This window comes from Bombina bombina, chromosome 8 (assembly GCF_027579735.1).
Source record: "Bombina bombina isolate aBomBom1 chromosome 8, aBomBom1.pri, whole genome shotgun sequence".
In the NCBI taxonomy this organism is placed as follows: domain Eukaryota; kingdom Metazoa; phylum Chordata; class Amphibia; order Anura; family Bombinatoridae; genus Bombina; species Bombina bombina.
The window spans coordinates 232,938,566-233,010,654 of record NC_069506.1 but is presented as its reverse complement, the minus strand read 5'-3'; positions in this window follow the sequence as shown (position 1 = coordinate 233,010,654).

Below are 72,089 nucleotides of genomic sequence, written 5' to 3'. Positions count from 1 at the left end.
GTGCCACCAGATAGGAGTGGTGTGTTAACTAGTACTATTCTTATCAGTTTAATCCCTGTTACGTCCCCTATCAGGGGACATGTATATGGGATGGCTTTTAGGAACCAGGAGATGGAAAAAGATGCTTGGACACCCAGTACAGGTTGTTCTCCTTCAGCCTTTTTATACGAGGGTCCCTCAACAGGCATGACAACATGAAAGACCCCATATGCCATTACTTCCTTTTGCACAATCGAGTACAGGTATGGCATCGTTTTTCAGAACCCGGAGATAATTTTTAGGAACCGGGAGATGGAAAAAGATTCTTGGACACCCAGTACAGGTCGTTCTCCTTCAGCCTTTTTATACGAGGGTCCCCGACCCTCAACAGGCACAATAGCATGAAAGACCCCATATGCCATTACTTCCTTTTGCGCAATCCAGTACAGGTATGGCATCGTTTTTCGGAACCCGGAGATAATTTTTAGGAACCGGGAGATGGAAAAAGATAAGAGAAAGCGAGAGTTTAGAAGTGCGCTTAGGAACTAATACCAAGCACCTCTCTAAGAGACACTATCCCTAAAAAGTGTCAAGAGTGATAAAAATGGTGTGTTAAGCTTTTTAGGGCTTATAGATAGAGAGGGCGCCAAGGGCTAAAGGTATCAGACACCAATATAGTGTAAAAAATTATTTATTTAATAAAAATCAAACTATAAACATAAGAATCAACAAATAAACATAAAATCAACCAATCTAAAAAGGGACGTCTCCCTAGGTATTTATAAAATCCTATGTAACGGCTAGTTGCTAAAATGTGTTAAATATAAGAGTTCAGATAGACAAAAAATACATGTATGATCTGTAAAATTGCATAAATCAGTCAATAGCTAAAACTCAAGATAGATAAAACAAACACCTTTATGCATAGGTTAAAAAATTAGAAAAGCATATGCCCAAAGGATACAGCAGATATTCACTGTATGATATAAATTAGCGTGTTATTTTCCAATAGAGGAGATTAGTCCTGTATATGTCCAGTATATTTGAAAACGTAAAGTGCTTAGTGTCAAAGTTATAACATTGTTGAAGCAGTATTTTACTTTACTTTACCGCCTGTGAAGTCTTCAGTCACACCAGGGACCGCTGCGGGAGCCAAGACAGTCTCTCCCGAGTTGCAAACACAGATCTCACACGTGTGTATGAACGGCCGTTTACGGACGGCGTCTGACGTCACGCCTGGTCCGTATTGTTTCTTATGTAGGCTGTATAGTAGCGTACTGATATTCAGTGTAACAAAATTGTAGATTTTTTCAGCTTCTTCGATGCACAAGCCCCCTATTCATAGGTTTAAGCTTGCAGGTACAGTTGGATATTCAGATTCATCCACACTGTCAGAAATTTGTAGTGAAGAAATTAACCCGGGTTAAAAATAGCGATATTGTTCCTAGATGGGGTGAACTTTATTCACTATTAGTAAGCTGCTACAAAGTCACAAGGTAATCGACGCGTTTCACCCACCTGTGGGCTTTATCAAGATGATTGTGACTTGCAGTAAAGGCCTTTTAAATATTCCAAAGGTGTGTGATTGGCTGTGTGTCTAATTGGTGTTTCTCATTCACAGGATAGTTTAAGGTGGTATATACTTCTTCCTCTATTTCAAGTTAAAGTATCTCAAAATAAAAACATATTAATAGTAAAACAGAATCCTATTTTACATATCTTTACAAATACACAAAATCTATATTACAGTGTGTTCCCTACAAGATTTCTTATTTTAAGACATTGTATATTAAAATTGCAACATGCCAAAATTGAATATAAATGAAGTTGGTTTATCCAATGTGTATACAGATCTATCCTGTGAATGAGAAACACCAATTAGACACACAGCCAATCACACACCTTTGGAATATTTAAAAGGCCTTTACTGCAAGTCACAATCATCTTGATAAAGCCCACAGGTGGGTGAAATGCGTCGATTACCTTGTGACTTTGTAGCAGCTTACTAATAGTGAATAAAGTTCACCCCATCTAGGAACAATATCGCTATTTTTAACCCGGGTTAATTTCTTCACTACAAATTTCTGACAGTGTGGATGAATCTGAATATCCAACTGTACCTGCAAGCTTAAACCTATGAATAGGGGGCTTGTGCATCGAAGAAGCTGAAAAAATCTACAATTTTGTTACACTGAATATCAGTACGCTACTATACAGCCTACATAAGAAACAATACGGACCAGGCGTGACGTCAGACGCCGTCCGTAAACGGCCGTTCATACACACGTGTGAGATCTGTGTTTGCAACTCGGGAGAGACTGTCTTGGCTCCCGCAGCGGTCCCTGGTGTGACTGAAGACTTCACAGGCGGTAAAGTAAAGTAAAATACTGCTTCAACAATGTTATAACTTTGACACTAAGCACTTTACGTTTTCAAATATACTGGACATATACAGGACTAATCTCCTCTATTGGAAAATAACACGCTAATTTATATCATACAGTGAATATCTGCTGTATCCTTTGGGCATATGCTTTTCTAATTTTTTAACCTATGCATAAAGGTGTTTGTTTTATCTATCTTGAGTTTTAGCTATTGACTGATTTATGCAATTTTACAGATCATACATGTATTTTTTGTCTATCTGAACTCTTATATTTAACACATTTTAGCAACTAGCCGTTACATAGGATTTTATAAATACCTAGGGAGACGTCCATTTTTAGATTGGTTGATTTTATGTTTATTTGTTGATTCTTATGTTTATAGTTTGATTTTTATTAAATAAATAATTTTTTACACTATATTGGTGTCTGATACCTTTAGCCCTTGGCGCCCTCTCTATCTATAAGCCCTAAAAAGATGGAAAAAGATGCTTGGACACCCAGTACAGGTCATTCTCCTTCAGCCTTTTTATACGAGGGTCCCTGACCCTCAACAGTCACGATAGCATGAAAGACCCCATATGCCATTACTTCCTTTTGCACAATTGAGTACAGGTATGGCATCGTTTTTAGGAACCCGGAGATAATTTTTAGGAACCGGGAGATGGAAAAAGATGCTTGGACACCCAGTACAGGTCGTTCTCCTTCAGCCTTTTTATACGAGGGTCCCCGACCCTTAACAGTCACGATAGCATGAAAGACCCCATATGCCATTACTTCCTTTTGCAAAATCGAGTACAGGTATGGCATCGTTTTTAGGAACCCGGAGATAATTTTTAGGAACCGGGAGATGGAAAAAGATTCTTGGACACCCAGTACAGGTCGTTCTCCTTCAGTCTTTTTATACGAGTGTCCCTGACCCTCAACAGGCAAGATAGCATGAAAGACCCCATATGCCATTACTTCCTTTTGCACAATTGAGTACAGGCATGGCATCGATTTTAGGAACCCGGAGATAATTTTTAGGAACCGGGAGATGGAAAAAGATGCTTGGTCGGTCCGGCCACGAGATAGATAGATACATAGATTATATAGATAGATCAATAGATGCAATAGATACATTTGATGATAGATACAATAGATAGATAGATAGATAGATAGATTTGATAGATAAATAGATAGATTTGATAGATAGATAATTTCCCAGACAGAGAATTACAAGACGTGCGGTTGGGACCCATGGTAAGGTTCCCAGAGGCAGTTGCGGCGCCCAAGGCTCTGATTAGAACAGAGCACTCTGGAACGTATCTACCCTCGGCCGAAATCGGAACATTCTTTAGCTTTCTGTCTGTCGGCCAAATGTCCGTCTGTTAAATGTCCGTCTGCCAAATGTCCGTCTGCAAAATGTCTTTCTGCATTTTGTCAGAGCACCGCGTGCAATCTACTGTGCCATCAGATATGAGGGGTCTGTCAAGTAGTACTATTGTTATAATTTTAATACCTGTTACGTCCCCTATCAGGGTACGTGTATACGGCATGGATTTTAGGAACCGGGAGATGGAAAAAGATGCTTGGTCGGTCCGGCCACGAGATAGATAGATTTGATAGATAGATAGATAGATAGATAGATAGATAGATAGATAGATAGATGATAGATAGATAGATAGATAGATAGATAGATAGATAGATAGATAGATAGATTAGATAGATCGATCAATAGATGCAATAGATACATTTGATAGATACGATAGATAGATTTGATAGATAAATAGATAAATTTGATAGATAGATAGATAGATAGATAGATAGATAATTTCCCAGACAGAGAATTTTACAAGACGTGCAGTCTGAGACCCATGGTAAGGTTACTTCCTTTTGAACAATCGAGTACAGGTTGGGGATTGCCTTTTGTGCAAAGAAATTTCGGCCGTGTACCTTCCACTGCAGTGTCCCCTATCTGGGGACATGTATATGCATGGATTTTAGGAACCGGGAGATGGAAAAAGATGCTTGGTCGGTCCTCCTACTTCAAATTTGGGGCACTGCGCGTGCAATCTACTGTGCCACCAGATATGAGTGGTGTGTTAAGTAGTACTATTCTTAGCAGTTTAATCCCTGTTATGTGCCCTTTTTTTTGGTTTGGGTTCTGAAGCCACAGTGCAGCACCAGAGGCCAGAAAAATTAGGCATTGTTGCAGCCACTGCTGTAGCAGCGGCCAGAAAAATTGATGTTTGTTTGACAGTTAGAAAGTGCCCTAAAACATTGCGGCTTGAACCATAGTTGTTGGAGGATAAGTCACGCAAGTCATCCGGCATTCGAAGATAAAATACAGCAGCGTGTGGACCATTTTTAGCTCAAGGTAGCTCATCTCATCAGGCCTTTTTTATTTGAATGTATCACCCAATGTCAGTCCCTTCGGGATCCATCCCTCATTCATTTTAATAAAGGTGAGATAATCAAGACTTTTTTGACCTAGGCGACTTCTCTTCTCAGTGACAATACCTCCTGCTGCACTGAAGGTCCTTTCTGACAAGACACTTGAAGCGGAGCAGGCCAGAAGTTCGATTGCAAATTGGGATAGCTCAGGCCACAGGTCAAGCCTGCACACCCAGTAGTCAAGGGGTTCATCGCTCCTCAGAGTGTCGAGATCTGCAGTTAATGAGAGGTAGTCTGCTACCTGTCGGTTGAGTCGTTCTCTGAGGCTGGATCCCGAAGGGCTGTGGCAATGCATAGGAGTTAAAAAGGTCCTCATGTCCTCCATCAACAACACGTCTGGAAAGCATCATGTCCTTGCCGGCGTGGTCGTGGGAGGAGTATTACTTTCATCTCTTCCCCTGTTAGATTCCCATTGTGCTGTGACATCACCCTTATACGCTGTGTAAAGCATACTTTTTAATTTATTTTTTAACTGCTCCATCCTTTCCGACTTCCGGGAATTCGGTAACATTTCAGTCACTTTATGCTTATACCGGGGGTCTAATAGCGTGGACACCCAGTACAGCTCGTTCTCCTTCAGCTTTTTCATACGAGTGTCCCTCAACAGGCACGACAGCATGAAAGAACCCATTTGCACAAGGTTGGATGCCGAGCTACTCATGTCCCGTTCCTCGTCCTCACTGATCTCACTGAAGGTATCTTCTTCCCCCAGCCACGTACAACACCACGGGTACCAGATAGGTGACAACAACGAGCACCCTGGGATGCCTGTTGTGATTGGTCTTCCTCCTTGTCCTCAAAGCCACATTCCTCCTCTGACTCCTCTTCCTCACAATCCTCTTCCTGCGTTGCCGCTGGTCCAGCAAGCGATGCTGATAAGGCTGTTTCTGGTGGTGATGGAGACCACATTTCTTCCCCTTCCTCTTCACGCTCATCTACGGCCTGATCCAGCACTCTTCGCAGGGCACGCTCCAGGAAGAAAACAAATGGTATGATGTCACTGATGTTGCCTTCGGTGCGACTGACTAGGTTTGTCACCTCCTCAAAAGGACGCATGAGCCTACAGGCATTGCGCATGAGCGTCCAGTAACGTGGCAAAAAAATCCCCAGCTCCCCAGAGGCTGTCCTAGCACCCCAGTCATACAAATACTCGTTAACAGCTTTTTCTTGTTGGAGCAGGCGGTCAAACATTAGGAGTGTTGAATTCCAACGTGTCGGGCTGTCGCAAATCAAGCGCCTAACTGGCAGGTTGTTTCGCCACTGGATATCTGAAAAGTGCGCCATGGCCATGTAGGAATGCCTGAAATGGCCACACACCTTCCTGGCCTGCTTCAGGATGTCCTGTAAGCCTGGGTACTTATGCACAAAGTGTTGTACAATCAGATTACACACATGTGCCATGCACGGCACATGTGTCAACTTGCCCAATTTCAATGCCGCCACCAAATTACTCCCGTTGTCAGAAACCACTTTGCCGATTTCCAGTTGGTGCGGAGTCAGCCACTGATCTACCTGTGCGTTCAGGGCAGACAGGAGTGCTGCTGCAGTGTGACTCTCTGCTTTCAGGCAAGTCAACCCCAAGACAGCGTGACACTCCCGTATCCGGGATGTGGAATAGTACCTGGGGAGCTGGGGGGGTGCTGTTGATGTGGAGCAACACGCAGCAGCAGAAGAGGACTCAGCCGAGGAGGTTATGGAAGAGGATGGAGTAGGAGGAGAAGAGGAGGTGGCAGCAGGCCTGCCTGCAAGTCGTGGCGGTGTCACCAACTCCTCTGCAGAGCCAGGCATTCCATGCTTGGCAGCCATCAGCAGGTTTACCCAATGCGCAGTGTAGGTGATATACCTGCCCTGACCATGCTTTGCAGACCAGCTATCAGTGGTCAGATGGACCCTTGCCCCAACACTGTGTGCCAGACATGCCATTACTTCCTTTCGCACAATCGAGTACAGGTTGGGGATTGCCTTTTTTGCAAAGAAATTTCGCCCGGGTACCTTCCACTGCAGTGTCCCAATAGCTACAAATTTTTTGAACGCCTCAGACTCCACCAGCTTGTATGGTAAAAGCTGGTGGGCTAACAGTTCAGACAAGCCAGCAGTCAGACGCCGAGCAAGGGGGTGACTTGGTGACATTGGCTTCTTACGCTCAAACATGTCCTTGACAGACACCTGACTGTGGGCAGATGAGCAGGAACTGCTCCGGAAGAGAGACGGATTGGCGGATGCCTGAAAGGGGGCAAGGAGCACAGCAGTTGTTGACGTGGCTGAAGATGCTGGACCAGGAGGAGGATGGCGGCTTTGAGTTTGTGTGCTGCTTGTCCTCATGTGTTCATCCCATAGGCATTTGTGATGTGAGATCATGTGCCTTCACAAAGCAGTTGTACCTAGGTGGGTGTTGGAATTCCCACGACTCAGTTTCTTTTGGCACAGGTTGCAAATGGCATTGCTGTTGTCAGAGGCAGACACATAAAAAAATTCCACACTGATGAGCTCTGCGATGACGGCATTCTGGTGGTGGCAACAGCATGCGTTGATTAGTGTGCTGTCTGGCTGACCCCGGGTGCCGATGCATGCTGTCTGACTGTGCCACTAGCTCCTTGCGATGACCTCCCCCTGCTTCCAACTCGTCTCCTCCTCCTGCTCCTCTCTGTCTCCCCATCTGAACTTTCCACCTGTTCTTCTTCTCTTCTACCGGGCACCCACGTGACATCCACAGACGCTTCGTCATCATCAACCCCTTCACTTGTATCTGACAACTCAACAATGGAAGCAACGGCAGGTACAACATCATCATCACACCGTGCATCGTCCATGTCTGTAATACTGCCTGACTGAGACATATCACAGTTATCTACATCCTCTGTCAATGATGGTTGCGCATCACTCATTTCTTCACACTGAGGTGTACATAACTCCTCTGACAGATCAAGTGAGGCGGCTGTGGTGCTAGTGTCGGTGGTGGCGGTAGACGGGCGAGTGGTAAGTTGAGAGGTGCCCCAAGCAAAGCTAGAGGAGGAGGATGGTGCGTCACGGTTATGAGTGGAAGCTGTAGAAGATTGGGTGTCCTGTGTTATAAAGTCAACTATTTCATCAGAACTTTTTTCATGTTCATGGTACGTGGCCTAACACTGGGCATTATTCTATGGCCAAAGGGAATCACAGCACCACGACCACGACGGCCCCTGCGGGTTGGCCTGCCTCTACCTGTCATTTTTCTTTTCAATTAGTGCTACTATGCATGCAAGCTACTGTGAGTGGGCACAGTATACGCTGTGAGCCTGACTCAATAAAGCAGACTTATGTTTCACAGTCAAAATAGTTTTTTTATTTTTAAAATGTACACTTACACTACTATTAAACAAGATAATGTTAGTGGTGGCACTGGACAAGTGGGCACAGTATACACTGTGAGCCTGACACAAAAAAGCAGACATGTTTCACAGTCAAAATATTTTTTTTATTTTTAAAATGTACACTTACACTACTATTAAACAAGATAATGTGAGTGGTGGCACTGGACAAGTGGGCACAATATACGCTGTGAGCCTGACACAAAAAAGCAGACTGATGTTTCACAGTCAAAATAGTTATTTTAGTTTTAAAATGTACACCTACACTACTATTACACAAGATAATATGAGTGGTGGCACTGGGGTACAGTACAAGAGCATATAAGTTTATCCATTTTGTTAGAACATATGCATACCAAGATAGGGATTGATAACCAACAAACAGATGGTGTCCCAATAGCTACAAATTTTTTGAACGCTTCAGACTCCACCAGCTTGTATGGTAAAAGCTGGTGGGCTAACAGTTCAGACAAGCCAGCTGTCAGACGCCGGGCAAGGGGGTGACTTTTTTGACATTGGCTTCTTACACTCAAACATGTCCTTGACAGACACCTGACTGTGGGCAGATGAGCAGGAACTGCTCCGGAAGAGAGACGGATTGGCGGATGGTTGAGAGGTGGCAAGGAGCACAGCAGTGGTTGACGTGGCTGAAGATGCTGGACCAGGAGGAGGATGGCGGCTTTGAGTTTGTGTGCTGCTTGTCCTCATGTGTTCATCCCATAGGCGTTTGTGATGTGAGATCATGTGCCTTCGCAAAGCAGTTGTACCTAGGTGGGTGTTGAACTTCCCACGACTCAGTTTCTTTTGGCACAGGTTGCAAATGGCATTGCTGTTGTCAGAGGCAGACACATAAAAAAATTCCACACTGATGAGCTCTGCGATGACGGCATTCTGGTGGTGGCAACAGCATGCGTTGATTGGTGTGCTGTCTGGCTGACCCCGGGTGCCGATGCATGCTGTCTGACTGTGCCACTAGCTCCTTGCGACGACCTCCCCCTGCTTCCAACTCGTCTCCTCCTCCTGCTCCTCTCTGTCTCCCCATCTGAACTTTCCACCTGTTCTTCTTCTCTTCTGCCGGGCACCCACGTGACATCCACGGACGCATCGTCATCATCAACCCCTTCACTTGTATCTGACAACCCAACAATGGAAGTAACGGCGGGTACATCATAATCATGATCATCACACCGTGCATCGTCCATGTCTGTAATGCTGCCTGACTGAGACATATCACAGTTATCTACATCCTCTGTCAATGATGGTTGCGCATCACTCATTTCTTCACACTGAGGTGTACATAACTCCTCTGACAGATCAAGTGAGGCGGCTGTGGTGCTAGTGTCGGTGGTGGCGGCAGACGGGCGAGTGGTAAGTTGAGAGGTGCCCGAAGCTAAGCTAGAGGAGGAGGATGGTGCGTCACGGTTACGAGCGGAAGCTGTAGAAGATTGGGTGTCCTTTGTTATAAAGTCAACTATTTCATCAGAACTTTTCGTGTTCATGGTACGTGGCCTAACACTGGGCATTATTCTATGGCCAAAGGGAATCACAGCACCACGACCATGACGGCCCCTGCGGGTTGGCCTGCCTCTGCCTGTAATTTTTTTTTCAATTAGTGCTACTATGCATGCAAGCTACTGTGAGTGGGCACAGTATACGCTGTGAGCCTGACTCAATAAAGCAGACTTATGTTTCACAGTCAAAATAGTTTTTTTATTTTTAAAATGTACACTTACACTACTATTAAACAAGATAATGTGAGTGGTGGCACTGGACAAGTGGGCACAGTATACACTGTGAGCCTGACACAAAAAAGCAGACATGTTTCACAGTCAAAATATTTTTTTTATTTTTAAAATGTACACTTACACTACTATTAAACAAGATAAGGTGAGTGGTGGCACTGGACAAGTGGGCACAGTATACGCTGTGAGCCTGACACAAAAAAGCAGACTGATGTTTCACAGTCAAAATAGTTATTTTAGTTTTAAAATGTACACCTACACTACTATTACACAAGATAATATGAGTGGTGGCACTGGGGTACAGTACAAGAGCATATAAGTTTATCCATTTTGTTAGAACATATGCATACCAAGATAGGGATTGATAACCAACAAACAGATGGTGTCCCAATAGTTACAAATTTTTTGAACGCCTCAGACTCCACCAGCTTGTATGGTAAAAGCTGGTGGGCTAACAGTTCAGACAAGCCAGCAGTCAGACGCCTGGCAAGGGGGTGACTTGGTGACATTGGCTTCTTACGCTCAAACATGTCCTTGACAGACACCTGACTGTGGGCAGATGAGCAGGAACTGCTCCGGAAGAGAGACGGATTGGCGGATGGTTGAGAGGGGGCAAGGAGCACAGCAGTGGTTGACGTGGCTGAAGATGCTGGACCAGGAGGAGGATGGCGGCTTTGAGTTTGTGTGCTGCTTGTCCTCATGTGTTCATCCCATAGGCGTTTGTGATGTGAGATCATGTGCCTTCGCAAAGCAGTTGTACCTAGGTGGGTGTTGAACTTCCCACGACTCAGTTTCTTTTGGCACAGGTTGCAAATGGCATTGCTGTTGTCAGAGGCAGACACATAAAAAAATTACACACTGATGAGCTCTGCGATGACGGCATTCTGGTGGTGGTAACAGCATGCGTTGATTGGTGTGCTGTCTGGCTGACCCCAGGTGCTGATGCATGCTGTCTGACTGTGCCACTAGCTCCTTGCGACGACCTCCCCCTGCTTCCAACTCGTCTCCTCCTCCTGCTCCTCTCTGTCTCCCCATCTGAACTTTCCACCTGTTCTTCTTCTCTTCTTCCGGGCACCCACGTGACATCCACGGATGCATCGTCATCATCAACCCCTTCACTTGTATCTGACAACCCAACAATGGAAGTAACGGCGGGTACATCATAATCATCATCATCACACCGTGCGTCGTCCATGTCTGTAATGCTGCCTGACTGAGACATATCACAGTTATCTACATCCTCTGTCAATGATGGTTGCGCATCACTCATTTCTTCACACTGAGGTGTACATAACTCCTCTGACAGATCAAGTGAGGCGGCTGTGGTGCTAGTGTCGGTGGTGGCGGCAGACGGGCGAGTGGTAAGTTGAGAGGTGCCCGAAGCTAAGCTAGAGGAGGAGGATGGTGCGTCACGGTTACGAGCGGAAGCTGTAGAAGATTGGGTGTCCTGTGTTATAAAGTCAACTATTTCATCAGAACTTTTCGTGTTCATGGTACGTGGCCTAACACTGGGCATTATTCTATGGCCAAAGGGAATCACAGCACCACGGCCATGACGGCCCCTGCGGGTTGGCCTGCCTCTGCCTGTAATTTTTTTTTTCAATTAGTGCTACTATGCATGCAAGCTACTGTGAGTGGGCACAGTATACGCTGTGAGCCTGACACAAAAAAGCAGACTTATGTTTCACAGTCAAAATATTTATTTTTATTTTTAAAATGTACACTTACACTACTATTAAACAAGATAATGTGAGTGGTGGCACTGGACAAGTGGGCACAGTATACACTGTGAGCCTGACACAAAAAAGCAGACTTATGTTTCACAGTCAAAATATTTATTTTTATTTTTAAAATGTACACTTACACTACTATTAAACAAGATAATGTGAGTGGTGGCACTGGACAAGTGGGCACAGTATACGCTGTGAGCCTGACACAAAAAAGCAGACTGATGTTTCACAGTCAAAATAGTTATTTTAGTTTTAAAATGTACACTTACACTACTATTACACAAGATAATATGAGTGGTGGCACTGGGGTACAGTACAAGAGCATATACGTTTATCCATTTTGTTAGAACATATGCATAGCAAGATAGGGATTGATAACCAACAAACAGATAAAAGGTAAAGAATAAGGGAATATAGAGAATGCAGGGAATCTGAAACTGAAACTGTGGGTCTAACAATGTGCTCTAAAAGAGTCAATACCATGCGATCTGAAAATTGGCAGACACACACAAGCTGCAGAAATGCTCATAACTAAACATGAGGAACATTCTTACAGTGTAGAGCATAAAGTTTATATAACATCTATGTGAAAAGATCAAATCACATTTGACTGAACATCTAAGAAAACATTTAAACTAAAACAATACATCACAACTAAACAAGCTATGTAACTACAATTGCCTATCAGAGTTTAGGATGAACATCGATATATAGGCTGCAAATAGACCCACTGCCAGACCAGAATAACATTAGGAGCATTTCCTTTTTGTTTGGAGCATATTATTAATAGATTTTACACCCAACTGACAGAATATAATATTTGGCTTAACATCCTTACAGAAACACTAACAGCTAAGGCAATGTACTGCAGTTAAACATGCTGTGTGGTTGCAGTTCCTTGGCAAATGTTAGTGTGGATATAGACAGGCTGCACATTGACAGACAACTAAACTTGAATAACTATGTCCAAACTTCAGCCATATAGTAGGACTGGAATCAAATACAGCACAGCAGGCTATACATCTATTAGATCCCGTCTCGCTCTCCAGTAACAACCTATATCATCCTATTCCACATGGCTCGATCAGAGGGAGACCCATCGTGGTGCAGGGCCTTGGGTGAAAAGAGTGGGTGTCTCGTTTCCTAGGACCTAGAGGATATCCACATATCCTAGATCTCCGTTTTTCACCGACAGAGGCGTTTATGTAGTGCGCTTTTGTCCAGTGCCACATACACCACATATCCTGTTCTCGGGAGCTGGAGGTTTTGTCCATAAGCAGAGACATAAGTGAGGAAGCATCTCCCTCGCATAGATGAGGGGCGGGTAAGAAATCAGCTGAGTATGGCTCCTTTACAATCAGCGTGACTGTGGTAGGTCTCCCGGTAGCTGCCTGTACCATTCTTGCAGTGTCCCGTGGGGGACCAGGCTGATTGTGCAAGGGTAAGCTAACAGGGGGCACACACAGCCGGCCGATGTTGTGCATCTTTGGGTCATACTGATCCCCGGTCTGCATGTCCTCTGCAGCTGTAGCGGGTTGTGTGGGAGTCTGGCAATGGACTGTATAAATCCTTTCAGTCTTGACATGCAGTTGGTAGTTACCTTCTGCCGTTTCCCAACCACCAGGCTGCATCAAATCATCAAAGTCTGTCCCTAGTAGAGACACACTTAGGGAGTCATGGTGAACTGTCAGTTCAGTGGTATTAGATTCCGAATCTCCTGTAGGCACTGCAAAGGTAAAGTGTGGGCACTGAGGGCCCCCAAGCGCCACCGCTTCTGCTTCCCAGTGTGCCCGGCTCATCTGGAACGGGTTGCTGAGACATACAGAAGCTGTCGTGTGCTGAAAAGAGCTTGTCATCTATGGCCACAAGATGGTTCGCAAGCAAGCTGCGCAGTTCCTCCAAGAATCTTGATGGGTCCTCCATATTAGATGGTTAATGTTGAACTTTAGTCGCGGGTATGATGAACAATGTCATATCCAATAAATGCTATGTCTTGTTAGTTTGAGATTCCCTCAGTATTATGAAGTGTGTTAAGTAGGTAGCTATCTAGAACAAGTTATAAATGAAGAACTGCGCACTCGGGCACAGTGAGTTTGGGGACAATGATAAGGCTTCGGGTATAGGGGAAGGCCTCAAGAATAATAGTCCGGTACTGAGGGCTTTCATGCCACGTCACAATCCAAGACCCTATAAATCGCAGTTTAGGACGCCAATAGCTAGCTTTCTGCACTATTTTGAAAAGAATATTTTAACTTCTGAAGCTCAAAATTAGTGATTTTTAAAGAGAGCTTGAGGAGCTGAAGCTCAGTGCGACCACTAAGATGGCCGCCGCCCGGAAGTTCCCAGTTTTTTTATTTTTAAATGTACACTTACACTACTATTAAACAAGATAATATGAGTGGTGGCACTGGGCAAGTGGGCACAGTATACGCTGTGAGCCTGACACAAAAAAAGCAGACTGATGTTTCAGAGTCAAAATAGTTTTTTATTTTTAAAATGTACACTTACACTACTATAAAACAAGATAATATGAGTGGTGGCACTGGACCAGTGGGCACAGTATACGCTGTGAGCCTGACACAAAAAAGCAGACTAATGTTTCACAGTCAAAATAGTTTTTTTATTTTTAAATGTACACACACTACAATTAAACAAGATAATATGAGTGGTGGCACTGGGCAAGTGGGCACAGTATACACTGTGAGCCTGACACAAAAAAAGCAGACTGATGTTTCAGAGTTAAAATAGGTTTTTTTATTTTTATTTGAAAAGTTTTTTATTGATGGTTTTTTACAATAACAGTAGAAAGGTATGGTGCATTAATAATACATTATATAACAATGGGTATCTGAACAACAATATGCATCAAGACAATTTAACATCTTTTAGTCATCCATATATTACTGAAAACCAACTTTTTATATATTTTTAATAGCAACATAGTGACTGTAGCTATTAATCCAGTCTCTAGTGCCTAGACACATTCTAAGAGAACATTGTAGCTACAAAGTGACCCAATTATACTATAGACCATATTAATACTGACAAATCTAGCTTATTTTATCCTATCTATTTTGACTACTTCCTACTACATTACTTGGGAAGAGTATATATGTGCGGGTAAAGGGAAGGAATCCTGAAGGACGGGGAGCTAAGTGGGAGGGGAGAGGAGAGAAACAGAGGGGAAAAAAAAAAAAAAGATTAATTTCTCATTTCTTTTCCCTATCTCTTTATTGGGGGAGGGGTGAAAAAAAGAGGGAGGCAGAGCCATCACTTTGGGGAGCTAGATCCTTCCAATTCTACCCAACAGCTCCAGATCTTGTAGTATGTATCTAGTTTGTTCATTGAGCTATATACATATTTTCCATATTTTTAAGCTATTCAACAATATCTTTCACTTTCTTCAATGATGGGGGGGAAGGTTGTTTCCATTCTCGAGCTATAGCCAATTTTGTAGCTACTAGGATATACACAATGAGAGCTCTGTCAGGCTCAGCAAACACTAGATAGCCCTGGTGCAGGAGACCCATGGACGGGTGTAGGGGGATGGAAAGACCTATATCACTGAGTAACTGCGACACATTTCTCCATAACCCTGAGATTTTTGGACACTCCCACCAGATGTGGATATGTGTACCCAGATTACCACAATTTCTCCAGCAAAGAGGTGAGGATGACCTATAGTATTTATTTAGTGTTACCGGTACAAGATGCCATCTAGTGATGATTTTATAGTATAGCTCCCATAAGGTTGCACAATGCAGGTATTTTTTGGTTCTACTTAACTCTCTTAACCAGATGTCTGTCTTGATATCTACCCCAAAATCTCTTTCCCATGCTCTAAACTGATTTAGCTTGGCTGGTTCTGTCGGGGATAATAGAAGGTTGTAGTTAAATGAAAGAGTTCTCTTAAATGCTGTATGGGCATGCCACCTCTGTTCCCATTTGGTCATCCCTCTCACCTTCTGCCCAGTGAGGCCCCATGATCTTAAGTAACTGGTTAGTCTGAGGGATTCGAAGTGTAGAGAATTAGGGAGAAAAAACCTCTGTTTGGCTACCTCGAAGGAAATTGGAGAACCCTCACTAAGGAGGACCTCAATTGGGAGTTCTGCTGTCTCACCCCAGACTCTAATATGAGCCTGGGAAAGAGTGATCAGGACACTTCTGATGCTATAGGCTGGCAATGGATGAGGGGAAATGGTTACTATGTTCTTTTTTTGATCCCAAAGTTTTAGAGCATCCGTTAGCAGTGGGTGGGTTACTTTCAAAGTTTGTCTCGTGTGTGTTGGGATCCATGGCAGATCTGATAAAAAGATTCCTTTAGGTAGTAAGGATTGTTCGATATCCTGCCATCTGTATGAATTATTTTTGATACTTCAACCTAGAATGTGCACGAGCCTCGCCGCGTCGTGATAGGCGAGGACACTCGGGGATGCTAAGCCACCCCTTGGAATTGGTTGTTGAATGGTTGAGGATGCTATTCTAGGCCTTTTACCCATCCAAATATAGGAGTTAATGATGCTTTGGTACTTATTTAGAAGAGGCCTCGGGACAGACAAAGGAATGCATCTTAATAAGTATGTCAATTTAGGGAGCAGGGACATTTTAATAGCAGCTATCCTCCCTGTCCACGAGAATTCTCTAAACTCCCAACTCACCAGTAGTTTCTTAAATTCCGACAGGCGATCTGAAAAGTTTCTGGTAATAACGTCTTCTAGACAGGGGCTTAGATAGATGCCTAAGTGTTTGATAAATGTGGGGGACCAATGAAAGGTATATTTCTTTTTTAGACTATATAGTTCTGTGGGAGGGATATCAATATGCAGAGCCTCGGTTTTGGTCAAATTTAATTTATAAAAGCTGCACTGTGAAAATCTCTCAATCGTTTTGAATACTGACGGTACTGAAATAGTGGGTGAGGTGAGCAATAGCGTTACATCATCGGCAAAGAGAGCTATTTTATGACAGGATTCTCCTAACTGAATTCCAATAATGTCTTTGTTTATTCTTATAGCCTAGTCCCTGGCCTAGTCCCATTTAGGATGTGAAATGGCTCTGATTTAAAACCCGGTCCACTAACTATAGCTTGAGGTTTAGAGTATAAGACCCGGGCTACCTTTATAAAGATAGATGGAAGTCCAAAGATCCAAAGTACTTCCCATAAAGAGTCCCACCTGACCCTGTCAAACGCCTTTTCGGCATCTAGGGACAGGGCCAGGAAAGGAATCTTCCGAGCTTTGGCTTCATACAAAGTAGATATAATTCTACGCGTATAATCTGGGCCTTCACGGTTGGGTATAAAACCCACTTGGTCTGTGTGAACAATCACACCTATTATTTTAGAAAGCCTGTTAGCCAGAATTTTAGAATAGAGTTTCATATCTATGTCAATCAATGAGATGGGTCTGTAACTTTGACACAGTTGAGGATCTTTAACGGGCTTTAAAATAGTTATTATTTCAGCCAATAAAAATTCCTCAAGGCATGATCCTGTGGTCATAAACTCATTAAATGTCATAGTTAGGATAGGATAGAGAAGTTCACCAAACATCTTAAAAAACTTTCCCGTGAAACCATCCGGCCCCGGGGCCTTGTCATTTTTCAATTGCCCCACTACTTGCATCACCTCTTCGACTGAGATAGTTGCGCTTAGAATATCAGAGGCTTTATTGTCTATTCTCGGCAATCCCAAGCCCGACAGAAATCTCTGAATCTCTGGGATAGATAGTGCACATGGGGCCGACTCTTCCTGAATATTGTACAGGCTTGTATAGTATGATTTAAATGCCTCCCCTATATCCTTTGGAGCTATTGCTAATTTATTTTTATATGTAATCGAGGGAATAATTATCTGGGCTTGTCTGCCCCTGAGCTTTGCTGCTAATAAGGAATTGGCTTTGTTGCTATGATAATAAAATTTTTGTTTAAATTGACTAAGGGTTTTTTGTACTTTACTTAGTGTAAGTAAGAGTGTGGTTTTGTTTCTGTTCTTCTAGTTGGAGTCTATATGAACAAGTAAGTTCTGCTAATGTTCTATCTGTGTTTTTTTTTAAGGTGGGCAGCTTTTTTGATTAAGAATCCTCTAACATAAGCTTTTAGGGAGGCCCATACTATTTGAGCCTTAGTCAGTCCGTTATCATTAATCTTAAGAAACTCCCTCAACTCGTTCTCCATTTCTCCACGTATCTTGGGATTCACAACTAACCAATTTGGATATTTCCATTTTCCTCTAGGGGCTCTCACCAGGTTTGAGAATGAGGCAACTACTGGGTCATGATCAAACCATGATATCGCACCTATCTTAATACTAGTGATCTCGTCTAGAGTGGTGGTTTCTACAAAGATGTAGTCGATCCTTGAAAACATTGTGTGTGGTTTAGAGTAATAAGTAAAATCCTGATCCATGGTATGGCTGGAGCGCCAAGCATTGTATAGATTATACTGAGTCATTAATGACCTGAACGCCATTGCTAAAGAGAATATCGGCCTGTCTGATCTAAGTGATTTTAAACTCTTTCTATCCATAGTTGGGTCCCAAACTAGATTAAAGTCCCCTCCGAGACTTAATGTGCCTTGTTTAATCCTTAAAAGGAGTTTTAAGAATTTTTTCAAAAAAGGAATCTGTTTGGTGTTTGGAGCATATAGGTTGGCTAAAGTATACACATGATCATTTAATTTACATATAAGGATTGTATATCTAGCGCTCGGATCTGACTCCTTATATAGGACTTCCACCCTTATATCTGCTTTAATTAGTATGGCCACTCCCCTAGATTTAGAGGAGTGTGAGGCCTCCGCCCATATTGGAAAATTTTTAATCGAGTATGGTATTTCTCGCGAACTGATCCAATGGGTCTCCTGCAAAAAGGCTACATCGGCCCTAAACTCCCTCAGGTGTTTACCAAGAAGACTCAGTTTTGTAGGGGAGTTGAGACCCTGTACGTTATGTGTTATTACTTGGAGATGCATGATTACTGGAGGAGAGGGAAAAAAAAAAAAAAAGGGGGGGGGGGAAGGGGGACGGGTCTGAGGGGGCAGGATATGCTGAAAGGAATACGGTAGAGACTAGCTATGTAGAGGAGCTAACGTACTCGTGTGTTCTAGAGGATCTAAAAAGAGTGCCCCTACTCAGAGCTAGATGAGGGGGGGAACAAATTTTTTTAGAAATGTTATTTGTCAGTATAATTATTAGCTTTTTTGATAGTAGGGGGTCCTGGTACAAAGGGCGAAATATACAACTGTGGGGGAAATTAGGGATATGTCAGCGGATGAGCTCCACTTTGATAATATATAATATAGCTATATAACAATAGTAATGAAATACAAAGTGTATATGAGTGAGCAACAGAAGCAGTAGTATCAGTTTTTATGGTCTACTGTATACCGTCGGGGGGGGGGGGGGGGCGGAAGACCATAAAAATGATAATCGACACTGTCGATTAATTAGTATGTAATTTGCTACGGAGTGTGGTATTTGAGCTTTATATTGGAATAGTAAAAAAAAAAAGAGAGAAATGAGAAATGTATGTATAGTCTGCTTCAAGCTGGGAGATAATATTATATTCAGATAAGATAGAAGGGGGAGGAGGTGGGACCCCAACTCCATAAGGTTGAGAATTAGATAAGTATTTGAGGAAGACATGTCCCCTCTAGTAAGTGTGTTACTAAAATCCCTATAAACCATGGGGGAGGGTCTGAAGAATATTGTAGGATGGAAAGATTAAGCTATGTGTACTGGGAAATTTCAAGTATCTACTCGAGGTAGGGTCCTAGAGAAGTTTCAGTGTTCCTGAAAGGAGAGAATTTGAGTTATATCCAAGGATATGAGTCCTCAAATTAGGCATCTCGCCTATACACAACTTATATCGTACTAGGGTTACAAATATTTACTTTTTACATGTCTACTTCTAGTGGTATGCTAGATAAGGAGATAAAGATATCTAGTGCTTCACATTTTATAAATAACTCTCTCAGGACCTACCATATACTTTCATTATGTATATGTTTACAGTTGGAATGTCTGCTTCTAGGGTGAGGCTATGAGAAAAAAGCTGCACACCAAATATTTAGATAAGTCTCCTAGGTCCTTTCCTAGACCCACCTTAATATATTAAATAAACATTGAACAATTTTAACATGATAACGCTTCAACACTGTAAACTTTTGGGATGAAACAGTGTTAGTATAGTTTAACCAAAGCAACTAAAAAACTTGTTGGCCTTCAAGCCCTCAGGTACATTACTGAAAATCACACGTACACATACAACCGGGTGATACTAAATCACTGTTACCAGTGAATAACCTCCTGGTGGGTATCAAAGGGGAGAGACAGAACCTTTAACATGCTCAATGATATGGAGGACAAGCTAAGGTTGGGCCCATCCACCACTTCAAGAGGGTTCCTGGTCAGATAGAGTTCTCCTTTTAGAGGGAGGAGGTGAGCGTCTAGGTTTTGGAGCCCACTCCAGGGCTGCGGCTCTAAGCCGAAGAGGGTGGGCTTGAGAAGTGGAGCCTTGTGTAGAGTCTTTTTGTGGCTCTAACTGCGAGTCAAGCTTAGAAGACTGGGCTGTGGGAGATTTCTAAAGGAGATCCAGTTTCCCCATTACTTCCATTCCTTGTTTGAGGTTGAAGATGGTATAGGTATTGCCATCGAATTGAAAGAAAAGTTTCACTGGAAAACCCCATCTGTATTTTATGGAGTGTTTGCGAAGACACTGAGTAACTGGAAAGAATGATCTTCTTTTAGCTAGAGTGTGCGTGGAAAGGTCCAGAAAAAACAGAATCTCTTTATATGGCTCAGACAGTTCTTTGTTGAGGAAGGCCGCTTTCAAGATTTTTTCTTTAAAGTCGTAATAGTGTAGTCAGATAATTACATCTCTCGGTTGTGCCTGGTTCGCATTACGTGCTCTCAAGGCTCTATGAGCCCTATCAATCCTGTAGTCTGAGTCTTGGGGAGTGTTTAACAGAGCAGCAAACATATTCATCAGATATTGTGGAGGTTCAGTCGCTGTAATACTTTCAGGTATACCCCTGATGCGGACATTGTTGCGCCGGGATCTATCCTCTAGATCAGCTAATTTACCTTCCAGGTCAGAGATTAGTTCAGCTAGCGTTTGAGTGTATGATAGAAGATTTGAATGGTCTGTAGCAAGATCCTCATGTTTACGCTCTAAGATGTCTGATCTCTCTCCGAGTGTGGCTATATCCCTTTTAAGTTCAGCCCCTGATGACTTGAGTTCTAATTTCATAGAAGTATGATGGGTATCCATTTTGGCTGATAGGGAATTGATAAGTTCTCTAAGAGAGGAGGTTTCATTGTTTTCTGAGGTTCTAGATCCTGAGGGATGTGTTATACTTTCATCTTCTTGTCTCAGGGGGAATCTCTCAAATCATCATCTGATAAGTCCCTCTAAGTAGTGAATTTACTATGAAAATGGTCAGCTACAGTTTTTTTAGGAGCATCTGCCTGTCTGTGTTTTTTCCTGTTGGAGTGGGACATCATGGCAGTTAGAAATAGGTGTATTAATATTTATGTGAAATAATAGACCAGGAACCCTTCTGGGTCGTGTTTGAATTGGGGTCCCAAACCACCTTCTAATTAATGATTTAGCACATATTCACTGTATGAAAGCTAGAGTGAGAACGAAGATACCTGAAAGAGAGATTGCGAAGTAGCATCTGTAGCTATTTAACTTTACATTAGCAATACACTCAGATATACTCTATATAAACAGTAAATACCAATCCAATACCATACAGAGCTATACCGTTTGACCTAATGTGACCCTCTCCTAGGGGAGCTGTCACTATATGACGATTTGGGGCAGGGACAGAGATTATGACCCACCAGTCCTAGTCTGGCAGGAAAGGGAAGGAGAGGGCACACCAGCTTCAAAGATAGAAATGCAAATTATCTGTACATAAAGAAAAATCACAATATTACAATATCAGTGTGCAACTGGCAAAATGATTTTCTGGAGCACTGAGGAGATACAAAGAAAAAAAAAAAAAGGAAGAAAATACAATAGCAGGTCAAAGCAATAAATTACACTCCACCTCAGATTATGGGTCTGAGGACAATAAGACTGACGCAGCAGCCTATGGTTGCAGAATTTGTTACAGAGAAAACGAGTGTTCACCTTTCTTACATATGAGCCTATGTTGTAATTGCTATTATTAAGGGCTGAGGGTATTAAAAGTAATAGAACACTTTAGTTATGATAGATGGGTTTTAAAGCGAAAAACACAGATATAGATTTCTCCGAAGATGTAGATAGCATGAATAAGTAGTTCGACTGTTATGATAGATTTCTGTCAGAGAAGAGGGCCGCTTGTTACTGTGTACTCTGAACTACTTCCTTTAGATGTGCTCATATGCTGCGGCAGCAATAGGGTTATCCAGTGAAACAAGTTGACAACTAAATTTTCTGAGAATAGGTGTCAAACTCCAAAGGGGAAAGAAAAAAAAAAGATGCTGAAGTGCAGTGCAAGGGCTGTGACAATAGACTAGAGAACAGTTCAGATATGAAATTCCAACTTTTCCTCGTAACGTTTACTCCTTCCACTGAGTAGGAATTAGATCAGGGAAAAAATGTACCAGTATTGTCTCCTATACAGTGTGGGTGACAAAATGCATGGAGGTGCTTCTAATGTCTTAGGTACTGTGTAGCCCAGATAAGAGATTTGCTATCTTCTGCAGTTGGCTTGTGATTAATTGTTATATCAGTGTAAGAGTGGTTATAATCAGTGTAAGCTTCCACGTGGTCAGCTAGATATCAGTAGCTCAGTTTGTTAACACTGATATATGTATTTAGATGACCTATTATCCCACACTTATCAATCTGGTACTTCCAAGGGGAGCAGGTCACTCTCTGATTCTCTAGATGTTTCAAATGTTATGGTAGAGGGTGTATTGTGACTGTACTTAAGAAGAACCAGCGTATCTAACAGCAGCACTAGTGTGTGAAGACAGTAAAAATGGCGATTTCACGCCACAGCTTAGAAGGTGTTTGGCTGCTATCCAAGAAAACAGTTTAAGCTGTAATGCCCCTTTTTATCAGTCCCAGGAGGTAGCTGTGTTATCCGGTAGTTATATTAATAGTATGAGGGTGCTGTCCTGCAGCTGTAATAAAACTGTTTCTACTTACAGTTAGTAGTTCTGCCGCTTGTGTCAGAAGATGCCTCCTTTGCTTAATTACCAGAGGTGCACTGTGTGATGTACCGGTCTCCAAAGTGTTGAGACCAGTAAGGCTCTGGAGCGGATCCCCGACCCTCCGGAGCTGGAGTGGCAATACCGCCCAAAAGTGAAAGTGTAGGGCGCAGTGAGCAAGATCGCGGCCACAAGTCAATCTCTAGGCCTCCTCCCTGCCGATCACATGCAGGTCTCACTGACCGGTCCCGGTCTCAGCTTCTGTCTCTGTGTTTCCTTGGTCAGGTTCACTCCGCTGCCAGGTCGCAAGGTGTAAGCAACCAAGGCCCAGGGCCGGAAGTCTTGTAACATAAAGGTACCCCACCACTCAATACCTTCTCCGTCTCCCACACTGTGCTCCCCTGCTATGGCGGGTATTTGCGATATCCAATATAATTACCAGCAGCTTAGCTAAGTTTATAGAGTGTAAATTATGCCTTTTGGGCAGGTTTATATACTTTGATTCTATCTCCCTACTAAACTCTGTGCAGAGCTCTAGCTAGATGCTGCCATCCATGTTGGCAGCTGGCTCCGCCCCCCCCCTTATTTTTATTTTTAAAATGTACACTTACACTACTATAAAACAAGATAATATGAGTGGTGGCACTGGACCAGTGGGCACAGTATCCGCTGTGAGCCGGACACAAAAAAGCAGACTGGTGTTTCACAGTCAAAATAGTTTTTGTATTTTTAAATGTACACTTACAATACTATTAAACACGATAATATGAGTGGTGGCACTGGGCAAGTGGGCACAGTATACGCTGTGAGCCTGACACACACGTTGGCAGTGGCAGGCTGGCCTGGCAACTGCAATTAGATTACACTAGCAGACTGATGTAAAAGTTTTTTTTTTTAAAAAATTACACTACTGTTACACCAGATATGACTGGTGGTGGCACTGAGAAAGAAGGCACAGTATATGCTGTGAGCCTGACACACAGGCTGGCAGTGGCAGGCTGGCCTGGCAACTGAAATTAGATTACACTAGCAGAATGATGTAAAAGTTTTTTTTTTAAATTTACACTAATGTTACACCAGATATGAGTGGTGGCACTGAGCAAGTAGGCACAGTATATGCTGTGAGCCTGACACACAGGCTGGCAGTGGTAGGCTGGCCTGGCAACTGAAATTAGATTACACTAGCAGACTGATGTAAAAGGTTTTTTTTTTTTTAAATTTACACTAATATTACACCAGATATGACTGGTGGTGGCACTGAGCAAGTAGGCACAGTATATGCTGTGAGCCTGACACACAGGCTGGCAGTGGCAGGCTGGCCTGGCAACTGAAATTAGATTATACTAGCAGACTGATGTAAAAGTTTTTTTTTTTTAAATTTACATTATTGTTACACCAGATATGAGTGGTGGCACTGAGCAAGTAGGCACAGTATATGCTGTGAACTTGACACACAGGCTGGCAGTGGCAGGCTGGCCTGGCAACTGAAATTAGATTACACTAGCAGACTGATGTAAAAGTTTTTTTTTAAATATACACTTATGTTACACCAGATATGAGTGGTGGCACTGAGCAAGTAGGCACAGTATATGCTGTGAGCCTGACACACAGGCTGGCAGTGGCAGGCGGGCAACTGCTATTAGATTACACTAGCAAACTGATGTAAAAGTTTTTTTTTTAAATTTACACTACTGTTACACCAGATATGAGTGGTGGCACTGAGCAAGTAGGCACAGTATATGCTGTGAGCCGGACACAAAAAAGCAGACTGATGTTTCACAGTCAAAATAGTTTTTTTATTTTTAAATGTACACTTACACTACTATTAAACAAGATAATATGAGTGGTGGCACTGGGCAAGTGGGCACAGTATACGCTGTGAGCCTGACACACACGCTGGCAGTGGCAGGCTGGCCTGGCAACTGCAATTAGATTACACTAGCAGACTGATGTAAAAGTTTTTTTTAAAAAAAATTACACTACTGTTACACCAGATATGACTGGTGGTGGCACTGAGAAAGAAGGCACAGTATATGCTGTGAGCCTGACACACAGGCTGGCAGTGGCAGGCTGGCCTGGCAACTGAAATTAGATTACAATAGCAGACTGATGTAAAAGTTTTTTTTTTTAATTTACACTAATGTTACACCAGATATGAGTGGTGGCACTGAGCAAGTAGGCACAGTATATGCTGTGAGCCTGACACACAGGCTGGCAGTGGCAGGCTGGCCTGGCAACTGAAATTAGATTACACTAGCAGACTGATGTAAAAGTTTTTTTTTTTTAAATTTACACTAATGTTACACCAGATATGACTGGTGGTGGCACTGAGCAAGTAGGCACAGTATATGCTGTGAGCCTGACACACAGGCTGGCAGTGGCAGGCTGGCCTGGCAACTGAAATTAGATTATACTAGCAGACTGATGTAAATGTTTTTTTTTTTTTTATTTACATTATTGTTACACCAGATATGAGTGGTGGCACTGAGCAAGTAGGCACAGTATATGCTGTGAGCTTGACACACAGGCTGGCAGTGGCAGGCTGGCCTGGCAACTGAAATTAGATTACACTAGCAGACTGATGTAAAAGTTTTTTTTTAAATTTACACTAATGTTACACCAGATATGAGTGGTGGCACTGAGCAAGTAGGCACAGTATATGCTGTGAGCCTGACACACAGGCTGGCAGTGGCAGGCGGGCAACTGCTATTAGATTACACTAGCAAACTGATGTAAAAGTTTTTTTTTTTAAATTTACACTACTTTTACACCAGATATGAGTGGTGGCACTGAGCAAGTAGGCACAGTATATGCTGTGAGCTTGACACACAGGCTGGCAGTGGCAGGCTGGCCTGGCAACTGAAATTAGATTACACTAGCAGACTGATGTAAAAGTTTTTTTTAAAATTTACACTAATGTTACACCAGATATGAGTGGTGGCACTGAGCAAGTAGGCACAGTATATGCTGTGAGCCTGACACACAGGCTGGCAGTGGCAGGCGGGCAACTGCTATTAGATTACACTAGCAAACTGATGTAAAAGTTTTTTTTTTAAATTTACACTACTGTTACACCAGATATGAGTGGTGGCACTGAGCAAGTAGGCACAGTATATGCTGTGAGCTTGACACACAGGCTGGCAGTGGCAGGCTGGCCTGGCAACTGAAATTAGATTACACTAGCAGACTGATGTAAAAGTTTTTTTTTTAAATTTACACTTATGTTACACCAGATATGAGTGGTGGCACTGAGCAAGTAGGCACAGAATATGCTGTGAGCCTGACACACAGGCTGGCAGTGGCAGGCTGGCCTGGCAACTGAAATTAGATTACACTAGCAGACTGATGTAAAAGTTTTTTTTTTTTTAAATTTACACTAATGTTACACCAGATATGACTGGTGGTGGCACTGAGCAAGTAGGCACAGTATATGCTGTGAGCCTGACACACAGGCTGGCAGTGGCAGGCGGGCAATTGCTATTAGATTACACTAGCAAACTGATGTAAAAGTTTTTTTTTTAAATTTACACTACTGTTACACCAGATATGAGTGGTGGCACTGAGCAAGTAGGCACAGTATATGCTGTGAGCCTGACACACAGGCTGGCAGTGGCAGGCTGGCCTGGCAACTGAAATTAGATTACACTAGCAGACTGATGTAAAAGGTTTTTTTTTTTAAATTTACACTAATGTTACACCAGATATGACTGGTGGTGGCACTGAGCAAGTAGGCACAGTATATGCTGTGAGTCTGACACACACGCTGGTAGTGGCAGACAGGCAACTGCTATTAGATTACACTAGCAGACTGATATAAAAGTTTTATTTTGTTAAATTTGCACTACTGTTACACCAGCCGGATATGAGTGGTGGCACTGAGCAAGTAGGCACAGTATATGCTGTGAGCCTAACACAGGTTGACAGTGGCAGGCTGGCCTGGCAACTGAAATTAGATTACACTAGCAGACTGATGTAAACGTTTTTTTTTTAAATTTACACTAATGTTACACCAGATATGAGTGGTGGCACTGAGCAAGTAGTGCTGTGAGCCTGACACACAGGCTGGCCTGGCTAATGAAATTAGATTACACTAGCAGACTGATGTCATTTTTTTTTAAAAAATTTACACCAATGTTACACCAGATATGAGGGGTGGCACTGAGCAAGTAGGCACAGTATATTCTGTGAGCCTGACACACAGGCTGGCAGTGGCAGGCAGGCAACTGCTATTAGATTACAAAAAAAAACAAAAAAAAATGACTGATGTAGCCCTAAAAAGGGCTTTTTGGGGTTCTGTCCTTACAGCAGAGATCAGATGAGTCCTTCAGGACTGTAGTGGACACTGAATACTAGCTATCGATTTCCCTATTAAATTAGCAGCAGCTACACTGTCCCTCCTCTCACTAGCAATGCAGCTTCCGAATTAATCTAAAATGCCTGCTGTCCATGAGGTGTAAGGGTCTGGGAGGGAGGGTCTGCTGCTGATTGGCTGGAATGTGCCTGCTGACTGTGAGATAAAGGGTCAAAGTTTAGGCAATGATGACAAATAGGTGGTGGATCGAACATCGAATATGTTCGCCCGCCGCTGCGAACGTGAACAATCTATGTTCGCCGGGAACTGTTCTCCGGCGAACTGTTTGCGACATCACTACAGGGGATATGTCGTTGCTTAGCTTCAAAGAATATATTGAGTAAACTGCGGGTATTGTCTGGTCCCTCCCTTCCTGGGGTGAAACCAACCTGGTCTTCATCGATGAGTGACGGGAGAGCACTATTAAGTCTAGTAGCCATAATTTTGGCAAGGATTTTAACGTCCGTATTAATTAGTGAAATAGGATGGAAGTGTTCACATCTATCAGGAGTCTTTCCTGGTTTAGGGATTGTTACGTTGACTGCCTCAAGCATCTCGGGGGGGAAGAGAGCTAGTTTGTCTGGCCAACAAACAGATTCTAGTGAGTAATGGAGAAAGTAGCGAAGAGAAAGACTTGTAGTAGAGGGCACTATATCCGTCCGGCCCTGGGGATTTGTTAGACTACAGAGATTTGATGACTGATACTACTTCATCTATAGAAATAGGAGCATCCAGTAGCTTTTTCTGATCCTCGGATAAGACTGTCAGGGACAGTGAGTTTAAGAACTCCTGAATTTGTTGGGAAGTTGGGATAGGGGCATCTAGAGAGTTTTCTAAATTGTATAGAGAGGAGTAGCAACGCGCAAAGACGTTCCCAATATCTACAGGGAGATGGACAATGCCTTGCGGAGTAGTTAGGAACGCTGCCTAAGCTTATTGGCTAAAAGCCGATCCGCCTTGTTTCCTTTGGCGTAGAAAGTTTGCCTAAATCTAGAAACCTGTGCCTGATAGCGTTTAAGTTCTAGGGCCTCTATTTTCAAGGGGGTCTGCGGGTCTAAGGATATCATGTGAGAGGCAGTCAAGGAGCGAAGGCTTGTGTGAAGTTGGGCTAGTGTCCCCCCCAATTGCCTATTGTGTTCCGCTTTCAGTTTAAAGAATAGTCCTATGGTGAAAGCATTAAGTGTGTTCCATAAGCAAAAGTCATCTACCGAACCATTGTCATTTATTTTGAGAAATTCGTCTATGTTCCTCTGAAGAAACAGAATCCACTCTGGGGTCAAGAGTAAGTGTTCTGGGAGTCTCCAAGAAGGTCTAGATGGCATACAATTCAGAGCTTTTAAGGAGAACTGAACAGGGGAGTGGTCGGACCAAGAACACCCCAGCATAGAGACCCGCTGAACCAGGTCAAGGAGGCATGGTTCATAGTATACGTGATCAATTCTAGTATATGTATTATGGACCACGGAATAATAAGAGTAATCCTTAGAGGTGGGGTGGTGGGATCGCCATATGTCAAACAAGTTATATTGTGCGAGAAGGTTATTAAACTGCCTAGCTGACCGTGTGGTTTGGGGGTCACAGGGTTTGCACTTTGGGGATCGCCTGTCTAAGGTAGTGTCAGTAATCATATTAAAGTCACCCGCAAGTAGGAGGTTTTGGGACCTATGGGAAGCTAGTAGCCTTAAGAACTTCCTGAGCATTCTAATCTGACCAGTTTGGGCCATAATAGCTGGCTAGAGTGTATGGGTCATTGTCTAACTTATAATTTAAGATGAGGAATCTGCCCTTTGAGTCTTTATAAGAGTTTAATTTTTCATATAGCACTGACTAATGAATCATAATCGCGACTCCTAGCGATTTGGACGGGAATGAGGCTGTCTCTACTATTGGGAAATGCTTACAGTGCAGGGGAATGGGGACTCCTTTAACCTAGTGGGTTTCCTGCAAAAAACTACCTTAGACTTAGTATGGTTAAGATATTTTAGTAATCTACTTCTTTTGTTGGGAGCATTGAGACCCCTAACGTTCTGGGAGGTACAAATTAAATACATATCGGAGCTTGTGTCGGAGCTGGCGGGGAGGGGAAAAAAAAATTAGAGTAAAGGGGGGGGGAGGGGAAGGGTAAAAGTAAGAATGAAGGTGGGAAGGAGTGGATATAGGGTTAAAGAAGGTGAGATGATATGTATCTGTAGCGTAGGTCACTTGGAAACACTATATTGGGGTAATTGGAATCTTATTCTAATGATTGCGGTATATTCAAGAAAGACCGCTTATCTAGTCCCCCTTCTAGAGAGGGTTTCTTTGTTTATAGGGAAATATTTATAGAAATGGGGGGAATGGACTGAGATAATCAAGGTGGTGGGGGGGTGTGGAGAGGGAGGAGGCGGTAGATATGGACTGTAATATTAGATTTCCTTCTGAAAGTTTGGGAGTGAATGTATATGGATGTCAGAGGAGGAGGCTGAATCCAGAAGGGAAGATTGAAATGCTAGGCAAAGCTGCCATGTCGTCTGCCACATGTTATGGGGGTTCAGGAAGCTGGGATTATGTCAGTGTACCAGAGTTTAAGGGGGGAGGAAAAGCGAATAAGAGATAAAAGCTGTATTGTCCTTTAGTAGGTGGGTGGTGGATCTTGAGAGAGGAGAAAGCACGGGAGAGTGAGGTTATCAGTATCATCTATTAACAAACATAACAGTAGCATAAACATAAGTGTCAACAATATAGGTTATTGGTTACAAACAGCATAACCCTCAGCTGAACTCTTTCCACTCCGTAATGTTCATACTGCTGCCCATATCTAATCAGGGAGGCCTAATGACATAGATACAGTGGTGCAGACTTATGCGATGGATCTATAGCATTCTGGGGAGGGCCATACATGAATTACTGGTAAACGGACGTCTCCATCTACCGCTATGTGGATGATTTATCAAATTGGGCTCTGATGGCCCCTCATACAGACTGAACACAATTAAGCTAAGGTCGGTAGAGTGCTGGGAAATTCCTTTGGGTAGTGGAAAGTGTCAACTGGGTCAAGTCTACCTATTCTATCAGGAATAAGCGTAGTAGAAATAATAAACCATCTTATTTGTATATCATCATTGCAATGTTAAGTAGGGCCAAGAGAATTCAAACATGTGTATGTCAATCTTTCAGGCCTGGGGGCGCTAATCAGCAGATTTAAGTAAGCATAATACATGAAGACAATTGTAGTACATAAGAAAACCTTAAAATTCAGGGTAGCTTTGAGTGGAGGGGTTTAGGCTCAGTAAACTGAGTGTAAATAAGTGGGCTAAGTTTTGGAATCTCTCAAGATGGTCTAATAAATAGGATGAGGCCTTGTTTGGGCTGGTGACCTTTTTCTTTTTTCTTTAGTAAAATTACAGAACCAAGAAAACAAGGCAGTTGCAATACATCAATAATCATACAGTAGCACAAAGTCTGCAAAGAGTTAGTAACCTCAGTAATAGTGACCTTCAGGGGAAGTCAAAAACATTGTAAAGATATGTGCACTCAACAAGCAAAAACAACATAAAAAACCACATACGTTTTTGCATATACTTATCGTCCGGGAGCCAGACTGGATCAGAAAGAGTTCACAAGGATCCTCTAGCAATGAGAATCCTGGCACCATAGAACAGTTCCTTAGGAGGATGCTGAGCCTGACCTGTGTCTCTGAGGAAGGGCTGACCAGGCATGTCTGTCCGTCTGGAGCCTACGCTGAGTGAGGCTGTGGGTTTCAGTAGCTGACCTCTCTGGTACATCGGGCTTATGAGGATGTGGAGATGGCTGACGAGTGGGAGGGGTAGACGGCGCTACCCATTCCTCAGCAGAAGCCCGTAGTGGACTATGTATTGTTTTTTCTTTGCATGTGGAAAGTAGGTTCCACCTCTGTAGAAGCTCATAACCTTTAGTCGGCTGTAGGATAGTAAATACTTGATTGTCTTTGAAAATCAGGAGCTTAATGGGATATCCCCATCGGTATCTGATGTTGTTCTTTCAAAGTGTAGACGTGATTTCGACAAAAGTTTTTCTTTTTTGAAGGGTTCGTGCGGACAAATCAGGAAATATTTGGAGGTTTCTGAATTTGTCTGGTAATGTAGGCTTTTTAAAGTGAGCTCTCTGGATGCGCTCTTTAAAAGTGAAGTAGTGGAGGCGCACTATAATGTCTATAGGTTGATCCTCTGCTAAGCCTTTGGGCTTAAGTGAGCGATGCACTCACTATCGATTTGATCTTCTGACTTCACAGTCGGAGGAGCTAAGGTGTGAAACAAATCATGCAGGAATGGTTGTAAATCACCTGCGGAGACAGCCTCGGGCACCCCTCGGATCCTAAGGTTATTGCGCAGAGACCTGTCTTCGAGGTCTGCAATTTTATCCTCAATGACATCAAAGTGATCTGACAAGCGCTGCGTAAAGTTGAGAAGATTGGATTGTTCCGTAGATAAATCTTCCTGTCTCAGTTCAAGAGAATCTATACGCTCGTTGGTTGAAGAGATTTCTCTCTCAAGCTCTGCTGTAGAGGCTGTAATCTTAGCAGTGAATGAGGCATGATGTTTGTCCAGGAGGGTTTTAAAGGATTCCATAATGAATGAGGTGGTGACTTCCTCTGGAGAGAGCTTTTGGATGTTTTGCATAGCAGCTGAAGTTACCTCAGAGATGTCAGACCTAGGGGAGTCAGATGTCTCATTCTCGTTCTGAGGTGTTGCATATGTGGGTCTAAAATGGTCAATCACAGTCTTTTTCAAGGGGAATGTGTGCTTGTTCTTCTTCCTGGCTGACTGTTACATTGTGGGGAAGGAGGCGAACAAAAGTGAAGTTGAAGCAGTAGAAACTAACACTCTTATCCGCTGGCTAGTTTGGACACACCAGGGTGCCCATAAGAAACTGGTTTACACTGAGTGGTAGGCAGGCAATAAAGGCCTAGGTGGGTCTACTCCATTCTCATATGAGGTATTAACCTGGGAGGAAGAGGAGATAGGGAGAGCTTTGTTCTATTGTAGCTCTTGTTATAATGTACTGCGTATCGGAGTGTGAGTCCTAAGCAGTCCCAGGCAAGAGGAGTCTTTGTGGTGTCAGGAGAAAGCTTCTCCCATGTGGAGTAGTTGATATGTGGCTTAATGTGCACTATGAGCTAGTGCTTGGTGTGTATCGGTCTGTAGTGCCTCCAGAGTTGTAATAAGTAGTAGGGCCTGGCTTAGGGTAGCAGGGGGGCCCTGTGGTGCGGCACAAAACAGCAGTTCTACCTGCCTGTGGCTTCTGATTCTCTCTATGTGGCTTTGTGTAGGGAGGGCCTGAACGCCGTTTGCTGGCGGTAAGAACACTAGAGCTTGAGATCGGTGCAGCAGTTGAATTTTAGTGTGGTGACTTTAGCCTAATGAAGTGCTAGTCCTCTGTAGGAGTGCAGATTGTATGGTCAAGCAAAGTATTATGTGGGCGGTAGGCCTTCAATGCCTTTAGGTCTGCAGAGGTATCAACTTTATTATGCACTACACAGTTGCACTATATGTGTTTTGTCTTATAGTATCCCCTGAACTATGGTTGAAAACAGAGCTTTGTCTAGTGTGTCCAGTTAGCAGGTATGCAGGGTTTTACAATAAGCTAATTATGCCTGTGATTCCAACTCTCTCCGTGCAGTAATGGGCAGCTTGTGTCTTAATTGAGAGAGAGAGATACATTAAAGCTTAGGGCTGACGTAGCAGTTGGGTGCTGATGTAAAAAGGACAGGCCCACACAGTACACTTCTGCAGGAGTGCAATCCTTGAAAATACATATAACACTATATGCACGTCAGGCTTGTAGCACCTGTGGCTCTGTACAGATAGTATAGCACTAAATTGGCAGTTCAAAGAATAAAACTTTCTGTGAGAAAGGTTCTCTACTTTTTAGCAGGTGCTGTAGCGACTCCACTGTGATGTTACCTTCAGCAAGCCTGTGTATGCTGTGTGACGAATATAGTCCTATAAAGGAGTAGAAGATGGCAGATTTTGGCGCCCTTTCTAAAAGTATGTAAAACGGCCTCAGAACTCTTCTAATCCAGGGGCAATCAGTAAAGTTCAATTAAGCATACATTTTCCTAGGGAGTTTGTGTATTTTTCCCCCTTTTTTTATGTGGACACTAATCGTTATGCTTGCTGTGACAGGAGGTGGGTAAGTGTCAACTCGTGGTGTCGGGGTTAGAAATAGCAAGGTCTTTCCGGGTAGTCTGCTAGTTCTATGCGGCCTCAATAAACACCCCTCCTCAACTGGTCCACAATTCACAATGTCCGGAAAGTCCCTTTTGAGGCTTGTACACGATCCGTGAGGTCCGCTAAGGTAAGTGTTGCAAAAGTGCGTGAGAGACCCGAGCAGTACACAGCACCTAAGTCCGGGTGCCAAGGTATGGAGCGGTCTCCTTGTGGTGAACCTCTGCCTCTAACACCAGTCACCCCCTCACTAATCACTCCGGAGCGGAGCCCCAACCCTCCGGAGTGCAACCCTCCGGAGTGCAGATTGCCAGGAACGCTAAGGCCTACAATAGGAGAGAGGTATCTGGGTAGTGACGGGCAGATAGATGGTGATCCTGTCCGGTTTGGCACTCGACCAGGCGATACAGCCCCAAGATCACAATATATTCTAACTTCCAAATGTTCCTTTTTCGTGCTAGGTCAGGGTTTAATAGTAGCTATGTATGGGTTTGTGAGCAGAGCTCTGTCCACAAACGTCCTCTCAGCACGGCAGTTGGCTCTGCCCCCCCACCTACATTTATTAACCCCTAATCTGCCATCCCCAACGTCGCCGCCACTATATTAAATTTATTAACCCCTAAACCTAAGTCTAACCCTAACCCTAACACCCCCTAACTTAAATATAATTTAAATAAATATAAATAAAATTCCTATCATTAACTACATTATTCCTATTAAAAACTAAATACTTACCTATAAAATAAACTATAAGCTAGCTACAATATAACGAAGTTACATTGTACCTAGCTTAGGGTTTATTTTTATTTTATAGGCAAGTTTGAATTTATTTTAAATAGGTAGAATAGTTATTAAATATTTAATAACTACCTAACTAAAATAAATGCACATTTACCTGTAAAATAAAACCTAACTTAAGTTACAATAACACTTAACCTTACACTATAATTAAATACATTCCCTACATTAAATACAATTAAAAAAAATTAATTAAATTAGCTAAATCACAAAAAAACAACAACACTAAATTACAGAAGATAAAAAAAACAAATTACAGATCTTTAAGCATTTGTATGGGCATTGCCCTTAAAGGGCATTTAGCTCTATTGCGGCCCAAAGTCCCTAATCTAAAAAATAAACCCACCCAATACACCCTTAAAAAAATCCTAACACTAACCCCCGAAGAATCACATACCGGGAGAAATCTTCATTCAAGCGGCAAGATGTGGAGCGGGTCCATCTTCAAGACATCCGACACGGAGCATCCTCTTCTTCCGACGGCTTCTTCGTAATGAATATATTTTTAAGTGACGTCATCCAAGATGGCGTCCCTTAGATTCCTATTGGCTGATAGAATTCTATCAGTCAATCGGAATTAAGGTAGAAAAAATTCCAATCAGCCAATAGAATGCAAGCTCAATCATATTGGCTGATTGGATCAGCCAATACGATTGAACTTCAATCCTATTGGCTGATTGCAATTTTTTTCTTTCATGATACAGAGAGAGTATGCAGTTTTCTACCATAATTCCGATTGGCTGACGGATGTCTTGAAGATCAAGCGGCTCCGCGCAGGATGGATGAAGATAGAAAATGCCGTCTGGATGAAGGCTTCTGCCCGCTTGGATGAAGACTTCGGCCCGCTTGGATGAAGACTTCTGCCGGCTTCGATGAGGACTTCTTTCACTTGAATGAGGATGGTTGTCCGGTCTTCGAAAACTGTAAGTGGATCGTCTTCGGGTTAGTGTTAGGTTTTTTTTAAGGGTTTATTGGGTGGGTTTTAATTTTAGGTTAGGGACAGTAAAAGAGCTAAATGCCCTTTTAAGGGCAATGCCCATACAAATGCCCTTTTCAGGGCAATGGGGAGCTTAGGTTTTTTAGATAGGATTTTATTTGGGGGGGTAGGTTGTGTGGGTGGTGGGTTTTACTGTTGGGAGATGTTTGTATTTTTTTTACAGGTAAAAGAGCTTATTTCTTTAGGGCAATGCCCTGCAAAAGGCCCTTTTAAGGGCTATTGGCAGTTTAGTGTAGGGTTTTTTTTTATTTTGGGGGGGTCTTTTTTATTTTGATAGGGCTATTAGATTAGGTGTAATTGTTTTTTATTTTTGATACTGTGGTTTGTTTTTTTAGTAACTTATGGCTAGATTACGAGTTTTGCGTTATGAGTGAAAAAGCCTCATAACGCTGCTTTTTCATTACCACTGGTATTACGTGTCTTGTAGGTATAGCTGTACCGCACACTTTTTTGGCCGTAATGCAACGTAACTACCACACCTTTCAAAAAGTCCTTTTTCAATGGGACTTCCATAGAGCCGGTATTACGAGTTTTGCTTGGGAGGCCATAAAGTGAGCAGTACAGCCTATACCGTCAAGATATGTACCGCCATCTAAAGTCAGTAGTTATGAGTTTTACATTACAAATCTGTAGCATAAAACTCATAACTAAAGTGTTACAAAGTACACTAACACCCATAAACTACCTATTAACCCCTAAACCTAGGCCCTCCCGCATCGCAAACACTAAAATAAAATTATTAACCCCTAATCTGCCGCTTCGGACATTGTCGCCACTATAATAAACATATTAACCCCTAAACCGCCGTACTCCCGCATCACAAACACTAGTTAAATATTATTAACCCCTAATCTGCCGCCCCCAACGTCACTACCGCCACTATATTTAAGTTATTAACCCCTAAACCTAACCCTAAGTCTAACCATAACACCCCTAACTTTAAAAAAATTAAAATAAATCGAAATAAAAATTACTATCATTAACTAAATAATTCCTATTTAAAACTAAATACTTACCTATAAAATAAACCCTAAGATAGCTACAATATAACTAATAGTTACATTGTAGCTATCTTACGGGTAGATTATGAGTTGCGTTATGAGCTGTGCGGTGCTAAAGTGCAGATTTTTCTCACCGCTCACTTATCTACAGCGCTGATATTACAGGTTTTTATAAACCCGGCATTAACAGGCAAGAAGTGAGCGTAGAGCAAAATTGAGCTCCATACCGCACTCCAATACCAGCGCTGCTTAAGTGAGCGGTGAGCTGGTTATACGTGCTCGTGCACGATTTCCCCATACACATCAATGGGGAGAGTCGGCTGAGAAAAAGTCTAACTCAGTAACGCAGCCCCATTGATTCCTATGGGGAAACACATTATATGTTTACACCTAACACCCTAACATGAACCCCGAGTCTAAACACCCCTAATCTTACACTTATGAACCCCTAATCTGCTGCCCCCAACATCGCCGACACCTACATTATATTTATTAAACCCTAATCTCCCGCCCCAATGTCGCCGCAACCTACATACACTTATTAACCCCTAATCTGCCGCCCCCAACGTTGCTGCCACTATATTAAATGTATTAACCTCTAAATCTAAGTCTAACCCTAACACCACCTAACTTAAATATAATTTAAATAAATCTAAATAAAATTTCTATCATTACCTAAATTATTCCTATTTAAAACTAAATACTTACCTATAAAATAAACCCTAAGATAGCTACAATATAACTAATAGTTACATTGTAGTTAGCTTAGGGTTTATTTTTATTTTACAGGCAAGTTTGTATTTATTTTAACTAGGTAGAATAGTTACTTAATAGTTATTAACTATTTAATAACTACCTAGCTAAACAAATTGACCTGAAAAATAAAACCTAACCTATGTTACAATAACACCTAACACTACAGCAATTAAATCAATTCCCTACATTAAATACAATGAAATAAATTAAATTAAATTAGCTAAATCACAAAAAACAAACACTAAATTACATTAAAAAAAAAAACAAATTACAAGATCTTTAAACTAATTACACCTAATCTAATAGCCCTATCAAAATAATAAAAGCCCCCCAAAATAAAAAAAAAAATCCTAGCCTAAACTAATCTATCAATAGCCCTTAAAAGGGCCTTTTGCGGGGCAATGCCCCAAAGAAATCAGCTCTTTTACCTGTAAAAAAAAAATACAAACAACCCCCCAACAGTAAAACCCACCACCCACACAAACAACCCCCCAAATAAAAGCCTAACTAAAAAAACCTAAGCTCCCCATTGCCCTGAAAAGGGCATTTGGATGGGCATTGCCCTTAAAAGGGCATTTATCTCTATTGCTGCCCAAAGCCCTAACCTAAAAAATAAACCCACCCAATACACCCTTAAAAAATCCTAACACTAACCCCTGAAGATTCACTTACCGGGAGAAGTCTTCATCCAAGCAGCAAGATGTCCTCAACAAAGCCAGCAGAAGTGGTCCTCCAGACGGGTCTTCATCGGAACGGCATCTTCTATGTTCATCCTTCCAACGCTGAGCGGCTCCATCTTCAAGACATCCGGCGCGGAGCATCCTCTTCATTCGACAGCTTCTTCAGAATGAATGTTTCTTTAAATGATGTCATCCAAGATGGCGTTCCTTAGATTCCAATTTGCTGATAGAATTCTATCAGCCAATCGGAATTAAGGTAAAAAAAATCCTATTGGCTGATGCAATCAGCCAATAGGATTGAGCTGGCATTCTATTGGCTGATCCATTCTATTGGCTATTAGATTAGGTGTAATTAGTTTAAAGATCTTGTAATTTGTTTTTTTATTTTATGTAATTTAGTGGGGGTTTTTGAGATTTAGCTAATTTAATTTAATTTATTTAAATGTATTTAATGTAGGGAATTGATTTAATTGTAGTGTAGTGTTAGGTGTTATTGTAACATAGGTTAGGTTTTATTTTACAGATCAATTTGCATTTATTTTATCTAGGTAGTTAGTAAATAGTTATTAACTATTTAGTAACTAATCTACCTAGTTAAAATAAATACAAACTTGCCTGTAAAATAACAATAAAACCTAAGTTTGCTACAATGTAACTATTAGTTATATTGTAGCTATCTTAGGGTTTATTTTATAGGTAAGTATTTAGTTTTAAAAAGGAATACTTTAGTTAATGATAGTAATTTTATTTAGATTTATTTAAATTATATTTAAGTTAGGGTTAGGGGTTAAAATTTAGAATAGTGGCGGCGACTTTGGGGACAACAGATTAGGGGTTAATAAATGTAGGTAGGTGGCAGCGATGTTGGGGGCAGCAGATTAGGGGTTAGTAAATATAATGTAGGTTGCGTCAATGTCCAGAGCGGAAGATTAAGGGTTAATAAGTATAATGTAGGTGGTGGCGATGTTAGGGGCGTCAGATTAGGGGTTAATAATATTTCACTAGTGTTTGCGAGGCTGGAGTGCTGCAGTTTTAAGGGTTAATATGTTTATTCTAGTGGTGGCGATGTCCGGAGCGGCAAATTAGGGGTTAAAAAATGTATTATAGTGTTTGCGATGCGGGAGGGCCTTGGTTTAGGGGTTAATAGGTAGTTTATGGATGTTAGTTTACTTTTTAGCACTTTAGTTATGAGTTTTATGCTACGGCGTTGTAGTGTAAACTCATAACTACTGACTTAATGCGTTAGGAATCTTGTCGGTAGAGGCTGTACCGCTCACTTTTTGGCCTCCCAGGACAAACTCGTAATACCAGCGCTATGGAAGTCCCATAGAAAAAAGGCTTTACAAACTTTACGTAAGTCGGTTTGCGGTAAGATCAAAAAAGTGCGCGGTACACCTATACCTGCAAGACTCGTAATAGCAGCGGACATAAAAAAAGCAGCGTTAGGACCTGTTAACGCTGCTTTTTCACCTTACCGCAAAACTCGTAATCTAGGCGTTAGGTTTTATTTTTATTTCACAGGCAAGTATTTATTTTAACTAGGTAGACTAGTTAGTAAATAGTTATTAACTATTTACTAGTTATCTAGTTAAAATAAATACAAATTTACCTGTAAAATAAAACCTAACCTATCGTACACTAACACCTAACATTACACTACAATTAAATCAATTACATTAATTAAATATAATTAACTAAATTACACAAAATAAAAAATAAATTATCAAATATTTAAAGGGACACTAAACCCACATTTTTTCATTTGTGTTTCATATAGAGCATGCAATTTTAAACAACTTTCTAATTTACTCCTATTATCACATTTTCTTCATTCTCTTGGTATCTTTATTTGAAATGCAAGAACGTAAGTTTAGATGCCGGCCCATTTTTGGTGAACAACCTGGGTTGTTCTTGCTGATTGTTGGATAAATTCATCCACCAATAAAAAAGTGCTGTTCACAGTTGTAAACCAAAAAAAGCTTAGATTCCTTCTTTTTCAAATAAAGATAGCAAGAGAAAAAAGAAATATTGATAATAGGAGTAAATTAGAAAGTTGCTTACGATTGCATGCTCTATCTGAATCAGGAAAGAAAAAATGTGGGTTCAGTGTCCCTTTAAACTAATTACACCTAATCTAATAGCCCTATCAAAGTAAAAAAAAAACCCAAATAAAAAAAAAACCCTAGCCTAAACTAAACTGCCAATAGCCCTTAAAAGGGCCTTTTGTGGGGCATTGCTCTTTTACCTGTAAAAAAAATACAAACAACCCCCCAAAAGTAAAACCCACTACCCACACAACCAACCCCCCAAATAAAATCCTATCTAAAAAAACCTAAGCTCCCCATTGCCTGAAAAGGGCATTTGGATGGGCATTGCTCTTTTTCATTGCCCAAACCCTAAGCTAAAAATAAAACCCACCAATACACCCTTAAAAAAACTAACACTAACCCCTGAAGATCCACTTACAGTTTTTGAAGACCGGACATTCATCCTCATCAAGCCAGGAGAAGTCTTCATCAAAGCAGCAGAAGTCCTCGATGAAGCCGGGAGAAGTCTTCATCCAACGGCAAGAATTGGTCCAAGACATCCGGCTTGGAGCATCCTCTTCTGTCGATGGCTACTGAAGACCAAGATGGCGTCCCTTCCGAATCAGCCAATCGGATTTAAAGTTGAAAAAATCCTATTGGCTGATGCAATCAGCAAATAGGATTGAGCTCACATTCTATTGGCTGTTCCAATGGTGCCAATTGGAATTCAAGGGACACCATCTTGGATGACGTCCCTTAAAGAAACCTTCATTCTTCAGTAGCCGTCGACAGAAGAGGATGCTCTGCGCCGGATTTCTTGAAGATGGAGCCACTCGGTATTGGAAGGATGAAGATAGAAGATGCCGTCTGTATGAAGACTTCTGCCTGCCTGGAGGACCACTTCTTGCCGCTTGGATGAAGACTTCTCCCGGCTTCGTTGAGGACTTCTTAGTATAGTGGCATTGGGGGTGGCAGATTAGGGGTTAATAAGTGTAATGTAGGTTGCGGCAATGTTGGGGGCAGCAGATTAGGGGTTAATAAGTGTAGGCAGGTGGTGGCGATGTCGGGGACAGCAGATTAGGGGTTAATAGATGTAATGTAGGTGTTGGCGATGTCGGGGGTGGCAGATTAGGGATGTTTAGACTCTGGATTTATGTTAGGGTGTTAGGTTTAAACATACATTTTCTTTCCCCATAAATATAAATGGGGATGCGTTATGGAGCTTTACGCTCCATCATTGCAGGTGTTAGGCTTTTTTTAGCCGGCTCTCCCCATTGATGTCTATGGGGAAATTGTGCACGAGCACGTAAAACCAGCTCAAAGTAACGCTGGTATTTGTGTGCGGTATGGAGCTTAACGCTGCCATATTGCCTGCTAACGCCGGGTTTTTGCAAACCTGTAATAGCAGCGCTATAGGGAGGTGAGCAGTGACAATAACTTGCAAATTATTACCGAGCCGCTCATAACGCAAAACTTGTAATCTGGCCGTATGTGTTTTTTATTTTTTGTAACTAAGTAATTTTTAATTTTAGATTTAAATAATTTGAGTAGGGTTAGGATTTTTAAATATGTAATATAGTTAATTTAATTTGTAGTTTAATGTAATTTTAGTATAATAGTTAGGATAGGTTAATTAATAGTTTAATATAGTTTAATTCTAAAGGTAAGTTTAAATTTAATATAAGATAGGGATGAGGTAATTATAATGTAAAGTTAGCGTGTTGTTAGGTTAAGGGGTTAATAGCTTAATTTAGTTTATGGCGATGTGGGGGCTGGCGGTTTAGGGGTTAATAACGTTATTTAGTTGCAGAGAGGTCCGGGAGCGGCGGGATAGGGATTCATAACTTTATTTAGTTGTGCAGGAGTCCGTGAGCGGCGGGATAGGGGTTAATAACTTTATTTAGGTTGTGATGGGCTCAGGGTGCGGTGGGATAGGGGTTAATAACTTTATTTAGGTTGCGGTGGGCTCAGGGAGCGGCGGGATAGGGGTTAATACATTTATTTAGTTGCAGAGGGGTCAGAAAGCGGCGGGATATGGGTTAAACATTTTAGTATAGTGGCGGCGTTTAGTGACAGGGTATAAATAAAGTTGTGTAAAAGTTGAATAGCAGCGAGATTGATGACTGTTAGTTAACAACAGTCCACTGCTCATCGCCCCATACTTGGTGCAAGGCTTATTGCCGGCTTTTTTGATAAATATGGAGATCGTATTCAGGTCAGCGGCCGCAATGTTAGGTGATGTTAGGAGAGCATATTGGTGCCGGTGAAAGCAGCATAGTTGACAGCTTGATCATTCGGCCTCCTAGTCTCCAGAAACCTGGTAGTAGAGGAATATTCCAGCATGATAATAAAGCACATATGTGGTTTAGCCTTAATTCAACATAGATACTATTTCAAAGAATTATTTTTCTATCATGATTATTTATGCAAAACTGATAATTCACATTTTAAAAGATTGTGACACCATAGAATCTTAGGGAGGGAGGAAAAGTAAACAAAAGCTCACATAAATTGCCTAAAAGTTTTAACCCAAGCCTACATGGAAGAAAGTGAAACACATCATTTTTAGATGTATTTTACAGCAAAAGGCTGCAAAATAAATAATAAATGTATAATACAATAATGTTTGACATGCAATAATGAAACATTTTGGGCTAGATTACAAGTGGAGCGCTAATTTATTGCGCACCCAGAAACGGGCAAATTTGTCGGTTTGCGGGCGTGAGATAAATAACCAGCCGGTTGCTACCGCAAACTCACGGTATCAATTAGCACTCAGAAATTACATTTCTAAAAGTGTCCAAAATGCCATCAAAATAGAGGGGACATCCTAAAACATTTAGGGGCCAAATTATCAAGCTCCGAATGGAGCTTGATAACCCGTGTTTCTGGCGAGCCTTCAGGCTCACCGGAAACACAAGTTATGAAGCGGCGGTCTAAAGACTGCTGCTCCATAACCTGTCCACCTGCTCTGAGGAGGCGAACAGACATCGCCGGAAATCAACCCGATCGAATACAATTGGGTTGATTGACACCCCCTGCTAGTGGGGGGCGGCATTGCACCAGCAGTTCACAAGAACTGCTAGTGCAATGATAAATGCTTAGAGCATATGCTGTCTGCATTTATCGATGTGCAGCAGACATGATCCATAATATCGGATCATGTCTGCTCGCACAATGGTAATTCGGCCCCTAAATGTTTTAGGATTGTAAAAAAATTGTTAAATGTGAATATTTGGTATGTTTTACTAAATGTCCTGAAATTTTCAGAATATGTTTGAATAGATAGATTATTGTATTGTGGGAAGTTTGGGGGAAATTGGTTAAAATCTAATGGCTAGATTACGAGTTGTGCCTTAGGCTGAAAAAGCAGCGTTAACAGGTCCTAACGCTGCTTTTTCGCTACCGCTGCTATTACGAGTCTTGCAGGTTTAGGCGCACCGCACACTTCTGTGGCCTTACCACAAACCAACTTACGTAAACTTCATAAACACTTTTTTCTATGGGACTTCCATAGCGCCGGTATTACGAGTCTGTCCTGGGAGGCCAAAAAATGAGCGGTACACCCTCTACCTCCAAGATCCCTAACACATTCTAAAGTCAATAGTTATGAGTTTTACTCTACAACGCCGTAGCATAAAACTCTTAACTAAAGTGCTTAAAAGTACACTAACACCCATAAACTACCTATTAACCCCTAAACCGAGGCTCTCCCGCATCGCAAACACTATAATAACATTTTTAACCCCTAATATACCACTCCGGACATTGCCACCACTATAATAAACATATTAACCCCTAAACCGCCACACTCCCGCCTCGCAAACACTAGTTAAATATTATTAACCCCTAATCTGCCGCCCAATTATCGCCGCCACCTTCATTATACTTATTATCCCCTAATCTGCCGTCCACAACTTCGCCGTCACTATATTAAATGTATTAACCCCTAAATCTAAGTCTAACCCTAACACCCCCTAACTTAAATATAATTTAAATAAATCTAAAGAAAATTACTATAATTAACTAAATTATTCCTATTTAACACTAAATACTTACCTATAAAATAAACCCTAAGCTAGCTACAATATAACTAATAGTTACATTGTAGCTATCTTAGGGTTTATTTTTATTTTACAGGCAAGTTTCTATTTATTTTAACTAGGTAGAATAGTTACTAAATAGTTATTAACTATTTAATAACTACCTAGCTAAAATAAATACAAATTGACCTGTAAAATAAAACCTAACCTAAGTTACAATAACACCTAACACTACACTACAATTAAATAAATGACCTAAATAAAATAAATTAGATAAATTAACTAAATTAAATACAATTAAATAAATTAAATTAAATTAGCTAAATAACAAAAAAAAAAACACTAAATTATAGAAAATAAAAAGCAAATTACAGATCTTTAAACTAATTACACCTAATCTATTAGCCCTATCGAAATAAAAAAAAGCCTCCCCAAAATAAAAAAAACCCTAGCCTACACTAAACTATCAATAGTCCTTAAAAGGGCCTTTTTCGGGGGGGATTGCCCCAGCTCTTTTACCTGTAAAAAAAATAAAAATACAAACACCCCCAACAGTAAAACCCACCACCTACACAACAAACCCCCCAAATAAAAACCTAACTAAAAAAAACTATGATCCCCATTGCCCTGAAAATGGCATTTGGATGGGCATTGCCCTTAAAAGGGCAGTTAGCTCTTTTGTGGCCCAAAGCCCTAACCTAAAAATAAAACCCACCCAAATACACCCTTAAAAAACCTAACACTAACCCCCTGAAGATCGACTTACTGTTCTGAAGACTGGACATCCATCCTCAAGGAAGCGGCAAAATTCTTCATCCAACCCGGCCGAAGTCCTCAACGAAGCCGGAAGAAGTCTTCATCCAAGCCGGGCGAAGTGGTCCTCCAGACAGGCAGAAGTCTTCATCCAGACGGCATCGTCTATCTTCATCCATCCAACGCGGAGCGGCTCCATCTTAAAGACATCCGACGCAGAGCATCCTCTTCATCCGGAGTCTTCTTACTGAATGAAGGTTCCTTTAAATGACGTCATGCAAGATGGCGTCCTTCAATTCTGATTGGCTGATAGAATTCTATCAGCCAATCGGAATTATTAACTATTTAATAACTACCTAGCTAAAATAAATACAAATTTACCTGTAAAATAAATCATAACCTAAGTTACAATTACACCTAACACTACACTATCATTAAATTAATTAAATAAATGAATCCTATTTAAAACTAAATACTTACCTGTAAAATAAACCCTAATATAGCTACAATATAACTAATAGTTACATTGTAGCTATTTTAGGATTTATATTTATTTTACAGGCAACTTTGTATTTATTTTAACTAGGTACAATAGCTATTAAATAGATATTTACTGTTTAATAGCTACCTAGTTAAAATAATTACAAAATTAGTAAAATAAATCCTATCCTAAGTTACAATTAAACCTAACACTACACTATCATGAAACAAATTAAATAAATTAACTACAAGTACCTACAATTAAATACAATGAAATAAACTAAACTAAAGTACAAAAAAACAAACACTAAACTACAAAAAATAGAGAAGAGGACATCCAGACCAGCAGAAGTCTTCATCCAAGCGGGGCAAGAAGAGGTCTTCCATCCATCAGAAGTCTTGATCCAGGCGGCATCTTCTCTGTTCATCCATCTGGAGCGGAGCGGCAGCATCCTGAAGAGACATCCGACGCAGAGCATCCTCTTCTTTCTTGATCCGATGACTAAATGACTGTACCTTTAAGTGACGTCATCCAAGATGGCGTCCCTTGAATTCCGATTGGCTGATAGGATTCTATCAGCCAATCGGAATTAAGGTAGGAATATTCTGATTGGCTGATGGAATCAGCCAATCAGATTCAAGTTCAATCCGATTGGCTGATCCAATCAGCCAATCAGATTGACCTCACATTCTATTGGCTGTTCCGATCAGCCAATAGAATGTGAGGTCAATCTGATTGGCTGATTGGATCAGCCAATCGGATTGCACTTGAATCTGATTGGCTGATTGAATCAGCCAATCAGATTTTTCCTACCTTAAATCAGCCAATCAGATTTTTCCTACCTTAATTCCGATTGGCTGATAGAATCCTATCAGCCAATCGGAATTCAAGGGACGCCATCTTGGATGACGTCACTTAAAGGTACAGTCATTTAGTCGTTGGATCAAGAAAGAAGAGGATGCTCTGCGTCGGATGTCTCTTCAGGATGCTGCCACTCCGCTCCGGATGGATGAACAGAGAAGATGCCGCCTGGATCAAGACTTCTGATGGATGGAAGACCTCTTCTTGCCCCGCTTGGATGAAGACTTCTGCCGGTCTGGATGTCCTCTTCTGCCCCATCGGATGAAGACTTCGGCCCGCTGGGTGAAGACACGGTAGGGAGATCTTCAGGGGGGTAGTGTTAGGTTTATTTAAGGGGGGTTTGGGTTAGAGTAGGGGTATGTGGGTGGTGGGTTGTAATGTGTTGGGGGGTATTGTGTTTTTTTTTACAGGCAAAAGAGCTATTTTCTTTGGGGCATGCCCCCGCAAAAGGCCCTTTTAAGGCATTTTTATACGAGGGTCCCTCAACAGGCACGACAGCATGAAAGACCCCATTTGCACAAGGTTGTATGCCGAGCTACTCATGTCCCGTTTCTCGTCCTCAGTGATCTCACTGAAGGTATGTTCTTCCCCCCAGCCACGTACAACACCACGGGTACCAGATAGGTGACAACGAGCACCCTGGGATGCCTGTTGTGGTTGGTCTTCCTTCTCCTCCTCAAAGCCACATTCCTCCTCTGACTCCTCTTCCAGCGTTGCCGCAGGTCCAGAAACCGATGCTGATAAGGCTGTTTCTGGTGGTGATGGTGACCACAACTCTTCCTCTTCCTCTTCACGCTCATCTATGGCCTGATCCAGCACTCTTTGCAGGGCACGCTCCAGGAAGAAAACAAATGGTATGATGTCGCTGATGGTGCCTTCGGTGCGACTGACTAGGTTTGTCACCTCCTCAAAAGGACGCATGAGCCTACAGGCATTGCGCATGAGCGTCCAGTAACGTGGCAAAAAAAAATCCCAGCTCCGCGGAGGCTGTCCTAGCACCCCGGTCATACAAATAGTCGTTAACGGCTTTTTCTTGTTGGAGCAGGCGGTCAAACATTAGGAGTGTTGAATTCCAAAGTGTCGGGCTGTCGCAAATCAAGCGCCTCACTGGCATGTTGTATCGCCGCTGGATATCTGAAAAGTGTGCCATGGCCATGTAGGAATGCCTGAAATGGCCACACACCTTCCTGGCCTGCTTCAGGATGTCCTGTAAGCCTGGGTACTTATGCACAAAGCGTTGTACGATCAGATTACACACATGTGCCTTGCACGGCACATGTGTCAACTTGCCCAAATTCAATGCCGCCACCAAATTTCTTCCGTTGTCACAAACCACTTTGCCGATCTCCAGTTGGTGCGGAGTCAGCCACTGATCCACCTGTGCGTTCAGGGGGAACAGGAGTGCTGGTCCGGTGTGACTCTCTGCTTTCAGGCAAGTCAACCCCAAAACCCCAAGACGGCGTGACACTGCCGTATCCGGGATGTGGAATAGTACCTGGGGAGCTGGGGGGTTGCCGTTGATGTGGAGCAAGATGCAGCAGCAGAAGAGGACTCAGCCGAGGATGTTATGGAAGAGGATGGTGTAGGAGGAGTAGAGTAGGTGGCAGCAGGCCTGCCTGCAAGTCGTGGCGGTGTCACCAACTCCTCTGCAGAGCCACGCATTCCTTGCTTGGCAGCCGTCAGCAGGTTTACCCAATGCACAGTGTAGGTGATATACCTGCCCTGACCATGCTTTGCAGACCAGGTATCAGTGGTCAGATGGACCCTTGCCCCAACACTGTGTGCCAGACATGCCATTACTTCCTATTTTACAATCGAGTACAGGTTGGGGATTGCGTTTTGTGCAAAGAAATTTCGTCCGTGTACCTTCCACTGCGGTGTCCCAAAAGCTACACATTTTTTGAACGCCTAAGACTCCACCAGCTTGTATGGTAAAAGCTGACGGGCTAAGAGTCCTTTAATGGCTATTGGTAGTTTATTGTAGGCTAAGGGTGTTTTTATTTTGTGGGGGCTTTTTTATTTTTATAGGGCTATTAGATTAGGTGTAATTGTTTTTATTTTTGATAATTTTGTTTATTATTTTTTTGTAAGCTTAGTGTTTTTTATTTTTCGTAATTTAGTGTTTTTATTTTTTGTAATTTTAGATTTTTGTTTAGGTTTTTTTAAATTTTGTAATTTAGATTTTTTAATTGGTAGTATTTTTATTTTATTAGAATAGTAAGGTTAGGTTAATTTATAGTTTAATTTTAGTTTAGTTTTTTATTTCACAGGTAAGTTTTTATTTTTTTAATTTTAGTTATATTGTAATTTTAATTTAAAGTTAGGAGGATGTTAGGTTTAGGGGTTAATAGTTTAATTTAGTGTTTTGCGATGTGGGGGGTCGACGGTTTAGGGGTTAATATGTTTATTTAGTGGAGGAGATGTGGGAGGCTGGAGGTTTAGGGGTTAATAGGTTTATTTAGTGGCGGAGATGTGGGAGGCCGAAGGTTTAGGGTTTAATTGGTTTATTTAGTTGCGGAGATATGGAAGGCCGGAGGTTTAGGATTAATAACTTTATTATAGTGTCGGGGAGCAGCAGAATAGGGGTTAATAGCTTTATTATAGTGGCGGTGATGTCGGGGAATGGCGGAAAAGGAGTTAATAACTTTCATTAGTGGTGGCGATGTCGGGAGCGGCAGATTAGGGGTTAATAATTTTATTTAGATGGAGGTAGATTAGGGGTATTTAGACTTTGGGTTTATGTTAGGGTGTTAGGTTTAAATGTAACTTTTTTTTCCCCCATGGACAACAATGGGGTTGCATTACGTAGAATTTTCATTCATTGATCGCAGGTGTTAGTTTTTTTCTAGCATTCTCTCCCCATTGATGTCTATGGGGGAAAGCATGCACAAGCACATCAAAGCAGTCCTTGGCTTTTGTGTGGTATGGAGCTTAACGCCACCATCTTGCATGCACAAGGTGGCTTTTAAGTAACTTGTAATGGCAGCGCTATGGAGGGTGAAATAACGCAACTTTTTCCCCCTGTAATCTAGGTGAGTATAAATTTATCTAGTTTGTAGGATAGCCTTATGCTTGTCCCAGGCATTTTTAAAGTTCCCCACAGTGTTTATCATTACTACCCTTTTAGGAAGTTTATTCTATAAATCAATCACCCTTTCTGTAAAGAAGTGCTTCCACAAATTATTCCTGAATCTACTACCCTTCAACTTGAGATCATAACCTCTTGTTCTTGAATTTTCCATTTTATGTAAAATACCCACAGCCTCCGTTTTACTAAGCCCTTTAACGTACTTAAAGGTTGCTATCATATCACCTCTTTCCCTTCTCTCCTCTAAGGTATACATAATTAGGTCATTGAGCCTATCCTGGTAAGTTTAGAACCATTTTCATACAATTAGGCTAGCTGGTAATCACAGGTGTTTTTTTCAATTATCTAACTTGTGTGACAGTGGTCACAGGGGTATTCATTTTTGTTGCATTGAGTAAGTATGTGTATTTTGTAATTTGCTGATGGCTGTCACATGATACAAGGTGAGAGAAAATAGGGTTAACTTTGAAATTTAACAGAAAATGTTCTGCTGCTCATTTTAAATTCAAAGTAAGTACTATTATATTGTCTTTATATTGTATAATTTTTAGTTATTCAGTTCTTCTGTATTTAGTGGTCCTTTATGGTTCTACGGAGCGGAAGCAAAACAGATAACTTATCTAGATCAAAGCCTGAATAAAGGCTTGAATGTCAGGAAGTCTTGAAAACTTCTTGTGATACAAGACTGTAAAGGCAGGAATTTGTCCTAAAATGAACTGGCTGTTGAATCCTTTTCCAGACTATCCTGCAAAAATTAGATAATCCAAGGAATTCTAAAAGTTTCAATTCTTAGAATCACATCAGGAAAAGAGAAATTTCCAGATTGTGCTATAAATACAAATTGCAACAGGCTTTCTGGACTGAATTAAAGTGACAAAATTATGCATTCAATAGCAATGTATTGTAATTGAGAGATTTGACCTTTTGATGGATGAAGGGACCTTGAGATAGAAGGTCCTTCCTGAAGGGAAGACAACAAGGTTGGCTGAAGGATATTTGTACCAGATCTGCGTACCAAGTAAACCAAGGCCAGGGCAATTAGAATCACTGGGATCCTTATTTGTTTTATCCTGGCTATTATCCTGGATAGTGAAACAAAAGGAGGAAAAAAAATAGATTAATTGACCAAATGGCAACTGAGGATGTCGGCTTTCCAATTGTCCACACCCAGAATGTGACATTCTGAAATCATACAATGATGGCATTCTGTCCAAGTCATAATGCAGGCTAGGTCTTTCATTGCTAATGTGCTTGGAGTACCACCTTGATGATCAATGTAAACTACTGCTGTGATATTATCTGTCCTAGCAGGGACCAAATCTGGAGAGCCCTGAAGATTGTACAGAGTTCCCAGTTGTTGATCAGTAACTATGCTTCCCAAAGGGATCAAACTCCCTGCCCTTTCTGGGAACTCCAGACTACACCTCAGCCCAGTAGATTTGAATCCTTGGTAATTACTATCCAAGTCAGGGCTAGATTACGAGTGGACTGCTATTTATTGCTACTGCTGGCAAGCTTACTGATTGCCAGAGTTACAATATCACAATTACATTAATGCTTTCACCCATAGGGGCTGATTTATCAAGTGTCGGGCGGACATGATCCGCTGTAGCGAAACATATCCACTCGACATTGATAAATGCCGACAGCATATGCTGTCTGCATTTATCATTGCACAAGCATTTTGTGTTTCCAGTGAGCCTGAAGGCTTGAGTGGAAACTGCTGCATTCACAGCATGATAATTAAATGGAGTGTGAAAAGTGTAAAAAATACAAACTATCACCCTACTCACACGTGTTTAACCAAGTGTGCTAACCCAAAATAAATTATCAATATTTCACATTCCAATGTACTTCACATAGAGGAATATGTTCTATTTTTTTTGGTAATATATATATATAAAATTATGTATAGGTATAGATATATACAGATATATAGGAATATCTATTTATAAATACTTAAAACACATTCTTCTTTGTGAAGAACATTGACATGTGAAATATTTAGAGTAAATGCATAAACACTTTATTAAATATGAATATTATATAAATATGATTTTACATGTTTTCATCTGCATGCTTATAATCCTGATTTTTCAAATAAAGTTAGCAAGAGAACGAATAAACATTTATAATAGGAGTAAATTAGAAAGTTGCTTAAAATTGCATGCTCTATCTGAATCATAAAAAAAAAAAAATTTGGAATTTGTGTCCCTTAAAGGGCTAGATTACAAGTGGAGTGATAATTACCTCTTTCGCATGAGCGCTAGAGGCTAACTTTTTGCGCATGTTAAGTTTCGCTGGTATTACTAGTTGAAAGTAAAAATGTTACGCTTGCAGGAAACCTGACACATGCAAAATATTAACAAGAGGATATTGCGTTTGCGATATCACATTAACCTTATTGAAATCAAAGGAGCAGCGATGTAAAATAAAACACCTACACTTGTAAGTTAACCTCATCAAATGAGCCCTAACTCTAATAACCCCTTATCTGCCATAAACCCCACTGCAATAATCTCCCTACACTATTAACCCCTAAACTGCCACATAGCCCACTGCAAATTATCCTGCTACTCTATTAACCCATAAAACACCAAATCGCCCATCACAAATTACCCTGATATGCTATTTAACCCTAAACTACCACATAGCCCACTGCTATAAACTCCCTACACTAGTAACCTCTAAACTGCCAAAACCCCCCTAAGTAACATAAAATAAAAAATATTACCATAATAATAAAAACAAACATTACCAAAAATGCAAAACCCAACCAGTAAAAACTATCCTAAATCTAAAGTCCCCTTAATAAAGCCCACTCCTAAAAAACCGAGACCTACTCTAAAAATTGCCCTAAAAAAGGGCATTTGTTGGACTGTACCCTAGTTGAAGCAAATAGCTCTTTTGCATCAAAAAACCCTCTCCTAAAACTTTTTAAAGATGCCCTAAAAAGGGTATCAGGGGTTAAGCTCTTTTGTGAAAAAAACAAAACAATAGCCTATCCTTAAAAAGAATGCTCTGATCAAAAGATTCAAGGGGGCCTATTTATGAAAGGCCTGTCGGACATGATCCGACATTGCGGATCATGTCCGACAGACCTCGCTGTATGTGAAGAGCAATACGCTCTCCACATTCAGCATTGCACCAGCAGTTCTTGTGAAAATTTGGTGCAACGCCACCCCCTGCTGATTCGCGGCCAATCGGCCGCTAGAGAGGGTGTCAATCAACCCGATCGTATTCGATCGGGTTGAATTGCGGTGATGTCTGTCCTACTACTCAGGGCAGGCGGACAGGTTATGGAGCAGTGGTCTTTAGACCACTGCTTCATAACTGGTGTTTCTGGCAAGCCTGAAGGCTCACCAGAAACACGGGGCTTCAAGCTTCATACGGAGCTTGATAGATATGCTCCAAGACCTCTCATGACCAGCAAGCTATGTAAACAAAGTATGGAGTATGGAATTAGTCTTCCATGACTAAATCAGATGAAAAGTTAGTCCCAGACTTTCAAGCACCAACAATAATGTATAGCAACATTTAAACAGCAACTTCATTAGGCAATAGGCAATCTCAATCCATTTTGCACTGGTATACAGCCCCCTTCAAATATTACTTGTGCTCTGAATGATTATTGTACCCAGGGAAGACATTCCATCAGCTACTTATGACAATTTTTATCAAACATCTTAAAAAACCTCAATGTACTATACAGTTGTAGCAAAGTTCTTAGTTCACTTTTTAACCCTCTATTTTAGACCATAAGTATATTTTCTAAAACCTGTTTTGAGCTCAGTACATTTTCCCTCTTTATAAATTTTCTATTTATCTTATAACATCCCTTGGATTCTAGTATCATTACTTACTGTTCTTTAATCTAGGATAGGTCTCTAGTATAATGTGTGTAACGTTTAACAGACCAAAGTCCTGATATTCCTTTAAAAAAACATTGAATGCAGTAGAATTGCATATTCAAGTAGCACTAAATTTCCAACCCATCTATAGGTCAATGTATGGAAATGTTAGGTCTGATGATTGCAGCATCAGATGTGTTTCCTTATTCACAGTTCGATATAAGACCTATTTAACTTTCCGTGCTTCGTCAATGGTGTACATTTTCATTCAACTATCTCATATAATCCTATGTGATCCTTCAGTAAGGTAATCTCTGTCCCAGGGGATAGTTTTCCAAACAGTTTTTCTGGGGGCGGCCTTTATTCGCCCAACTTGGAAAATAATGTCTGCTTACACCATTCTCTGGGATTGCAGTCATGTCTGGGGAGTCCAGGAGAACACTCAGAGTTTTGTTTCCTCAGGATTTCAATCCCTTACAGGGCCACATCAGTTTATTTTTAGATTTGTGTTTGTGTATGTGTCACTCTACCTATGGGGCCTATCTATCAAGCTCCGAATGGAGCTTGATGCCCCGTGTTTCTGGCGAGCCTGCAGGCTTGCCAGAAACAGCAGTTATGAAACAGCGGTCACAAAGACCGCTGCTCCATAACCTGTCCGCCTGCTCTGAGCAAGCGGACAGACATCGCCGCAATTCAACCCGATTGAGTACGATCGGGTTGAATGAAACCCCCTGCTAGCAGCCCATTGGCCGTGAGTCTGCAGGGGCCGGCGTTGCACCAGCAGCTCTTGTGAGCTGCTGGTGCAATGGTGAATACGGAGAGCGTATTGCGAGGGCTCGCGGACCTGATCCGCACTGTCGGATCAGGTCCGCCAGACCTTGTTAAATAGAGGCCTATGTGTGTGTATCCTAGTGACTGTATGTGTGTCTCCCTATCTCTGTTTGTGTCACTCTTCTTCTATGTTTGTGTCTCCCTGGCTCTGTGTGTTCTCCTTGCCTCTATGTGTGTCACCCTACCTGTGTGTGTGTGTGTGTGTGTGTGTGTAATCCTGCCTGTGTGTGTCACCCTGCCTTTGTGTGTGTTTCTTTCTGCCTTTGTGTGTGTGTGTTATTTTGAAGACCATCCCTTTATTTCAATGAGTTCAAAGAATACAAATGCAATTAAAATTAAAATTATATATATATATATATATATATATATATATACTGTAGATCTCAAAAAATGCATAATAGAAAGAAAGTGGAATTACGTCACCTGACCACCAGGAGAAGGTAAAGACACCAGCTTCAGTGATGGTTATTTAGTTAGTACCATTGGCCTCCCATAAACCTTGTAAAGAGAACATTTTTATTTATAGGTACCTTTGTCCTGTGGACAGTTTGTATACAGTACACTGGTTTGTGCACAATAGGGGATAAAATATTTTTTCATTCCCGCTTTTTATTAGGGATCTCTTTCCACACATAGGGGGTGTGGATGTGGGGAAAATGTGTGTAACAAATACATGCTTCTTATCACTTTTTTTGTGTTGCTGGCTCTTTAAATCCTTGCTCCAGCGATCTCTTGTACCTCAACGGTCACATTCTACAGATTCCGGAACACTGAGGAAGAAGCAATAGCACTATGACTGGGGAATAGACATACTCACTTCTCCTGTGGACAAGGAAGGAGTTAATTTTTTTTCCTGCCACAGGAGAGAGTTTTTGGCATGCTCCCCGCCTTCTTCCTCTCCCTGAGAGACTGAATGCTGGAAGCTTTACAGTCCAGAGATAGCTTGCATCATAAATCAACAGAGGTTTCTCAGGAGGGGTCTACCACTTGATATCTGATATGAAGCAATCTGAGACTGCAACCACTAATGCTATTCTATCCCTATAGACAAGTGTTTAAAGTGTAAATTAGGGACAATCTGTCCACCTGCACAGTTGTGCAGCACATTCTTAATGTCTGTTTTACAGCCTCATTCTCAGGGCGCCAGCTCAGTTTCCACTGTGGAAAATCCACCTGTATATATTACCCAGGTTGGAGTAACTGAATTTGCATCAGATTTTAAATCTCATTTGCGGTCGGCAGTTACTGAGGCTATAGTGTCACATGTACACGTAAGAGCAAATATAAACACATTTCTTCTGGCTCTTCTTCCAAGAGTAGTACTCCTGCTGGTCCTTCTAGGGCCAGGTAGTTGCAGAGTTCTGAGGCTGAAAAATCATCTTGTAGCTCAGAAGGTGAGGTTTCCTCAGTTAAGTCTTCTTCATCAACTAAGGAACCAGCAACTTTTTTCCTGTTTCAGAATTTATTGCTAAGGAATGGGATAAGGCATCAGTCCATTTCACTCCTTCTCCTACTATTAAGAAGCTATTTCCTGTTCCTGAAACCAATATGGAATTATGGGGAACTGTTCCCAAAGTAGATGGAGATATATGTACTTTAGCCAAATTGACTACTATCCCTCTGGAAGATAGTGCTTCTTTTTGGGACCCAATGGACAGGAAACTTGAGGGTTTTCTTAGGAAGGCTATTTTGCAAGGGGGGCTATTGTTTCAGTCTGCAAAGAGCCTTGCTACAGTGGTTGAGGTGGCATCTTTCTGGTCTGACTCTTTAGCAAATCTAGTGCTGGTTGAATCCCCACTAGAGGGTATCCAAGATCATTTTCAGTCCTTAAAAACCACAATTTATTTAATTTGTGATGCAATCTTCCAGATCATCAACATCAATGCCAAGAATATGACACTTGTAGTTTTGTCCAGAAGAGCTCTTGCTGACATGGTTTCTATTTGACATGGTTTCTAAATGGAGACTGTTGTCTTCAGCATTTAAGGATAAGAATCTGTTTGGTCCAGGAATGGACTCAATCATCTCTATTGTGACAGGTTGCATGGGAGCTTTCTTGCCTCAAGATTAGAAATCTAGACTTAAGGAAAAGTCTGGTGGCTGCTTTCCTTCCTTTCACCAAAATAAGAACAGGAGAACTTCCTCTTCTTCTCAGAAGAATAAGTCCACTAAGACTACCTGGAAACCAAAATGCAATTTAGAGCAAGTCAAAGCTGTCCAAGAAGTCTTCTTTTGATCCAAAGTCAGCATGAAGGTGCAGTCCCCGATTCGGAATCTTCTCTGGTAGGGGACGGACTATGCCTTTTTGCAGGAGGCATGGGCTTGGTTTTTACAAGACCCTTTGGTTCTGGATATTGTTTCCTGGGGTTACCAAATAGGCTTCAAAACTCAGCCTGCGGAGGGGAGATTTATCTTTTCTCACATTTAAAAAAGACCAGAAAAAATAGCAGCTTTTCTTCTGGGCGTAGAAGACCTAGAGGATGTGGTGTCTTTGTCCCAGTCCTAATACTGGACCAAGGAAAGGGGTTTTACTCAAACCTGTTAATTGTTCTGAAGAAGGAGGGGACATTCAGACCAATATTGGATATCAAATCACTAAACAAGTTCTCAAAGGTTCCTTCCTTCAAGATGGAATCCATCAGATCAATTCTGCCTCTGGTACTTCAGGGTTCATATATGTCCACAGTCGACCTGAAGGATGCTTATTTACATATCCTAATCCATCTGGATCTTCATCAGTTTCTGTGGTTTACTTTCCAAAACAAGCACTATCAGTTCACAGCTTTACCTTTTGGTCTAAATACTGCTCCTAGGATTTTTACAAAGATTCTGGGAGCTCTTCTTTCTGTAATTTGGGCTCAGGGAGTAGCAGTAGCTCCTTACCTGGATGATATATTGGTTCAGGCTCCATCTTTATCTTTAGCAATTCCTCATACAGAGAAACTGCTACGGTTTCTTCACTCTCATGGCTGGAAGGTCAATGGAGACAAAAGTTTTCTCACACCCCACAGGAAGATGTGCTTTTTGGGAGTTATCATCAACTCACAAAATCAAGCTTAAGTCTGCTTGTCAGATGCTTCAGTTTTTTTCCAATTCCTCTGTAGCCCAATGTATGAAGGTCATGGGCCTCATGTTAGAGGCGTCAGATGCCCTGCCATTTGTAAGGCTTCATTTGCGACCTCTCCAGCTTTGCATGCAGCGGAATGGAGATCATTCCTATTTGTCTCAGTTAATTCACTTGGACCCTGCCCAAAGACAATCTCTCTCTTGGTGAACGTCTCCCGGCCCAGTGTCTCGGGGGTTGGGGTTTCATGGAAATGGGGAAATGGCATTGCCTATGTCCTGGTGATCATATCAATTTTCAATGCTCTACAGACATAGCTTCAGCTTTGTTCTGTCCCATTTCTCCATTTTCAATCAGACAAGGTGTTTCCTTATTTGGACGATATCTTGGTACTTGCTCAGTCTTTATGTTCTGTAGAATCTCACTTGAATCAACTTCTGTTGTTTCTTCGAAGACATGGTTGGAGGATCAATTTACCAGAAAGTTCTTTGATTCCTCAGACAAAGGTAACTTTTTTAGGTTTCCAGATAGATTCAGTGTCCATAACTTTGTCTCTAACAGACAAGAGACGTTTGAAATTGGTTGCAGCCTGTCGGAACCTTCAGTCTCAGTCATTCCCTTCAGTAGCTATGTGCATGGAAGTTTTAGGTCTCATGACTGCAGCATCGGACGTGATCCCCTTTGCTTGTTTTCTTATGAGACCTCTTCAGCTTTGTATGCTGAACCAATGGTGCAGGGATTATACAAGGATATCACAATTAATATCCTTAAATCCCAATGTTTGACTTTCTCTGACTTGGTGGTTACATCACCATCGTATAATTCTAGGGCCTCTTTCGTTCATCCAACCTGGACTGTGATCACAACAGAAGTGAGTCTTTCAGGTTGGGGAGCTGTTTGGGGATCTCTGACAACATAAGGGGTTTGGAAATCTCAAGAGGTGAGATTACCAATAAATATTTTGGAACTTCATGCATTTCTCAGGGCTCTTCAGTTTTGGCCTCTGTTGAAGAGAGAACCATTCATTTGTTTTCAGATAGACAATATCACAACTGTGGCATATGTCAATCATCAGGGTGGGACTCACAGTCCTCAAGCTATGAAAGAAGTATCTCGGATACTTGTTTGGGCGCAGTGTTAATTTTGACGGCAAATTTCAATTTAGTCTTAGTTTTAGTCTTTTGACTAAAATGCCATTTTAGTTTTAGTCGTATTTTAGTCATCTGAATTGTTTTAGTTTTAGTCTAGTTTTAGTCGACTGAATCTCCAGTAGATTTTAGTCGACTAAATCTCCAGTAGATTTTAGTTTACTAAAATCTAAGGGGTTTAGTTAAAGTGTAATGCATTATTTAAGCATTTCTCTATGATTTGCAAACTGATTATATAATCCAGGAGTAAACATAACACCTGTTATTATTTATGGTATTAAGGTTTAAACATGCAATACAGACACCGATTTAGCCGTGGTGATATGTAACATCTTTATTAAACTTAAAATTAAATAAAACCAAGTTTCATAAACAAACAGAAGTGCAAATTTAAAATATAAAAAACAAAACTGTAAACTGTATTGGCTGTATTGAACATATTACCCAATATAAAAACTTTAACAGTTCTTTGTTAATAATTAAAAAAAGTATCAAGTAACTCAACACAACAAAAAGTTTCTGCTGCTAGCACAGCATAACTTAAACCCATATTCGTGGGTTATGCTTATTTATATAGGAAGAATCAATTCATTGTTCACAGATTCGAAAAATTTTCGCCGACGATATAAGCACTGCTCTAGAACTTCCAAACTCATTATATACTCCTGGAGTAAAGGTTTATTAACCTGTATTTATTTATGGTATTAAGGTTTGAACATGCAATACAGATTTAACAGATTTAACTGTTGTGGTATATAACATGTCTTTATCTTAAAATGTAATAAAATTAAGATTCGTAAATTTTACCAAAGAGCAGTAATTGGATATCAATTGATTATAACACTTTGCATAAAATGATTTTGTCAGCAAATTTTGATTTAGTTTTAGTCATAGTCTTTTGACTAAAATGTCATTTTGATTTTGTTTTAGTCATAGTCTTTTGACTAAAATGCCATTTTAGTTTTAGTAGCATTTTAGTCATCAGAATTTCTTTAGTTTTATAGTCATTTTAGTCTAGTTTTAGTCGACGAAATTAACACTGTTTGGGCGGAATCCAGCTCCTGTCTAATTTCTGCGGTTCATATCCCAGGTATAGACAATTGGGAAGCGGATTACCTCAGTCATCAGACTTTACATCCGGGAGAATCAAGTTGTTCAGATGTGGGGGCTTCCAGAAATAGATATGATGGCATCTCATCTAAACAAGAAACTTCCCAGGTACCTGTCCATATCCAGGGATCCTCAAGCGGAAGCAGTGGATTCATTGACACTTCCTTGGTGTTATCAACCAGCGTATATTTTCCCGCCTCTAGTTCTTCTTCCAAAAGTGATCTCCAAAATCATCATGGAGCTATTGTTTGTGCTGCTGGTGGCTCCAGCATGGCCTTACAGGTTATGGTATGCGGATCTTGTTTGGATGTCCAGTTGCCAACTTTGGCCACTTCCATTATGGCCAGATTTTTTATCTCAAGGTCCATTTTTCCATCAGGTTCTCAAATCATTAAATTTGAAGGTATGGAAATTGAACGCTTAGTGCTTAGTCATAGAGTTTTTTTCTGACACCGTGATTAATACTATGTTGCAGGCTTGTAAATCTATTTCTAGTAAGATTTATTATCAAGTTTGGAAGACTTACATTTCATGGTGTTCTTCTCATAAATTCTCTTGCCATTCTTTTAGAATTCCTAGAATTTTACAGTTTCTTCAGGATGGTTTTTATAAAGGTTTGTCTGCAAGTTCCTTGCAAGGACAAATCTCTGCTCTTTCAGTTTTATTTCACAGAAAGATTGCTAAACTTCCTGATATTCATTGTTTTGTGCAGGCTTTGGTTCGTATCAAGCCTGTCATTAATCAATCTCTCCTCCTTGGAGTCTTAATTTGGTTTTGAAGGCTTCACAGACTCCTTGTTTGAGCCTATGCATTCTTTGGACATTAATCTACTTTCTTGGAAAGTGTTGTTTCTTTTGGCCATCTCTTCTGCTAGAAGAGTTTCTAAATCATCCGCTCTCTCTTGTGAATCTCCTTTTCTGATTTTTCTTCAGGATAAGGCAGTTTTGCAGATTTCATTTAAATTCTTACCTAAAGTTGTGAATTCTTACAACATTAATAGAGAAATTGTTGTTCCTTACTTGTGTCCTAATCCTAAGAATTCTTTGGAGAGATCTTTACATTCTTTGGATGTAGTGAGAGCTCTGAAATATTATGTTGAAGCTACTAGAGATTTCAGGAAGACTTCTAGTCTATTTGTTATCTTTTCTGGTTCTAGGAAAGGTCAGAAGGCTTCTGCCGTTTCTTTGGCTTCGTGGTTAAAGCTTTTGATTCATCAAGCATATTTGGAGTCAGGTCAAGCCCTGCCTCAGAGAATTACAGATCATTCTACTAGATCAGTTTCCACTTCCTGGGCTTTTAAGACTGAAGCTTCAGTTGATCAGATTTGCAAAGCTGCTACTTGGTCTTCTTTGCATACATTTACTAAATTCTACCATTTTGATGTATTTGCTTCTTCGGAAGCAGTTTTTGGTAGATAAGTTCTTCAGGCAGCTGTTTCAATTTGATTCTTCTGCTTTTGATTTAAGTTTTTTCCTTTCATTTATGAGAATACACTTATATTTTGGGTTGTGGATTAAATCTTTCAGTTGAAAATGGCTGTTTTTATTTTCATCCCTCCCTCTCTAGTGACTCTTGCTTGGAGTTCCACATTTTGGGTAATGCTATCCCATACGTCACTAGCTCATGGACTCTTGCCAATTACATGAAAGAAAACATAATTTATGTAAGAACTTACCTGATAAATTAATTTCTTTTATTGGCAAGAGTCCATGAGGCCCACCCCTTTTTTTATGGTGGTTTTGATTTTTTTGCATAAAGCACAATTATTTCCAAATTCCTTTGTTAATGCTTTATTACTCCTTTCTTTATCACACCACTACTTGGCTATTCATTAAACTGAATTGTGGGTGTGGTGAGGGGTGTATTTATAGGCATTTTGAGGTTTGGGAAACTTTGCGCCTCCTGGTAGGATTGTATATCCCATACGTCACTAGCTCATGGACTCTTGCCAAATGCCAATATGAAAGAAATGAATTTATTAGGTTAGTTCTTATATAAATTATGTTATCTCTTTGTGTTCTGATAGAGGTTAGTCTCGCCATTCTGTGAGAATTCACCGTATTTTTCAGTTTCTTCAGGAAGATCTTGATAAGGGCTTATTGGCCAGTTCTATCAAGGGCCAGTTTCTGTTTTGCTTCACACAAAGCTATCTCGTCTTCCTAATATTAAGTCTTTTGGTAAGACTTTGGTTAGTATAAGACCTGTAATCAAACCTGTTTCTCCACCATGGTTTCTTAATTTGGTCATAAGAGTCCTACAGTTTCTACCTTTTGAGCTGATGCATTCTTTGGACATTGTTACTGTCTTGGAAGGTGCTATTCTTTATTTCTTTAGCCTGATAGGTTTCTGAGTTATCTCTTTTGTCTTGTTTGCGCATTTATGTTTTTTTCCAGGTATGGTGTCTGGGTTTATACCAAAGGTAGTTTTAGCAGAATACTTTAATCAGGAAATAGTTGTCCATTCTTTATGTCCTAAGCCACAATCTTCTAAAGAAATTTAATAACCTGAATGTGGTTAGGGCATTGAAGTTAAATTTACAGGCTACGAGGGATTTCCATCAGTTTCAGAGATTGTTTATCATGTATTTAGGAAAACGTAAGGGTTAGAAGGATACTTCTGTGTCTGTCATTTTGGCTGCAAAGTTTGATTCACAAAGGCTACCTGCAGGTGGGTCAGCAACCACATTACAGAATGATGTCTCATTCTCATTCTGTCGCTACTTCTTGGGCCTTCGGTGGAACAGATATGCAAGACTGCAACCTTTTCACAAAATTTTATCAGTATGACGTTCTCGCCTTGATATAGGCAACTTTTGATAGAAAGGTCCTTCAGGAAGTGGGTTCTAGTAAATAGGTGCCTACCTTTTTGTTTTTGTCTGGGTCATTTTCATGGAATTCTCAGCTTGTGTGTTAATTCCTAAGAGTAAGGTCTTGTGGACTCTCAAAACTTTTGAAAAGAAAACATAGATGATTCTTACCTGATAAATTAATTTCTTTCTTGATTGTGAGAGTCCACAAACCCGCCCTTTTTTGTTGGTGGTGGCAGTTTTAGTTTTGCACCTGTTTACCCACTTCCTTTCCTTCTTCTTTCTTCCTATCCTTGGCTATACACGCTGCTGGGAGGGAAGGGGAAATGGGAGAGATACTTAAAGCTCTGGTGTGGGGTGACTTTGCCTCCTCCTGGTGGCCAGGTGATGTGATTCCCAAAGGTAAGGTCTTGTGGACTATCACAACCCAGAAAAAATAATTTGTCAGGTAAGAATAAATTATGTTTTTTGTCGGACAAATTTCAAAGTTACTCCAGTTTCTCCTCCCCTGTATCATGTGACAGCCATAAATTTTGACTTTAGTGTCCCTTTAAAGAATATTACTATGGTTTACTAGTCAGGTGTTAAAAGCTACTAGCTGAGGCTGATGCCAGGGCTGCCATCGGATACCTCCAATACTTCTTTTAAGCTTTCCTACATTTTTGGGTCAGCAGTAAGTTATATATAGTGACAATAGAGTAGATTCACTGTAGTGTCAATGGATATGTAGTTCCAAAAATTCTTAAAACATGGAACAGAGTTTTAGTTAAAGGGACAGTCAAGTCTAAAATAACTTTCATGATTCATTTAGGGCATACAATTTTAAACACCTTTCCAATGTACTTAATTTTTCTTTGTTCTCTTGGTATTCTTAGTTGAAAGCTAAACCTAGGGGGTTCATATGCTAATTTCTTAGACCTTAAAGGCTGCCTCTAATCTGAATCCTTTTGACCGTTTTTTACCACTTAGTTCATGTGTGTCATATAGATAACATTGAGCTCACGCACATGAAGTTACCTAGGAGTCAGCACTGATTTTCTAAAATGTAAGTCTGTCAAGAGAACTGAAAAAAGGGAGCAGTTTGCAGAGGCTTAGGCCCCCATTTATCATTGTGCAGATGGACATGATCCACTATAGCGAACCATGTCCACCACACATCAATAAATGCTGACAGCATACGCTGTCTGCATTAATCATTCCACCAGCAGTTCTTGTGAACTGCTGGTGCAATACCGCCCCCTGCAGATTCACGGCCAATCTGCCGCTAGCAGGGGGTGTCTATCAACCTGATCAATCGGGTTGATTTCTGTCCGCCGCCTCAGAGCAGGCAGGTTCACCAGAAACATGGGTCATCAAGCTCTGTTCGGAGCTTGATAAATAGACCCCTTAGATACAAGGTAATTACAGAGGAAAAACGTGTATTATTATAACAGTGTTGGTTATGCAAAACTGGGGAATGGGTAATAAAGGGATTATCTATCTTTTTAAACAACAAAAATGCTGGTGTTGTCTGCCCCTTTAAAGCTACCTGTGCAAAATATAATTATTAAGATATCTTTACTAATGCATTTTTATTTTTTAACCAAGCCAATCATTTGTTTTTTAGGAAACTTCATGTGGTGCACGATATGTCAGAGACATAGGCCTGAAGGCTGTGAAACAAATAGCTTTATGTGTGCCCCTGATCTAGATGTCTGTCTTTCTGAAACAATAAGGACTATATATGGTATGTAATAATGTATGTACTGTATATACACTCAGTTTAATTTAAACCATTTAAGGGACTTCCAAAGATATTTTGTATATATTACCATAAATCATTAAATCTAAGGTGCCATTTTGTGGCAGATTTATGCTGGAAACACTGTTGTTGTGTAAAGGGACACGTTATTTTGGCACAAATTAAACATAAACCAATAATCTAATGAAAAAATGTTTAAATTGAGTTTAGAACAAAAAAATGTAAAGGGGAAACACACAGAAAAGCAAACTATATTATGTGAATAATGTATGGAAAATCTTGTATTTGTGAATAGTGATGTCGCGAACAGTTCGCCGGAGAACAGTTCCCGGCGATCTTAGCTTGTTCGCATTCGCCGCGGCGGGCGAACATATGCGATGTTCGATCCGCCCCCTATTCGTCATCATTGAGTAAACTTTGACCCTGTATCTCACAGTCTGCAGACACATTTCAGCCAATCAGCAGCAAACACTCCCTCCCAGACCTTCCCAGCTCCTGGGCAGCAGCCATTTTAGAATCATTCTGATCCTGCATTCTTAGTGAGAGGAGTGATAGTGCTGCTGCTGGTGATTTTATAGGGAAATTGATAGCTAGGCTAGTGTATTCAGTGTCCACTACAGTCCTGAAGGACTCATCTGATCTCTGCTGTAAGGACAGCACCCCAAAATCCCTTTTTAGGGCTAGAACTTCAGCAAAAAAAGCCCTTTTTAGGGCTAGAACTTCAGTCTTTTTTATTTTTTTTTGGAATCTAATTGCATTTGCCTGCCTGTCAGACTGAGTGTGAGGCTCACAGCATATACTGTGCCTACTTGCTCACTGCCACTACTCATGTCTGGTGTAACATTAGTGTAAATTTAAAAAAAAAAAACTTTTACATCAGTTTGCTAGTGTAATCTAATTTCAGTTGCCAGCAGGCCTGCTTGTCAGGCCCACAGCATATACTGTGCATAATTACTCTGTTTTCCACCACTCATATCTGGTGTAACATTAGTGTAATTTTTTTTTTAAAAAAAACTTTTACATCAGTCTGCTAGTGTAATCTAATTTCAGTTGCCAGGCCAGCCTGCCACTGCCAGCCTCAGTGCCACCACTCATATCTGGTGTAACATTAGTGTAAATAAAAAAAAAAAAAAAAACTTTTACATCAGTCTGCTAGTGTTATTTAATTTTAGTTGCCAGGCCAGCCTGCCACTAGTGCCAGCCTGTGTGTCAGGCTCCCAGCATATACTGTGCCTACTTCCATCCTCAGTGCCACCACTCATATCTGTTGTAACATTAGTGTAAACATTTTTTTTTTAAAAAAACTTTTACATCAATCTGCTAGTGTTATTTAATTTTAGTTGCCAGGCCAGCCTGCCACTAGTGCCAGCCTGTGTGTCAGGCTCTCAGCATATACTGTGCCTTCTTCCATCCTCAGTGCCACCACTCCTATCTGTTGTAACATTAGTGTAATTTTTTAAAAAAAACAAACGTTTACATCAGTCTGCTAGTGTTATTTAATTTTAGTTGCCAGGCCAGCCTGCCACTAGTGCCAGCCTGTGTGTCAGGCTCCCAGCATATACTGTGCCTACTTCCATCCTCAGTGCCACCACTCATATCTGTTGTAACATTAGTGTAATTTTTTTTAAAAAAAAACTTTTACATCAGTCTGCTAGTGTTATTTAATTTTAGTTGCCAGGCCAGCCTGCCACTAGTGCCAGCCTGTGTGTCAGGCTCCCAGCCTATACTGGGCCAACTTCCATCCTCAGTGCCACCACTTATATCTGTTGTCACATTAGTGTAATTTTTTTAAAAAAAAACTTTTACATCAGTCTGCTAGTGTTATTTAATTTTAGTTGCCAGGTCAGCCTGCCACTAGTGCCAGCCTGTGTGTCAGGTTCACAGCATATACTGTGCCTACTTCCATCCTCAGTGCCACCACTCATATCTGTTGTAACATTAGTGTAATTTTTTAAAAAAAAAACTTTTACATCAGTCTGCTAGTGTTATTTAATTTTAGTTGCCAGGCCAGCCTGCCACTAGTGCCAGCCTGTGTGTCAGGCTCACAGCATATACTGTGCCTACTTCCATCCTCAGTGCCACCACTCATATTTGTTGTAACATTAGTGTAATTTTTTTAAAAAAACTTTTACATCAGTCTGTTAGTGTTATTTAATTTTAGTTGCCAGGCCAGCCTGCCACTAGTGCCAGCCTGTCTGTCAGGCTCCCAGCATATACTGTGCCTACTTCCATCCTCAGTGCCACCACTCATATCTGTTGTAACATGAGTGTAACTTTTTTAAAAAAACTTTTACATCAGTCTGCTAGTGTTATTTAATTTTAGTTACCAGGCCAGCCTGCTACTAGTGCCAGCCTGTGTGTCAGGCTCCCAGCATATACTGTGCCTACTTCCATCCTCAGTGCCACCACTCAGATCTGTTGTAACATTAGTGTAATTTTTTTAAAAAAAACTTTTACATCAGTCTGCTAGTGTTATTTAATTTTAGTTGCCAGGCCAGCCTGCCACTAGTGCCAGCCTGTGTGTCAGGCTCCCAGCATATACTGTGCCTACTTCTATCCTCAGTGCCAACACTCATATCTGTTGTAACATTAGTGTAATTTTTTTAAAAAAAACTTTTACATCAGTCTGCTAGTGTTATTTAATTTTAGTTGCCAGGCCAGCCTGCCACTGCCAGCCTGTGTGTCAGGCTTACAGCATATACTGTGCCTACTTCCTCAGTGCCACCACTCATATCTGTTGTAACATTAGTGTAATTTAAAAAAAAAAAAAACTTTTACATCAGTCTGCTAGTGTTATTTAATTGCAGTTGCCTGCCTGCCTGCCAGCGTGTGTGCCAGGCCCACTTTCCAACTAGTGCCACCAATCATATTTGTTATAATAGTAGTGTAAATATTTTTAAAAAAACTTTTTTTGACTGTGAAACATCAGTCTGTTAGTGTAATCTAGTTGAAGTTGCCTGCCTGCCAGCGTGTGTGCCAGGCACACTTGCCAAGTTAGTGGCATAACTCATATTTGTTGTAACAGTAGTGTAAATATTAAAAAAAAAACATTTTTGACTGTGAAACATCAGTCTTCTAGTGCAATCGAATTGCAGTTGCCTGTCTGCCAGCGTGTTTGCCAGGCCCACTTGCCAACTAGTGCCACCAATCATATTTGTTATAACAGTAGCGTAAATATTTTAAAAAAAAAACTTTTTTGACTGTGAAACATCAGTCTGCTAGTGTAATCTAATTGAAGTTGCCTGCCTGCCTGCCAGCGTCTGTGCCAGGCCCACTTGCCAAGTTAGTGGCACCACTCATATTTGTTGTAACAGTAGTGTAAATATTTAAAAAAAAACTTTTTTGACTGTGAAACATCAGTCAGCTAGTGCAAACTAATTGCAGTTGCCTGCCTGCCTGCCAGCGTGTGTGCCAGGCCCACTTGCCAACTAGTGCCACCACTCATATTTGTTGTGAAACATCAGTCTGCTAGTGTAATCTAATTGCAGTTGCCTGCCTGCCTGCCAGCGTGTGTGCCAGGCCCACTTGCCAACTAGTGCCACCACTCATATCTGTTGTAACAGTAGTGTAAATATTTTTTTAAAAAAATTTTTTGACTGTGAAACATCAGTCTGCTAGTGTAATGTAATTGAAGTTGCCTGCCTGCCAGCGTGTGTGCCAGGCCCACTTGCAAAGTAAGTGGCACCACTCATATTTGTTGTAACAGTAGTGTAAATATTTAAAAAAAAAACTTTTTGGACTCTGAAACATCAATCTGCTAGTGTAATCTTATTGCATTTGCCTGCCTGCCAGCTTGTGTGCCAGGCCCACTTGCCAAGTTAGTGGCACCACTCATATTTGTTGTAACAGTATTTTAAATATTTAAAAAATAAACATTTTTGACTGTGAAACATCAGTCTGCTTTTTTGTGTCAGGCTCACAGCGTATACTGTGCCCACTTCCATCCTCAGTGCCACCACTCATATCTGTTGTAACATTAGTGTAAAAACATTTTTAAAAAAACTTTTACATCAGTCTGCTAGTGTTATTTAATTTTAGTTGCCAGGCAAGCCTGCCACTAGTGCCAGCCTGTGTGTCAGGCTCCCAGCATATACTGTGCCTACTTCCATCCTCAGTTCCACCACTCATATCTGTTGTAACATTAGTGTAATTTTTTTAAAAAAAAAACTTTTACATCAGTCTGCTAGTGTTATTTAATTTTAGTTGCCAGGCCAGCCTGCCACTAGTGCCAGCCTGTGTGTCAGGCTCCCAGCATATACTGTGCCTACTTCCATCCTCAGTGCCACCACTCATATCTGTTGTAACATTAGTGTAAGTTTGTTTTTAAAAAAACTTTTATATCAGTCTGCTAGTGTTATTTAATTTTAGTTACCAGGCCAGCCTGCTATTAGTGCCAGCCTGTGTGTCAGGCTCCCAGCATATACTGTGCCTACTTGCATCCTCAGTGCCACCACTCATATCTGTTGTAACATTAGTGTAATTAAAAAAAAAAAACTTTTACATCAGTCTGCTAGTGTTATTTAATTTTAGTTGCCAGGCCAGCCTGCCACTAGTGCCAGCCTGTGTGTCAGGCTCCCAGCATATACTGTGCCTACTTCCATCCACAGTGCCACCACTCATATCTGTTGTAACATTAGTGTAATTTTTTTAAAAAAAAACTTTTACATCAGTCTGCTAGTGTTATTTAATTTTAGTTGCCAGGCAAGCCTGCCACTGCCAGCCTGTGTGTCAGGCTCACAGCATATACTGTGCCTACTTCCTCAGTGCCACCACTCATATCTGTTGTAACATTAGTGTAAATTTTTAAAAGAAAAAAAACTTTTACATCAGTCTGCAAGTGTTATTTAATTGCAGTTGCCTGCCTGCCAGCGTGTGTGCCAGGCCCACTTTCCAACTAGTGCCACCAATCATATTTGTTATAACAATAGTGTAAATATTTAAAAAAAAACTTTTTTGACTGTGAAACATCAGTCTGTTAGTGCAATCTAATTGAAGTTGCCTGCCTGCCAGCGTGTGTGCCAGGCCCACTTGCCAAGTTAATGGCATCACTCATATTTGTTGTAACAGTAGTGTAAATATTTTAAAAAAAAACTTTTTTGACTGTGAAACATCAGTCTTCTAGTGCAATCGAATTGCAGTTGCCTGTCTGCCAGCGTGTGTACCAGGCCCACTTGCCAACTAGTGCCACCAATCATATTTGTTATAACAGTATTGTAAATATTTAAAAAAAAAAAAACTTTTTTGACCGTGAAACATCAGTCAGCTAGTGTAATCTAATTGCAGTTGCCTGCCGGCCTGCCAGCGTGTTTGCCAGGCCCACTTGCCAACTAGTGCCACCAATCATATTTGTTATAACAGTAGTGTAAATATTAAAAAAAAAAAACGTTTTTGACTGTGAAAGATCAGTCAGCTAGTGCAAACTTATTGCAGTTGCCTGCCTGCCAGCGTATGTGCCAGGCCCACTTGCCAACTAGTGCCAACACTCATATTTGTTATAACAGTAGTGTAAATATTTTAAAAAAAACTTTTTTGACTGTGAAACATCAGTCTGTTAGTGTAATCTAATTGAAGTTGCCTGCCTGCCAGCGTGTGTGCCAGGCCCACTTGCCAAGTTAGTAGCATCACTCATATTTGTTGTAACAGTAGTGTAAATATTTATAAAAAACTTTTTTGACTGTGAAACATCAGTCTTCTAGTGCAATCGAATTGCAGTTGCCTGTCTGCCAGCGTGTGTGCCAGGCCCACTTGCCAACTAGTGCCAAAAATCATATTTGTTAGAACAGTATTGAAAATATATTAAAAAAAAACTTTTTTGACTGTGAAACATCAGTCAGCTAGTATAATCTAATTGCCAGCGTGTTTGCCAGGCCCACTTGCCAACTAGTGCCACCAATCATATTTGTTATAACAGTAGTGTAAATATTTAAAAAAAAAAACTTTTTTGACTGTGAAACATCAGTCTGCTAGTGTAATCTAATTGAAGTTGCCTGCCAGCGTCTGTGCCAGGCCCACTTGCCAAGTTAGTGGCACCACTCATATTTGTTGTAACAGTAGTGTAAATATTTTTTTTAAAAACATTTTTTGACTGTGAAACATCAGTCAGCTAGTGCAAACTAATTGCAGTTGCCTGCCTGCCTGCCAGCGTGTGTGCCAGGCCCACTTGCCAACTAGTGCCACCACTCATATTTGTTATAACAGTAGTGTAAATATTTAAAAAAAAACTTTTTGGACTGTGAAACATCAGTCTGCTAGTGTAATCTAATTGCAGTTGCCTGCCTGCCAGCGTGTGTGCCAGGCCCACTTGCCAACTAGTGCCACCACTCATATCTGTTGTAACAGTAGTGTAAATATTTAAAAAAAAAATTTTGACTGTGAAACATCAGTCTGCTAGTGTAATGTAATTGAAGTTGCCTGCCTGCCAGCGTGTGTGCTAGGCACACTTGCCAAGTTAGTGGCACCACTCATATTTGTTGTAACAGTAGTGTAAATATTTAAAAAAAAAACTTTTTTGACTGTGAAACATCAGTCTGCTAGTGTAATCTTATTGCATTTGCCTGCCTGCCAGCTTGTGTGCCAGGCCCACTTGCCAAGTTAGAAACAGTATTTTAAATATTTAAAAAATAAAAGTTTTTGACTGTGAAACATCAGTCTGCTTTTTTGTGTCAGGCTCACAGCGTATACTGTGCCCACTTCCATCCTCAGTGCCACCACTCATATCTGTTGTAACATTAGTGTAAAAAATGTTTAAAAAAAAATGTTTACCTCAGTCTGCTAGTGTTATTTAATTTTAGTTGCCAGGCCAGCCTGCCACTAGTGCCAGCCTGTGTGTCAGGCTCACAGCATATACTGTGCCTACTTCCATCCTCAGTGCCACCACTCATATCTGTTGTAACATTAGTGTAATTTTTTTTTAAAAAACTTTTACATCAGTCTGCTAGTGTTATTTAATTTTAGTTGCCAGGCCAGCCTGCCATTGCCAGCCTGTGTGTCAGGCTCACAGTATATACTGTGCCTACTTCCTCAGTGCCACCACTCATATCTGTTGTAACATTAGTGTAAATTTTTTTTAAAAAAAACTTTTACATCAGTCTGCAAGTGTTATTTAATTGCAGTTGCCTGCCTGCCAGTGTGTGTGCCAGGCCCACTTTCCAACTAGTGCCACCAATCATATTTGTTATAACAATAGTGTAAATATTTTTAAAAAAACTTTTTTGACTGTGAAACATCAGTCTGTTAGTGTAATCTAATTGAAGTTGCCTGCCTGCCAGCGTGTGTGCCAGGCCCACTTGCCAAGTTAATGGCATCACTCATATTTGTTGTAACAGTAGTGTAAATATTTAAAAAAAAAACTTTTTTGACTGTGAAACATCAGTCTTCTAGTGCAATCGAATTGCAGTTGCCTGTCTGCCAGCGTGTGTACCAGGCCCACTTGCCAACTAGTGCCACTAATCATATTTGTTATAACAGTAGTGTAAATATTAAAAAAAAAAACGTTTTTGACTGTGAAAGATCAGTCAGCTAGTGCAAACTTATTGCAGTTGCCTGCCTGCCAGCGTATGTGCCAGGCCCACTTGCCAACTAGTGCCACCACTCATATTTGTTATAACAGTAGTGTAAATATTTTAAAAAAAACTTTTTGGACTGTGAAACATCAGTCTGCTAGTGTAATCTAATTGCAGTTGCCTGCCTGCCAGCGTGTGTGCCAGGCCCACTTGCCAACTAGTGCCACCACTCATATCTGTTGTAACAGTAGTGTAAATATTTAAAAAAAAAAAATTTGACTGTGAAACATCAGTCTGCTAGTGTAATCTAATTGAAGTTGCCTGCCTGCCAGCGTGTGTGCCAGGCCCACTTGCCAAGTTAGTGGCATCACTCATATTTGTTGTAACAGTAGTGTAAATATTTAAAAAAAAAACTTTTTTGACTGTGAAACATCAGTCTTCTAGTGCAATCGAATTGCAGTTGCCTGTCTGCCAGCGTGTGTGCCAGGCCCTCTTTCCAACTATTGCCACCAATCATATTTGTTATAACAGTATTGTAAATATTTTAAAAAAATCTTTTTTGACTGTGAAACATCAGTCTGTTAGTGTAATATAATTGAAGTTGCCTGCCTGCCAGCGTGTTTGCCAGGCCCACTTGCCAAGTTAGTGGCATCACTCATATTTTTTGTAACAGTAGTGTAAATATTTTAAAAAAAAACTTTTTTGACTGTGAAAGATCAGTCAGCTAGTGCAAACTTATTGCAGTTGCCTGCCTGCCAGCGTATGTGCCAGGCCCACTTGCCAACTAGTGCCACCACTCATATTTGTTATAACAGTAGTGTAAATATTTTTAAAAAAACTTTTTGGACTGTGAAACATCAGTCTGCTAGTGTAATCTAATTGAAGTTGCCTGCCTGCCAGCGTCTGTGCCAGGCCCACTTGCCAACTAGTGCCACCACTCATATCTGTTGTAACAGTAGTGTAAATATTTTAAAAAAAAAATTTGACTGTGAAACATCAGTCTGCTAGTGTAATCTAATTGAAGTTGCCTGCCTGCCAGCGTGTGTGCCAGGCCCACTTGCCAAGTTAGTGGCATCACTCATATTTGTTGTAACAGTAGTGTAAATATTTTAAAAAAAAACTTTTTTGACTGTGAAACATCAGTCTTCTAGTGCAATCGAATTGCAGTTGCCTGTCTGCCAGCGTGTGGGCCAGGCCCACTTTCCAACTAGTGCCACCAATCATATTTGTTATAACAGTATTGTAAAT